This window comes from Argopecten irradians, chromosome 9, assembly GCF_041381155.1.
Source record: "Argopecten irradians isolate NY chromosome 9, Ai_NY, whole genome shotgun sequence".
Lineage (NCBI taxonomy): Eukaryota > Metazoa > Mollusca > Bivalvia > Pectinida > Pectinidae > Argopecten > Argopecten irradians.
The window spans coordinates 43,635,373-43,707,461 of NC_091142.1; the positions used below are offsets into that span (position 1 = coordinate 43,635,373).

Below are 72,089 nucleotides of genomic sequence, written 5' to 3' on the forward strand. Positions count from 1 at the left end.
GTGTAATAAAGCAGTTTCATTTGAGGATAATAAAAAACAGGGTTGCTTTTATAGCTATGGGGACAATGTCTGGCATTTTACAATGATAAGCAAAAATATATGTCCCACTTTGTGTATAGTAGCTATATCTGGTGTACATTTAGCGATAAACACCTTTCTGCATGGAAAACAATATACATAATACTACACCAGTGAGTGCTAAAGTACACAAATATGCTTACACATTGGATGCTATTGTGGATTCCTCTCAACTCAACATTTAAAGCATACAGAACAGCTGAATAATGAATAGAACAGCTGAATAATAAATAGAGAATGTTGTTTTCTGATACGTCATCCTGCTTTTAGAAATAATACCAAAAGGCCTATATCTACAGGTACAAATGTAAATAATGAATGTCTCAATACCAACGTAGGCAACAAGGAACTGGACCGAGTGAATAAGTACCTCTGTGTTAAGGCAGGGAGAAGGTAATGCTTTTAGAAACAAATGAATACTGTCATTTTTACAAAATATGTTTATTAAAAAAATAATGATAAATAAATATTTGTTTCTGATATAGATCAACAATAACATATAAAACTTGTCTATAAAATGTAGTCAAACACACAATCACTGGGAACAGTCAGCCATTTCTGTCAGCACAGTTGGGTAGATTCTGTTGTTAAAGCACAATAAAATCCCATAGTGTCATTATACCCATAAGAAATCAGACTTTAAGTTCATTTAGTAATAACTCATCCTCCAATCTCAACCATTCTATAATACAGATACAAAATAATGGCAATGTAACATGTACATAGAAGTAGCTGTTTGGAGATGCCAAGCTCAGCCAAGTCTCTTGAGATCCAGAACTTATATAATCAAAGATATATTTTATGAAAATGTTAAACATTTACAGGTAAACATTATTACATTCATTATTCTGGATAGAATAACTGTGTGTATGACTTAATATTTCAATAAATAGGACTATTATACAACAGAAAGCACTGGTGACAGGGTCTATAATAAAGTGGAATAACTACTGGAGTATAATCACACACATTGTATAATAAGGAAATAAAACCCAAACATCAGCTTTATTTTGACAGAACAGACAGTAGTGAAGGATATATGGACGATTCATACTGACCATGTGTATTTGATACTGCTAATTGTTTAAGCAATGTACAGTATTGAAGTGAGTAATATCTAAGGGGCGACAACTGCCAGGTATAGTGAATAATTTATTTGACTTGGACTGATAGATTAAATTAAAAAAGAGAAAGAAAAATGCATGCATAAAACATTTTGACTAAATGTTGAATATACATCTATAATGTCTGGAAGGTTGGATGGATCACCTCTGCAAACCAACGTGTTGTATGTTCTACGAAGGTTCATTTGTTCATTAAAAAAATTGTTTGCAATAAAAAATGTGTATTTAAAAAGAATGCTTTGACTAAAGTAGTTTCTTAATACTGTTTTCAAAAAGAAAAAAACTTTGGAAGAGAGAAGGATATTTAAAAAAGAAAAAAAAAATCCTTGCATCCTCAATCCTGAGTTATCTATTATAATACAAATTACATTGTAGAGAAAAATGTAAACCTATTTTCGCTAAATTACAACATTTTGCGATTTCCATTTCCAAACATGTTCATGTGCTTTAACATTCACAGATTTAAATATAAAATGGAAATTCCTTTCAATGTGAATAATGTACCGAAGTAAATATTAATTCACAGAGATAAACTTTCTTTAAATCATTTGGGTTACATATTTTGTAAATTAAATGTGAAGGTAATTTGGTTTACAGTAACAAATATTGGAGCTAGTATCTACTATTACATTATATGTAGGAGGATATATATAACACATAGCAGGACAGTAACAACTAATCAACAAGGGCAGGTAACTCTGTTAGGAGACAGCCAGGAGATGTAATGGTGTAGATTATATGTAGGAGGATATGACCAATGGTGGTACAGTAACAACTAATCAACAAGGGCAGGTAACTCTGTTAGGAGACAGCCAGGAGATGTAATGGTGTAGATTATATGTAGGAGGATATGACCAATGGTGGTACAGTAACAACTAATCAACAAGGGCAGGTAACTCTGTTAGGAGACAGCCAGGAGATGTAATGGTGTCATTATATGTAGGAGGATATGACCATTGGTGGTACAAGAATAAACTAATCAACAAGGGCAGGTAACTCTGTTAGGAGACAGCCAGGAGATGTAATGGTGTAGATTATATGTAGGAGGATATGACCAATGGTGGTACAGTAATAACTAATCAACAAGGGCAGGTAACTCTGTTAGGAGACAGCCAGGAGATGTAATGGTGTAGATTATATGTAGGAGGATATGACCAATGGTGGTACAGTAATAACTAATCAACAAGGGCAGGTAACTCTGTTAGGTGACAGCCAGGAGATGTAATGGTGTAGATTATATGTAGGAGGATATGACCAATGGTGGTACAGTAAAAACTAATCAACAAGGGCAGGTAACTCTGTTAGGTGACAGCCAGGAGATGTAATGGTGTAGATTAGAATATGTAGGAGGATATGACCAATGGTGGTACAGTAATAACTAATCAACAAGGGCAGGTAACTCTGTTAGGAGACAGCCAGGAGATGTAATGGTGTAGATTATATGTAGGAGGATATGACCAATGGTGGTACAGTAATAACTAATCAACAAGGGCAGGTAACTCTGTTAGGAGACAGCCAGGAGATGTAATGGTGTAGATTATATGTAGGAGGATATCACCAATGGTGGTACAGTAAAAACTAATCAACAAGGGCAGGTAACTCTGTTAGGTGACAGCCAGGAGATGTAATGGTGTAGATTATATGTAGGAGGATATGACCAATGGTGGTACAGTAATAACTAATCAACAAGGGCAGGTAACTCTGTTAGGTGACAGCCAGGAGATGTAATGGTGTAGATTATGTGTAGGAGGATATAAGCAATGGTGGTACTTTAACAACTAATCAACAAGGGCAGGTAACTCTGTTAGGAGACAGCCAGGAGATGTAATGGTGTAGATTATATGTAGAAGGATATGACCAATGGTGGTACAGTAATAACTAATCAACAAGGGCAGGTAACTCTGTTAGGAGACAGCCAGGAGATGTAATGGTGTAGATTATATGTAGGAGGAGGATATGACCAATGGTGGTACAGTATTAACTAATCAACAAGGGCAGGTAACTCTGTTAGGAGACAGCCAGGGGATGTAATGGTGTCATTATATGTAGGAGGATATGACCAATGGTGGTACAGTAATAAAACTAATCAACAAGGGCAGGTAACTCTGTTAGGTGACAGCCAGGAGATGTAATGGTGTAGATTATATGTAGGAGGATATGACCAATGGTGGTACAGTAATAACTAATCAACAAGGGCAGGTAACTCTGTTAGGAGACAGCCAGGAGATGTAATGGTGTAGATTATATGTAGGAGGATATGACCAATGGTGGTACAGTAACAACTAATCAACAAGGGCAGGTAACTCTGTTAGGAGACAGCCAGGAGATGTAATGGTGTAGATTATATGTAGGAGGATATGACCAATGGTGGTACAGTAATAACTAATCAACAAGGGCAGGTAACTCTGTTAGGAGACAGCCAGGAGATGTAATGGTGTAGATTATATGTAGGAGGATATGACCAATGGTGGTACAGTAATAACTAATCAACAAGGGCAGGTAACTCTGTTAGGAGACAGCCAGGAGATGTAATGGTGTAGATTATATGTAGGAGGATATGACCAATGGTGGTACAGTAATAACTAATCAACAAGGGCAGGTAACTCTGTTAGGAGACAGCCAGGAGATGTAATGGTGTAGATTATATGTAGGAGGATATGACCAATGGTGGTACAGTAATAACTAATCAACAAGGGCAGGTAACTCTGTTAGGAGACAGCCAGGAGATGTAATGGTGTAGATTATATGTAGGAGGATATGACCAATGGTGGTACAGTAATAACTAATCAACAAGGGCAGGTAACTCTGTTAGGAGACAGCCAGGAGATGTAATGGTGTAGATTATATGTAGGAGGATATGACCAATGGTGGTACAGTAATAACTAATCAACAAGGGCAGGTAACTCTGTTAGGAGATCAGCCAGGAGATGTAATGGTGTAGATTATATATGTAGGAGGATATGACCAATGGTGGTACAGTAACAAACTAATCAACAAGGGCAGGTAACTCTGTTAGGAGACAGCCAGGAGATGTAATGGTGGTGTAGATTATATGTAGGAGGATATGACCAATGGTGGTACAGTAATAACTAATCAACAAGGGCAGGTAACTCTGTTAGGAGACAGCCAGGAGATGTAATGGTGTAGATTATATGTAGAAAAGGATATGACCAATGGTGGTACAGTAACAACTAATCAACAAGGGCAGGTAACTCATGGTTAGGAGACAGCCAGGAGATGTAATGGTGTAGATTATATGTAGGAGGATATGACCAATGGTGGTACAGTAATAAACTAATCAACAAGGGCAGGTAACTCTGTTAGGAGACAGCCAGGAGATGTAATGGTGTAGATTATATGTAGGTACAGGATATAAAACAATGGTACTCCTGTATTACCAGGATGATGTAAATGTACGATTATATTTAGGAGGAAATGACCAATGGTGGTACAGTAACAACTCAATCAACAAGGGCACGGTAACTCTGTTAGGGAGACAGCCAATGGTGTCATTATACTATGTAGGAGGATATGACCAAAGGGTGGTCAACAGTAACAACTAATCAACAAGGGCAGGTAACTCTGTTAGGAGACAGCCAGGGGATGTAATGGTGTAGATTTATATGTAGGAGGATATGACCAATGGTGGTACAGTAATAACTAATCAACAAGGGCAGGTAACTCTGTTAGGAGACAGCCAGGAGATTGTAATGGTGTAGATTATATGTAGTTAAAGGATATGACCAATGGTGGTACAGTAAACAACTAATCAACAAGGGCAGGTAACCTCTGTTAGGAGACAGCCAGGAGATGTAATGGTGTAGATTATGTTAGGAGGGATATGACCAATGGTGGTAACAGTAACAAACTAATCAACAAGGGCAGGTAACTCTGTTAGGAGACAGCCAGGAGATGTAATGGTGTAGATTATATGTAGGAGGATATGACCAATGGTGGTACAGTAATTAACTAATCAACAAGGGCAGGTAACTCTGTTAGGAGACAGCCATGGAGATGTAATGGTGTAGATTATATGTAGGAGGATATGACCAATGGTGGTACAGTAACAAAAACTAATCAACAAGGGCAGGTAACTCTGTTAGGAGACAGCCAGGAGATGTAATGGTGTAGATTATATGTAGGAGGATATGACCAATGGTGGTACAGTAAAACTAATCAACAAGGGCAGGTAACTCTGTTAGGAGACAGCCAGGAGATGTAATGGTGTAGATTATATGTAGGAGGATATGACCAATGGTGGTACAGTAATAACTAATCAACAAGGGCAGGTAACTCTGTTAGGAGACAGCCAGGAGATGTAATGGTGTAGATTATATGTAGGAGGATATGACCAATGGTGGTACAGTAACAACTAATCAACAAGGGCAGGTAACTCTGTTAGGAGACAGCCAGGGGATGTAATGGTGTCATTATATGTAGGAGGATATGACCAATGGTGGTACAGTAAAAACTAATCAACAAGGGCAGGTAACTCTGTTAGGTGACAGCCAGGAGATGTAATGGTGTAGATTATATGTAGGAGGATATGACCAATGGTGGTACAGTAAAAACTAATCAACAAGGGCAGGTAACTCTGTTAGGAGACAGCCAGGAGATGTAATGGTGTAGATTATATGTAGGAGGATATGCAACCAATGGTGGTACAGTAAAAACTAATCAACAAGGGCAGGTAAACTCTGTTAGGTGACAGCCAGGAGATGTAATGGTGTAGATTATATGTAGGAGGATATAACCAATGGTGGTACAGTAATTAACTAATCAACAAGGGCAGGTAACTCTGTTAGGAGACAGCCAGGAGATGTAATGGTGTAGATTATATGTAGGAGGATATGACCAATGGTGGTACAGTAACAACTAATCAACAAGGGCAGGTAACTCTGTTAGGAGACAGCCAGGAGATGTAATGGTGTAGATTATATGTAGGAGGATATGACCAATGGTGGTACAGTAAAAACTAATCAACAAGGGCAGGTAACTCTGTTAGGAGACAGCCAGGAGATGTAATGGTGTAGATTATATGTAGGAGGATATGACCAATGGTGGTACAGTAAAAACTATCAACAAGGGCAGGTAACTCTGTTAGGAGACAGCCAGGAGATGTAATGGTGTAGATTATATGTAGGAGGATATGACCAATGGTGGTACAGTAACAAACTAATCAACAAGGGCAGGTAACTCTGTTAGGAGACAGCCAGGAGATGTAATGGTGTAGATTATATGTAGGAGGATATGACCAATGGTGGTACAGTAATAACTAATCAACAAGGGCAGGTAACTCTGTTAGGAGACAGCCAGGAGATGTAATGGTGTAGATTATATGTAGGAAGGATATGACCAATGGTGGTACAGTAAAATTAACTAATCAACAAGGGCAGGTAACTCTGTTAGGAGACAGCCAGGGAGATGTAATGGTGTAGACATTATATGTAGGAGGATATGACCAATGGTGGTACAGTAATAACTAATCAACAAGGGCAGGTAACTCTGTTAGGAGACAGCCAGGAGATGTAATGGTGTAGATTATATGTAGGAGGATATGACCAATGGTGGTAACAGTAAAAAACTAATCAACAAGGGCAGGTAACTCTGTTAGGAGACAGCCAGGAGATGTAATGGTGTAGATTATATGTAGGAGGATATGACCAAATGGTGGTACAGTAAATGTAATGGTATGTAACTAATCAACAAGGGCAGGTAACTCTGTTAGGAGACAGCCAGGAGATGTAATGGTGTAGATTATATGTAGGAGGATATGACCAATGGTGGTACAGTAAAACTAATCAACAAGGGCAGGTAACTCTGTTAGGAGTGACAGCCAGGTAGATGTAATGGTGTAGATTATATGGTAGGAGGATATGACCAATGGTGGTACAGTAAAAACTAATCAACAAGGGCAGGTAACTCTGTTAGGAGACAGCCAGGAGATGTAATGGTGTAGATTATATGTAGGAGGATATGACCAATGGTGGTACAGTAATAACTAATCAACAAGGGCAGGTAACTCTGTTAGGAGACAGCCAGGGGATGTAATGGTGTCATTATATGTAGGAGGATATGACCAATGGTGGTACAGTAAAAACTAATCAACAAGGGCAGGTAACTCTGTTAGGAGACAGCCAGGAGATGTAATGGTGTAGATTATATGTAGGAGGATATGACCAATGGTGGTACAGTAACAAACTAATCAACAAGGGCAGGTAACTCTGTTAGGAGACAGCCAGGAGATGTAATGGTGTAGATTATATGTAGGAGGATATGACCAATGGTGGTACAGTAAAAACTAATCAACAAGGGCAGGTAACTCTGTTAGGAGACAGCCAGGAGATGTAATGGTGTAGATTATATGTAGGAGGATATGACCAATGGTGGTACAGTAATAACTAATCAACAAGGGCAGGTAACTCTGTTAGGTGACAGCCAGGAGATGTAATGGTGTAGATTATATGTAGGAGGATATGACCAATGGTGGTACAGTAACAACTAATCAACAAGGGCAGGTAACTCTGTTAGGAGACAGCCAGGAGATGTAATGGTGTAGATTATAGTGTAGGAAGGATATGACCAATGGTGGTACAGTAATAACTAATCAACAAGGGCAGGTAACTCTGTTAGGAGACAGCCAGGAGATGTAATGGTGTAGATTATGTTGTAGGAGGATATGACCAATGGTGGTACAGTAATAACTAATCAACAAGGGCAGGTAACTCTGTTAGGAGACAGCCAGGAGATGTAATGGTGTAGATATATGTAGGAGGATATGACCAATGGTGGTACAGTAATAAACTAATCAACAAGGGCAGGTAACTCTGTTAGGTGACAGCCAGGAGATGTAATGGTGTAGATTATATGTAGGAGGATATGACCAATGGTGGTACAGTAATAAAACTAATCAACAAGGGCAGGTAACTCTGTTAGGTGACAGCCAGGAGATGTAATGGTGTAGATTATATGTAGGAGGATATGACCAATGGTGGTACAGTAATAAACTAATCAACAAGGGCAGGTAACTCTGTTAGGTGACAGCCAGGAGATGTAATGGTGTAGATTATATGTAGGAGGATATAGACCAATGGTAAGGTACAGTAATAAACTAATCAACAAGGGCAGGTAACTCTGTTAGGAGACAGCCAGGAGATGTAATGGTGTAGATTATATGTAGGAGGATATGACCAATGGTGTGGTACAGTAATAACTAATCAACAAGGGCAGGTAACTCTGTTAGGAGACAGCCAGGAGAGATGTAATGGTGTAGATTATGTGTAGGAGGATATGACCAATGGTGGTACAGTAAAATAACTAATCAACAAGGGCAGGTAACTCTGTTAGGAGACAGCCAGGAGATGTAATGGTGTAGATTATATGTAGGAGGATATGACCAATGGTGGTACAGTAACAACTAATCAACAAGGGCAGGTAACTCTGTTAGGAGGACAGCCAGGAGATGTAATGGTGTAGATTATATGTAGGAGGATATGACCAATGGTGGTACAGTAAAAACTAAATCAACAAGGGCAGGTAACTCTGTTAGGAGACAGCCAGGAGATGTAATGGTGTAGATTATATGTAGGAGGATATGACCAATGGTGGTACAGTAAAAACTAATCAACAAGGGCAGGTAACTCTGTTAGGAGACAGCCAGGAGATGTAATGGTGTAGATTATATGTAGGAGGATATGACCAATGGTGGTACAGTAATAACTAATCAACAAGGGCAGGTAACTCTGTTAGGAGACAGCCAGGGGATGTAATGGTGTCATTATATGTAGGAGGATATGACCAATGGTGGTACAGTATTAACTAATCAACAAGGGCAGGTAACTCTGTTAGGAGACAGCCAGGAGATGTAATGGTGTAGATTATATGTAGGAGGATATGACCAATGGTGGTACAGTAAAAACTAATCAACAAGGGCAGGTAACTCTGTTAGGTGACAGCCAGGAGATGTAATGGTGTAGATTATATGTAGGAGGATATGACCAATGGTGGTACAGTAACAACTAATCAACAAGGGCAGGTAACTCTGTTAGGAGACAGCCAGGAGATGTAATGGTGTAGATTATATGTAGGAGGATATGACCAATGGTGGTACAGTAAAAACTAATCAACAAGGGCAGGTAACTCTGTTAGGTGACAGCCAGGAGATGTAATGGTGTAGATTATATGTAGGAGGATATGACCAATGGTGGTACAGTAACAACTAATCAACAAGGGCAGGTAACTCTGTTAGGAGACAGCCAGGAGATGTAATGGTGTAGATTATATGTAGGAGGATATGACCAATGGTGGTACAGTAAAAACTAATCAACAAGGGCAGGTAACTCTGTTAGGTGACAGCCAGGAGATGTAATGGTGTAGATTATATGTAGGAGGATATGACCAATGGTGGTACAGTAAAAACTAATCAACAAGGGCAGGTAACTCTGTTAGGAGACAGCCAGGAGATGTAATGGTGTAGATTATATGTAGGAGGATATGACCAATGGTGGTACAGTAAAAACTAATCAACAAGGGCAGGTAACTCTGTTAGGTGACAGCCAGGAGATGTAATGGTGTAGATTATATGTAGGAGGATATGACCAATGGTGGTACAGTAAAAACTAATCAACAAGGGCAGGTAACTCTGTTAGGAGACAGCCAGGAGATGTAATGGTGTAGATTATATGTAGGAGGATATGACCAATGGTGGTACAGTAAAAACTAATCAACAAGGGCAGTAACTCTGTTAGGAGACAGCCAGGGGATGTAATGGTGTAGATTATATGTAGGAGGATATGACCAATGGTGGTTACAGTAAAAACTAATCAACAAGGGCAGGTAACTCTGTTAGGAGACAGCCAGGAGATGTAATGGTGTAGATTATATGTAGGAGGATATGACCAATGGTGGTACAGTAAAAACTAATCAACAAGGGCAGGTAACTCTGTTAGGAGACAGCCAGGAGATGTAATGGTGTAGATTATATGTAGGGAGGATATGACCAATGGTGGTACAGTACAAAACTAATCAACAAGGGCAGGTTACTCTGTTAGGAGACAGCCAGGAGATGTAATGGTGTAGATTATAAACTGTGTTGCTGTCCTTCCTCAAGGTCTTCTACATTGGATGGATCCTGAAACTAAATACCGTCATATCAATATAAAATCTCTTTTAAGGTATAAATAGTTTTATTTTTAAAGCAAAAACAATGGGCCTAAACGGTCATCTGACTATTGGCACAATACAACACCTCAAAAAATATAGAAGTTACAAACAATTAAACAATTAATACAAACAACTCTTTTAATAAAAGAAGTTGAGGTTCTGATATATTTGATGTATTAGACCATGAACAAAGGTCTTTGATCCCCATCATGCTACAAGTCCAATATCACATCTCTAGGCCTCCAAGTTATTCACAAGAAGTTGTTTAAATATTTTAGCCTATTTGAACTCTGTGACCTTGAGTAAAGATCAAGGTCAATCATTTGAACAAATTTGGTAGCCCTTCATCCCAGCATGTCACAGGCCCAATATCAGGTGTCTATATAGGCCTCTTAGTTATTCACTAGAAAGTGCTTAAAGATTTTGGCTTATTTGACCCCTGTGACCTTGAATAAAGGTCAAAGTCATTAATTTGAACAAATCGAACAATGTACATTGTACCTGTTCTGATGTACATGTAGGTTATATATGTACTTGTCCTGATGTAGATGTAGGTTTGTAGGTTATATATGTACCTGTTCTGATGTAGATGTAGGTTATATATGTACCTGTTCTGATGTAGATGTAGGTTATATATGTACCTGTTCTGATGTAGGTATGTAGGTTATATATGTACCTGTTCTGATGTAGATGTAGGTTTGTAGGTTATATATGTACCTGTTCTGATGTAGATGTAGGTTATATATGTACCTGTTCTGATGTAGATGTAGGTTTGTAGGTTATATATGTACCTGTTCTGATGTAGGATGTAGGTTATATATGTACCTGTTCTGATGTAGATGTAGGTTATATATGTACCTGTTCTGATGTAGGTTTGTAGGTTATATATGTACCTGTTCTGATGTAGATGTAGGTTATATATGTACCTCTTCTGATGCAGATGTAGATGTAGGTTATATATGTACCTGTTCTGATGAAGATGTAGGTTTGTAGGTTATATATGTACCTGTTCTGATGTAAGTTTGTAGGTTATATATGTACCTGTTCTGATGTAGGTTTGTAGGTATATATATGTACCTGTTCTGATGTAGGTTTGTAGGTTATATATGTACCTGTTCTGATGTAGATGTAGGTTATATATGTACCTGTTCTGATGTAGGTTTGTAGGTTATATATGTACCTGTTCTGATGTAGGTTTGTAGGTTATATATGTACCTGTTCTGATGTAGATGTAGGTTATATATGTACCTGTTCTGATGTAGATGTAGGTTATATATGTACCTGTTCTGATGCAGATGTAGATGTAGGTTATATATGTACCTGTTCTGATGTAGATGTAGGTTTGTAGGTTATATATGTACCTGTTCTGATGTAGGTTTGTAGGTTATATATGTACCTGTTCTGATGTAGGTTTGTAGGTTATATATGTACCTGTTCTGATGTAGGTTTGTAGGTTATATATGTACCTGTTCTGATGTAGGTATGTAGGTTATATATGTACCTGTTCTGATGTAGATGTAGGTTATATATGTACCTGTTCTGATGTAGATGTAGGTTTGTAGGTTATATATGTACCTCTTCTGTGTAGGTATGTAGGTTATATATGTACCTGTTCTGATGTAGATGTAGGTTATATATGTACCTGTTCTGATGTAGATGTAGGTTTGTAGGTTATATATGTACCTGTTCTGATGTAGATGTAGGTTATATATGTACCTGGTTCTGATGTAGATGTAGGTTGTAGGTTATATATGTACCTACCTGATGTAGGTATAGTAGGTTATAATATGTACCTGTCTTCTGATGTAGGTATGTAGGTTATATATATGTACCTGTTCTGATGTAGATGTATGTAGGTTATATATGTACCTGTTCTGATGTAGATGTAGGTTATATATGTACCTGTTCTGATGTAGATGTAGGTTATATATGTACCTGTTCTGATGTAGATGTAGGTTATATATGTACCTGTTCTGATGCAGATGTAGATGTAGGTTATATATGTACCTGTTCTGATGTAGATGTAGGTTATATATGTACCTGTTCTGATGTAGATGTAGGTTATATATGTACCTGTTCTGATGTAGATGTAGGTTATATATGTACCTGTTCTGATGTAGGTTTGTAGGTTATATATGTACCTGTTCTGATGTAGATGTAGTTTGTAGGTTATATATGTACCTGTTCTGATGTAGATGTAGGTTACTATATGTACCTGTTCTGATGTAGATGTAGGTTATATATGTACCTGTTGTACCTGTTCTGATCTAGATGTAGGTTTATATATGTACCTGTTCTGATGTAGATGTAGATGTAGGTTATATATGTACCTGTTCTGATGTAGGTATGTAGGTTATATATGTACCTGTTCTGATGTAGATGTAGGTTATATATGTACCTGTTCTGATGTAGGTTTGTAGGTTATATATGTACCTGTTCTGATGTAGATGTAGGTTATATATGTACCTGTTCTGATGTAGATGTAGATGTAGGTTATATATGTACCTGTTCTGATGTAGATGTAGGTTTGTAGGTTATATATGTACCTGTTCTGATGTAGGTTTGTAGGTTATATATGTACCTGTTCTGATCTAGATGTAGGTTATATATGTACCTGTTCTGATGTAGATGTAGATGTAGGTTATATATGTACCTGTTCTGATGTAGATGTAGGTTATATATGTACCTGTTCTGATGTAGATGTAGGTTTGTAGGTTATATATGTACCTGTTCTGATGTAGGTTTGTAGGTTATATATGTACCTGTTCTGATGTAGATGTAGGTTTATATATGTACCCTGTTCTGATGTAGGTTTGTAGGTTAGTTATGTACCTGTACTTATGTTGTGATGTAGATGTAGGTTTGTAGGTTATATATGTACCTGTTCTATGATGTAGATTGTAGGTTATTATATGTACCTGTTCTGATGTAGGTTTGTAGGTTATATATGTACCTGTTCTGATGTAGGTTTGTAGGTTATATATGTACCTGTTCTGATGATAGATGTAGGTTTTGTAGGTTATATATGTACCTGTTCTGATGTAGATGTAGGTTTGTAGGTTATATATGTACCTGTTCTGATGTAGATGTAGGTTATATATGTACCTGTTCTGATGTAGGTTTGTAGGTTATATATGTACCTGTTCTGATGTAGGTTTGTAGGTTATATATGTACCTGTTCTGATGTAGATGTAGGTTTGTAGGTTATATATGTACCTGTTCTGATGTAGATGTAGGTTATATATGTACCTGTTCTGATGTAGGTTTGTAGGTTATATATGTACCTGTTCTGATGTAGATGTAGGTTTATATATGTACCTGTTCTGATGTAGTTTGTAGGTTATATATGTACCTGTTCTGAGGGTAGTAGTAAGTAGGTTTGTAGGTTATATTTATGTACACTGTTCTGATGTTGGTGTAGGTTTGTTGGTTATATATGTACCTGTTCTGATGTAGATGTAGGTTATATATGTACCTGTTCTGATGTAGGATGTAGGTTATATATGTACCTGTTCTGATGTAGGTTTGTAGGTTATATATGTACCTGTTCTGATGTAGATGTAGGTTATATATGTACCTGTTCTGATGTAGGTATGTAGGTTATATATGTACCTGTTCTGATGTAGATGTAGGTTATATATGTACCTGTTCTGATGTAGATGTAGGTTATATATGTACCTGTTCTGATGTAGATGTAGGTTATATATGTACCTGTTCTGATGTAGATGTAGGTTATATATGTACCTGTTCTGATGTAGATGTAGGTTATATATGTACCTGTTCTGATGTAGATATAGGTTATACATATAGCTATATGTTATATATGTACCTGCTTTGATGAAGATGAATGGTTTGTGGATTTTTCTAGGTTTTCTATCATTTTCTTTGATTCAAGTAAAAGTCGTTGAAGCTTACTTCCTGGTGAAGCATCTGACTGAAACAAAACATCAAAATTATTTATGTATCATAACTCGAGCGTAGATTCAAGAGGAGAGCTTGCCCTGAAAATAGTACCAGGATCAAACAGTGCTTCATATACAGGTGACAATTGCAAGAGGTCAAGGGTTTTTACATCTGAATTAATAGAACTGATGAGCTGTTGTATATAAGATGTATACTTACATCAGAATTGATAGAGATGGACAGCTCTGGTACATAAGATGTATACTTACATCAGAATTAATAGAACTGATGAGCTGTTGTACATAAGATGTATACTTACATCAGAATTAATAGAACTTGATGATGGACAGCTGTGGTACATAAGATGTATACTTACATCAGAATTAATAGAACTGATGAGCTGTGGTACATAAGATGTATACTTACATCAGAATTAATAGAACTGATGAGCTGTGGTACATAAGATGTATACTTACATCAGAATTAATAGAACTGATGAGCTGTGGTACATAAGATGTATACTTACATCAGAATTAATAGAGATGGACAGCTGTGGTACATAAGATGTATACTTACATCAGAATTAATAGAACTGATGAGCTGTTGTACATAAGATGTATACTTACATCAGAATTAATAGAGATGGACAGCTGTGGTACATAAGATGTATACTTACATCAGAATTAATAGAACTGATGAGCTGTGGTACATAAGATGTATACTTACATCAGAATTAATAGAACTGATGAGCTGTGGTACATAAGATGTATACTTACATCAGAATTAATAGAACTGATGAGCTGTTGTACATAAGATGTATACTTACATCAGAATTAATAGAACTGATGAGCTGTGGTACATAAGATGTATACTTACATCAGAATTAATTAGAGAGACTGTGGATGAGACTGTGGTACTAATAAGATTGTATAACTTACATCAGAATTAATAGAACTGATGAGCTGTGGTACATAAGATGTATACTTACATCAGAATTAATAGAACTGATGAGCTGTGGTACATAAGATGTATACTTACATCAGAACTAATAGAGATGGACAGCTGTGGTACATAAGATGTATACTTACATCAGAACTAATAGAACTGATCAGCTGTTGGTACATAAGATGTATACTTACATAAGACTTTTAGAAGATGAGCTGTGGTACATAAGATGTATACTTACATCAGAACTAATAGAGATGGACAGCTCTGGTACATAAGATTTATACTTACATCAGAACTAATAGAGATGCGACAGCTGTGGTACATAAGATGTATACTTACATCAGAATTAATAGAGATGGACAAGCTGTGGTAGAACATGGGGAACTAAGATGTATACTTACATCAGAACAAAATCAATAGACATGATGAGCTGTTGTGCATAATATTGTATACTTACATCAGAATTAATAGAGATGGACAGCTGTTGTACATAAGATGTATACTTACATCAGCATTAATAGAGTATACTTGGACAGCTGTGGTACATAAGATGTATACTTACATCAGAATTAATAGAGATGGACAGCTGTGGTACATAGATGTATACTTACATCAGAACTGAATAGAAACTGATACTGTTGTACATAAGATGTATACTTACATCAGAACTAATAGAGATGGACAGCTGTGGTACATAAGAATGTATACTTACATACTAATAAGATGGACAGCTTAACATCAGGTACATAAGATGTATATAACTTACATCAGAACTAAATAGAGATGGACATGCTGTGGTACATAAGATGTATACTTTCATCAGAATTAATAGAAGATGGATCAGCCTCTGTGGTACATAAGATGTATACTTTACATCAGAATTAATATAAACTGGATGAGCTGTGGTACATAAGATGTATACTTACATCAGAACTTTAATATGAGATGGACAGCTCTGTGGTACATAAGATGTATACTTACGTACAGAATTAATAGAACGATGATGAGCTGTGGTACATAAGTATTGCTATACTGTAACATCAGAATAATTAATAGAGTTGGACAGCTGTGTAGTAAGGTAATATAAGACATAAGAACTGATATACCGTACGTCATCAAATTAAATAGAAACTATGGACAGCTTGTGGAACATAAGAATGTTATACTTACATCAGTAACTAATAGAGACTGACAGCTCCTGGTACATAAGAATGTATACCTTACATCAGAACTAATAGAGATGGACAGCTGTAGTGGGTACATAAGATGTATACTTACATCAGAACTAATAAAAGAGATGGACAGCTAAGCTGTACATAATGATGGTATATACTTACATCAGAACTAATAGAGTTACATGGACAGCTGTTGTATCATAAGATGTATACTTACGTCAGAACTTAATAGAGACTGGAATGGTACATAAGAGCTCTCCTGAACTTATGGTACATAAGATGTATACTTACATCAGAAGCTAATAGAGATGGACAGCTCGTGGTACATAAGATGTATACTTACATCAGAATTTAATAGAGATGAGATGGACAGCTGAGCTGAGGTACATAAGATGTATACTTACATCAGAACTAATAGAGATGGACAGCTCTGGGTACATAAGATGTATAACTTACATCAGAACTAATAGAGATGGACAGCTGTGGTACATAAGATGTATACTTACATCAGAACTAATAGAGATGGACAGCTGCTGGTACATAAGATGTATACTTACATCATGTGAGAACTAATAGAGATGAACAGCTGTGGTACATAAGATGTATACTTTACATCAGGAATTAATAGAGATGGACAGCTCTGGTACATAAGATGTATACTTACATCAGAACTAATAGAGATGGACAGCTCTGGTTTACATAAGATGTATACTTACATCAGAATTAATAGAGACTGGACAGCTGTGGTACATAAGATGTATACTTAACATCAGAACTAATAGAGATGGACAGCTGTGGGTACATAAGATGTATTACTTACATCAGAAAAACTTAATAGAGATGGACAGCTGTGGTACATAAGATGTATACTTTACATCAGAATTTAATAGAGATGGACAGCTCTGGGAACATAAGATGTATACTTACATCAGAATTAATAGAACTGATGACTGCTCTGGTACATAAGATGTATACTTAACATCAGAATTAATAGAGATGGACAGCTCTGGGTACATAAGATGTATACTTACATCAGAACTAATAGAGATCCGGACAGCTGTGGTACATAAGATGTATACTTACATCAGAACTAATAGAGATGGACTGCAGCGGTGGTGTACATTACATAAGATGTATACTTACACATCAGATAACTAATAGAGATGGACAGCTGTGGTACATAAGATGTATACTTACATCAGAATTAATAGAGATGGACAGCTGTGGTACATAAGATGTATACTTACATCAGAACTAATAGAACTGATGAGCTGTGGTACATAAGATGTATACTTACATCAGAACTAATAGAGATGGACAGCTGTGGTACATAAGATGTATACTTACATCAGAATTAATAGAACTGATGAGCTGTGGTACATAAGATGTATACTTACATCAGAACTAATAGAGATGGACAGCTCTGGTACATAAGATGTCTTACTTACATCAGAACCTAATAGAGATGAACAGCTGTGTGGTACATAAAGATGTATACTTACATCAGAACTAATAGAGATCGGGACAGCTCTAGGGTACATAAGATGTATACTTACATCAGAACTAATAGAGGATGGACAGCTGTGGTACATAAGATGTATACTTACATCAGAATTAATAGAGATGGACAGCTCTGGTACATAAGATGTATACTTACATCAGAATTAATAGAACTGATGAGCTGTGGTACATAAGATGTATACTTACATCAGAACTAATAGAGATGGACAGCTGTGGTACATAAGACTGTATACTTACATCAGAATTAATAAACAGATGGACAGCTTGGTACCTAAGATGTATACTTACATCAGAACTAATAGAGATGGACAGCTCTCGGTACATTAAGATGTATACTTACCATCAGAATTAATGGAGAATTGATGAGCCTGTGGTACATAAGATGTTATACTTACATCAGAACTAATAGAGAATGGAACAACAGCACTGGTACATAAGATGTATTACTTACATCAGAACTAATAGAGATGGACAGCTGTGGTACATAAGATTTGTATACTTACATCAGAACTAATAGAGCATGGACAGCTCTGGTACATAAGATGTATATTACAATCAGAATTAATAGAACTGGATGAAGCTGTGGTACATAAGATGACCTATACTTACATCAGAACTAATAGAGGATGGGACAGCTGTGTACATAAGATGTATACTTACATCTGAAACTTAATAGAGATGGACAGCTCTGGTACATAAGATGTATACTTACATCAGAATAATAGATAGAAGATGGACAGCTGTGGTACAATAAGATGTATACTTACATCAAGAATTTAATAGAATGATGAGCATGTTGTACATAAGATGTATACTTACATCAGAACTAATAGAGATGGACAGCTGTGGTACATAAGATGTATACTTACATCAGAACTCAGAACTAATATGACAGCTCTGGACAGCTCTGGTACATAAGATGTATATTTACAACATCAGAAATTAATAGAGCTGGATTAGCTGTACGGTACATAAGATGTATACTTACATCAGAAACCTAATAGAGATGGACAGCTGTCGGTACATAAGATGTATACTTACATCAGAACTAATAGAGATGGACAGCTCTGGTACCTAAGATAATATACTTACATCAGAACTAATAGAAATAGGACTGATGAGCTGTTGTACATAAGATGTATACTTACATCAGAACTAATAGAGATGGACAGCTCTGGTACATAAGATGTATACTTACATCAGAACTAATAGAACTGATGAGCTGTGGTACATAAGATGTATACTTACGTCAGAACTAATAGAGATGGACAGCTGTGGTACATAAGATGTATACTTACATCAGAACGTAAATAGAGATGGACAGCTCTAGGTACATAAGATGTATACTTACATCAGAACTAATAGAGATGGACTAGCATTGTGGTACATAAGATGTATACTTACATCAGATACTAATAGAGATGGAACAGCTGTGGTACATAAGATGTATACTTACATCAGAATTAATAGAGATGGACAGCTGTGGTACATAAGATGTATACTTACATCAGAATTAATAGAGATGGACAGCTGTGGTACATAAGATGTATACTTACATCAGAATTAATAGAACTGGACAGCTGTGGTACATAAGATGTATACTTACATCAGAACTAATAGAGATGGGGACAGCTCTGGTACATAAGATGTATACTTACATCAGAATTAATAGAGATGGACAGCTGTGGTACATAAGATGTATACTTACATCAGAACTAATAGAGATGGACAGCTGTGGTACATAATGATGTATACTTACATCAGAAACTAATAGAGATGGACAGCACTGTGGTACATAAGATGTATACTTACATCAGAATTAATAGAGATGGACAGCTGTGGGTACATAAGAATGTATACTTTACATCAGAATTAATAGAGATGGACAGCTGTGGTACATAAGATGTATACTTACATCAGAACTAATAGAGATGTGACATCTGTGGTACATAAGATGTATACTTACATCAGAATTAATAGAACTGATGAGCTGTTGTACATAAGATGTATACTTACATCAGAACTAATAGAGATGGACAGCTGTGGTACATAAAGATGTATACTTACATCAGAACTAATAGAGATGGAGCTGTGGTACATAAGATGGTATACTTACATCAGAACTAATAGAGATGGACAGCTGTGGTACATAAGATGTATACTTACATCAGAACTAATAGAGATGGACAGCTGTGGTACATAAGATGTATACTTACATCAGAACTAATAGAGATGGACAGCTCTGGTACATAAGATGTATACTTACATCAGAACTAATAGAGATGGACAGCTCTGGTACATAAGATGTATACTTACATCAGAACTAATAGAGATGGACAGCTGTGGTACATAAGATGTATACTTACATCAGAACTAATAGAGATGGACAGCTGTGGTACATAAGATGTATACTTACATCAGAACTAATAGAGATGGACAGCTCTGGTACATAAGATGTATACTTACATCAGAACTAATAGAGATGGACAGCTGTGGTACATAAGATGTATACTTACATCAGAACTAATAGAAGAAGAGATGGACAGCTGTGGTACATAAGATGTATACTTACATCAGAATTTAATAGAGATGGGACAGCTGTGGTACATAAGAAGTATACTTACATCAGAAATTAATAGAGATGGACAGCTGTTGGTACATAAGATGTATACTTACATCAGAACTAATAGAGATGGATGAGCTGTGGTACATAATAGAATGTATACTTACATCAGAACTAATAGAGATGGACAGCTGTGGTACATAAGATGTATACTTACATCAGAACTAATAGAGATGGACAGCTGTGGTACATAAGATGTATACTTACATCAGAACTAATAGAGATGGACAGCTGTGGTACATAAGATGTATACTTACATCAGAACTAATAGAGATGGACAGCTGTGGTACATAAGATGTATACTTACATCAGAACTAATAGAGATGGACAGCTGTGGTACATAAGATGTATACTTACATCAGAAACTAATAGAACTGATGAGCTGTGGTACATAAGATGTATACTTACATCAGAACTAATAGAGATGGACAGCTGTGGTACATAAGATGTATACTTACATCAGAACTAATAGAGATGGACAGCTGTGGTACATAAGATGTATACTTACATCAGAACTAATAGAGATGGACAGCTGTGGTACATAAGATGTATACTTACATCAGAACTAATAGAACTGATGAGCTGTGGTACATAAGATGTATACTTACATCAGAACTAATAGAGATGGACAGCTGTGGTACATAAGATGTATACTTACATCAGAACTAATAGAGATGGACAGCTGTGGTACATAAGATGTATACTTACATCAGAACTAATAGAGATGGACAGCTCTGGTACATAAGATGTATACTTACATCAGAACTAATAGAGATGGACTTGAGCTATAAGGTATACTTACATAAAGAATGTATACTGGTACATCAGATGTACTATATAGAACTAATGATGGACAGCTGTGGTACATAAGATGTATACTTACATCAGAACTAATAGAGATGGACAGCTGTGGTACATAAGATGTATACTTACGTCAGAACTAATAGAGATGGACAGCTGTGGTACATAAGATGTATACTTACATCAGAATTAATAGAACTGATGAGCTGTGGTACATAAGATGTATACTTACATCAGAACTAATAGAGATGGACAGCTGTGGTACATAAGATGTATACTTACGTCAGAACTAATAGAGAGAGATGGACAGCTGTGGTACATAAGATGTATACTTACATCAGAACTAATAGAGATGGACAGCTGTGGTACATAAGATGTATACTTACATCAGAACTAATAGAGATGGACAGCTGTGGTACATAAGATGTATACTTACATCAGAACTAATAGAGATGGACAGCTGTGGTACATAAGATGTATACTTACATCAGAATTAATAGAGATGGACAGCTGTGGTACATAAGATGTATACTTACATCAGAACTAATAGAGATGGACAGCTGTGGTACATAAGATGTATACTTACATCAGAACTAATAGAACTGATGAGCTGTGGTACATAAGATGTATACTTACATCAGAACTAATAGAGATGGACAGCTGTGGTACATAAGATGTATACTTACGTCAGAACTAATAGAGATGGACAGCTGTGGTACATAAGATGTATACTTACATCAGAACTAATAGAGATGGACAGCTGTGGTACATAAGATGTATACTTACATCAGAACTAATAGAGATGGACAGCTGTGGTACATAAGATGTATACTTACATCAGAACTAATTTAATAGAGATGGACAGCTGTGGTACATAAGATGTATACTTACATCAGAAACTAATAGAGACTGGACAGCTGTGGTACATAAGATGTATACTTACATCAGAATTAATAGAGATGGACAGCTGTGGTACATAAGATGTATACTTACATCAGAACTAATCGAGAGATGGACAGCTGTGGTACATAAGATGTATACTTACATCAGAACTAATAGAGATGGACAGCTGTGGTACATAAGATGTATACTTACGTCAGAACTAATAGAGATGGACAGCTGTGGTACATAAGATGTATACTTACATCAGAACTAATAGAGATGGACAGCTGTGGTACATAAGATGTATACTTACATCAGAATTAATAGAGATGGACAGCTGTGGTACATAAGATGTATACTTACATCAGAATTAATAGAGATGGACAGCTGTGGTACATAAGATGTATACTTACATCAGAACTAATAGAGATGGACAGCTGTGGTACATAAGATGTATACTTACATCAGAACTAATAGAACTGATGAGCTGTGGTACATAAGATGTATACTTACATCAGAACTAATAGAGATGGACAGCTGTGGTACATAAGATGTATACTTACATCAGAACTAATAGAGATGGACAGCTGTGGTACATAAGATGTATACTTACATCAGAACTAATAGAGATGGACAGCTGTGGTACATAAGATGTATACTTACATCAGAATTAATAGAACTGATGAGCTGTGGTACATAAGATGTATACTTACATCAGAATTAATAGAGATGGACAGCTGTGGTACATAAGATGTATACTTACATCAGAATTAATAGAGATGGACAGCTGTGGTACATAAGATGTATACTTACATCAGAACTAATAGAGATGGACAGCTGTGGTACATAAGATGTATACTTACATCAGAACTAATAGAGATGGACAGCTGTGGTACATAAGATGTATACTTACATCAGAACTAATAGAGATGGACAGCTGTGGTACATAAGATGTATACTTACATCAGAACTAATAGAGATGGACAGCTGTGGTACATAAGATGTATACTTACATCAGAATTAATAGAACTGATGAGCTGTGGTACATAAGATGTATACTTACATCAGAATTAATAGAACTGATGAGCTGTGGTACATAAGATGTATACTTACATCAGAACTAATAGAGATGGACAGCTGTGGTACATAAGATGTATCTTACATCAGAACTAATAGATGATGAGCTGTGGTACATAAGATGTATACTTACATCAGAACTAATAGAGATGGACAGCTGTGGTACATAAGATGTATACTTACATCAGAACTAATAGAGATGGACAGCTGTGGTACATAAGATGTATACTTACATCAGAACTAATAGAGATGGACAGCTGTGGTACATAAGATGTATACTTACATCAGAACTAATAGAGATGGACAGCTGTGGTACATAAGATGTATACTTACATCAGAACTAATAGAGATGACAGCTGTGGTACATAAGATGTATACTTACATCAGAACTAATAGAGATGGTCAGGTACATAAGATGTATACTTACATCAGAACTAATAGAGATGGTCAGGTACATAAGATGTATACTTACATCAGAACTAATAGAGATGGTCAGGTACATAAGATGTATACTTACGTCAGCGTTTTCGAGATGTCTTCTATCAGATGACATGGCTTCAGATTCATGATCATCATCTAAAAATGACGAAAGTCGATCCTCAAAAGATACCGATCTCATCTCACCAGGAGAATTGGACCGAATCACTTCCCCTGTATCAGGCCAATTTCTGCCAGAATATCTGGCTGAGTCCATTTGATCCCCCTCTGAACTTCTCCCTGTGTCATCCTCCTCGCCAGTGCTGCGATGTCTGACAGACTTTGGAGAGCTATTCTGTACCACGTCCTGTAGTCCTGGCCATCGGAGAGATTTAGGAGTGGAAGGACTACTACAGTCCTTTTGTAAAGGTCTCTGTTCTTCCCGGGCACGATCATATTTACACAATGGCGGCGTTCTGTACTGACTATCACTGTCCTGCTCTACAGTCTGTTCATGCTCCGTTACAACAGCCGCTGGTGGAGTTCGAGCTTTATTTTGAACTCTTTTATCAGACTCATTTTGTACCAAAGATAAATGTTTATGGAAAATTTGTCTCTTGCTTTGGGGTGATATCCTTTTACCGTACTTTTCTGACTCTAACAACTCAGCTGGTAAACTCTGGTGAAAGTTTCTGGCTTCAAGTGGGCTAGCAGGGACCAAATCAGGCGAATGTTGTCGATGGTGGCGCTCGCGTCTGTCTGACATATGAGATGAGTTCCTAGTGTGACGAGGTCGTAACGATGACTGTGGTGAGGTAACCTTCTGTAGATGAGAACTGTCCTGTTTAGTGTCCTGGTTAGATGACCTGGGTGTTTCTGTATACAATGATGAATTGTTGGGAGGAGGTGACAGACTACTGTGAGACTTACTACCATAGCTACCACTCCCTCGGGAAGAACTGTAAAGTCAGAAATATATCGTTCATAATTGACAAGTCTTGGTTATGAGAAAGACACCATTAGATCTAGAGGACAATATATATCATGGATGTACCAGCATTTTTCTGGTAAAAAGATGTTTGATTGGATGTTTGCAACAATGAATACTACTATAGACCTACCAATTACCATTAAAGCTTGGATAATAAACAGATGTCTTCATTTAGACACCACATAACTTAGTATTTTATGGAACGATAAATTGATTGTAATGTTACTATCCCACTAAGTTATAATCCTTACTTATACTCCTCCAAACTGTAATATTACTATCCCACTTAGTTATAATCCTTACTTATACTCCTCATAACTGTAATATTACTATCCCACTAAGTTATAATCCTTACTTATACTCCCCCAAACTGTAATGTTACTATCCCACTTAGTTATAATCCTTACTTATACTCCTCCAAACTGTAATGTTACTATCCCACTAAGTTATAATCCTTACTTATACTCCCCCAAACTGTAATGTTACTATCCCACTAAGTTATAATCCTTACTTATACTCCCCCAAACTGTAATGTTACTATCCCACTAAAATATAATCCTTACTTATACTCCCCAAACTGTAATGTTACTATCCCACTTAAGTTATAATCCTTACTTATACTCCCCCAAACTGTAATGTTACTATCCCACTTAAGTTATAATCCTTACTTATACTCCCCCAAACTGTAATGTTACTATCCCACATTAAGTTATAATCCTTACTTATACTCCCCCAAACTGTAATGTTACTATCCCACTAATCCTCTTTACTATCCCCCATAACTTAATGTTACTATCCCAACTAAGTTATAATCCTTACTTATACTCCCCCAAACTGTAATGTTACTATCCCACTAAGTTATAATCCTTACTTATACTCCCCCAAACTGTAATGTTACTATCCCACTAAGTTATAATCCTTACTTATACTCCTCCAAACTGTAATGTTACTATCCCACTTAGTTATAATCCTTACTTATACTCCCCCAAACTGTAATGTTACTATCCCACTAAGTTATAATCCTTACTTATACTCCCCCAAACTGTAATGTTACTATCCCACTAAGTTATAATCCTTACTTATACTCCTCCAAACTGTAATGTTACTATCCCACTTAATTATAATCCTTACTTATACTCCCCCAAACTGTAATGTTACTATCCCACTAAGTTATAATCCTTACTTATACTCCCCCAAACTGTAATGTTACTATCCCACTAAGTTATAATCCTTACTTATACTCCCCCAAACTGTAATGTTACTATCCCACTAAGTTATAATCCTTACTTATACTCCCCCAAACTGTAATGTTACTATCCCACTAAGTTATAATCCTTACTTATACTCCCCCAAACTGTAATGTTACTATCCCACTAAGTTATAATCCTTACTTATACTCCCCCAAACTGTAATGTTACTATCCCACTAAGTTATAATCCTTACTTATACTCCCCCAAACTGTAATGTTACTATCCCACTAAGTTATAATCCTTACTTATACTCCTCCAAACTGTAATGTTACTATCCCACTTAGTTATAATCCTTACTTATACTCCCCCAAACTGTAATGTTACTATCCCACTTAGTTATAATCCTTACTTATACTCCCCCAAACTGTAATGTTACTATCCCACTAAGTTATAATCCTTACTTATACTCCCCCAAACTGTAATGTTACTATCCCACTTAGTTATAATCCTTACTTATACTCCCCCAAACTGTAATGTTACTATCCCACTAAGTTATAATCCTTACTTATACTCCTCCAAACTGTAATGTTACTATCCCACTAAGTTATAATCCTTACTTATACTCCCCCAAACTATAATGTTACTATCCCACTTAGTTATAATCCTTACTTATACTCCCCCAAACTGTAATGTTACTATCCCACTAAGTTATAATCCTTACTTATACTCCCCCAAACTGTAATGTTACTATCCCACTAAGTTATAATCCTTACTTATACTCCCCCAAACTGTAATGTTACTATCCCACTAAGTTATAATCCTTACTTATACTCCCCCAAACTGTAATGTTACTATCCCACTTAGTTATAATCCTTACTTATACTCCCCCAAACTGTAATGTTACTATCCCACTAAGTTATAATCCTTACTTATACTCCCCCAAACTGTAATGTTACTATCCCACTAAGTTATAATCCTTACTTATACTCCCCCAAACTGTAATGTTACTATCCCACTAAGTTATAATCCTTACTTATACTCCTCCAAACTGTAATGTTACTATCCCACTTAGTTATAATCCTTACTTATACTCCCCCAAACTGTAATGTTACTATCCCACTAAGTTATAATCCTTACTTATACTCCCCCAAACTGTAATGTTACTATCCCACTTAGTTATAATCCTTACTTATACTCCCCCAAACTGTAATGTTACTATCCCACTAAGTTATAATCCTTACTTATACTCCTCCAAACTGTAATGTTACTATCCCACTAAGTTATAATCCTTACTTATACTCCCCCCAAACTGTAATGTTACTATCCCACTAAGTTATAATCCTTACTTATACTCCCCCAAACTGTAATGTTACTATCCCACTTAGTTATAATCCTTACTTATACTCCCCCAAACTGTAATGTTACTATCCCACTAAGTTATAATCCTTACTTATACTCCCCCAAACTGTAATGTTACTATCCCACTATTTAATCTTACTATTCCAAGTTATAATCCTTACTTATACTACCCCCAAACTGTAATGTTACTATCCCACTAAGTTATAATCCTTACTTATACTCCCCCAAACTGTAATGTTACTATCCCACTAAGTTATAATCCTTACTTATACTCCTCCAAACTGTAATGTTACTATCCCACTTAAGTTATAATCCTTACTTATACTCCCCCAAACTGTAATGTTACTATCCCACTTAGTTATAATCCTTACTTATACTCCCCCAAACTGTAATGTTACTATCCCACTTAAGTTATAATCCTTACTTATACTCCCCCAAACTGTAATGTTACTATCCCACTTAGTTATAATCCTTACTTATACTCCCCCAAACTGTAATGTTACTATCCCACTAAGTTATAATCCTTACTTATACTCCTCCAAACTGTAATGTTACTATCCCACTAAGTTATAATCCTTACTTATACTCCCCCAAACTGTAATGTTACTATCCCACTTAGTTATAATCCTTACTTATACTCCCCCAAACTGTAATGTTACTATCCCACTTAGTTATAATCCTTACTTATACTCCCCCAAACTATAATGTTACTATCCCACTAAGTTATAATCCTTACTTATACTCCCCAAACTGTAATGTTACTATCCCACTAAGTTATAATCCTTACTTATACTCCCCCAAACTATAATGTTACTATCCCACTAAGTTATAATCCTTACTTATACTCCCCCAAACTGTAATGTTACTATCCCACTAAGTTATAATCCTTACTTATACTCCTCCAAACTATAATGTTACTATCCCACTAAGTTATAATCCTTACTTATACTCCCCCAAACTGTAATGTTACTATCCCACTAAGTTATAATCCTTACTTATACTCCCCCAAACTGTAATGTTACTATCCCACTAAGTTATAATCCTTATTTATACTCCTCCAAACTGTAATGTTACTATCCCACTAAGTTATAATCCTTACTTATACTCCTCCAAACTGTAATGTTACTATCCCACTAAGTTATAATCCTTACTTATACTCCTCCAAACTATAATGTTACTATCCCACTAAGTTATAATCCTTACTTATACTCCCCCAAACTGTAATGTTACTAATGTTAATCCTTACTTATATCCCCCCACTTAAGTTACTATCCCACTTAGTTATAATCCTTACTTATACTCCCCCAAACTATAATGTTTACTATCCCACTTAGTTATAATCCTTACTTATACTCCTCCAAGCTGTAATGTTACTATCCCACTTAGTTATAATCCTTAATTATACTCCTCCAAACTATAATGTTACTATCCCACTTAGTTATAATCCTTACTTATACTCCTCCAAACTGCCTTGTTGTTTTGTGATGATCTCCTTTGTTGTATCCAAATTCAATTGCATCAATTTAACTTGCAGTTCATACAACTGTTATAACTATCCATCTATACCTGACGTTCATACAACTGTAATATACTAAATGTAACATCTAATCATAAAATGGTACACTCGAAATTTATACATCTGTTACCCATCCATAATATATATACTAAACCTATACATCTGTTACCCACCCATAATATATATACTAAACCTATACATCTGTTACCCACCCATAATATATATACTAAACGTATACATCTAATTACCCACCCATAATATATATACTAAACCTATACATCTGTTACCCACCCATAATATATATACTAAACCTATACATCTAATACCCACCCATAATATATATACTAAACCGTATACATCTGTTTACCCACCCATAATATATATACTAAACCTATACATCTAATACCCACCCATAATATATATACTAAACTATACATCTAATACCCACCCATAATATATATACTAAACGTATACATCTGTTACCCACCCATAATATATATACTAAACTATACATCTGTTACCCACCCATAATATATATACCATATACATCTGTTACCCACCCATAATATATATACTAAACGTATACATCTGTTACCCACCCATAATATATATACTAAACCTATACATCTGTTACCCACCCATAATATATATACTAAACCTATACATCTAATACCCACCCATAATATATATACTAAACGTATACATCTGTTACCCACCCATAATATATATACTAAACGTATACATCTGTTACCCACCCATAATATATATACTAAACCTATACATCTAATACCCACCCATAATATATATACTAAACGTATACATCTGTTACCCACCCATAATATATATACTAAACCTATACATCTAATACCCACCCATAATATATATACTAAAACTATACATCTAATACCCACCCATAATATATATACTAAACCTATACATCTAATACCCACCCATAATATATATACTAAACGTATACATCTGTTACCCACCCATAATATATATACTAAACGTATACATCTGTTACCCACCCATAATATATATACTAAACCTATACATCTAATACCCACCCATAATATATATACTAAACGTATACATCTGTTACCCACCCATAATATATATACTAAACCTATACATCTAATACCCACCCATAATATATATACTAAACGTATACATCTGTTACCCACCCATAATATATATACTAAACCTATACATCTGTAATACCCACCCATAATATATATATACTAAACGTACATACATCTGTTACCCACCCATAATATATATACTAAACGTATACATCTGTTACCCACCCATAATATATATACTAAACGTATACATCTGTTACCCACCCATAATATATATACTAAATGTATACATCTGTTACCCACCCATAATATATATATACTAAACGTATACATCTGTTACCCACCCATAAATATATATACTAAACGTATACATCTGTTACCACCCATAATATATATACTAAATGTATACATCTGTTACCCACCCATAATATATACTACTAAATGTATACATCTGTTACCCACCCATAATATACTCGAAACGTATACATCTGTTACCTACCCATGAAATACTCGAAATGTATACATCTGTTACACACCCATGAAATACTCGAAATGTATACATCTGTTTACCCACCCATATAAATACTAAAGTATACATCTGTTACCTACCCATGAAATATACGAAATGTATACATCTGTATACCCACCCATGAAATACTCGAAATGTATACATCTGTTACCCTACCCATGAAATACTCGAAATGTATACATCTGTTACCACCCATAAAATACTACGAAATGTATACATCTGTTACCTACCCATGAAATACTCTAAATGTATACATCTGTTACTGTTACCTACCCATGAAATACTCGAAATGTATACATCTGTTATTTACCTACCCATGAAATACTCGAATGTATACATCTGTTACCCACCCATGTTACCTACCCATAAATACTCGAAATGTATACATCTGTTACCCTACCCATAAAATACTCGAAATGTATACATCTGTTACGTTACCTACCCATAAAATACTCGAAATGTATACATCTGTTACCCACCCATAAAATACTCGAAATGTATACATCTGTTACCTACCCATAAATACTCGAAAGTATAACTATACATCTGTTACCTACCCATATAATATACTCGAAATGTATACATCCGTTCTGTTACCCACCCATGAAATACTCGAAATGTATACATCCGTATACATCTGTTACCTACCCATAAAATACTCGAAATGTATACATCTGTTACCTACCCATATAAATACTCGAAATGTATACATCTGTTACTGTTACCCTACCCATTAAATACTCGAAATGTATACATCTGTTACCTACCCATGAAATACTCGAAATGTATACATCTGTTACTACACACCCATGAAATACTCGAAATGTATACATCTGTTACCTACCCATGAAATACTCGAAATGTATACATCCGTTACTGTTACCTACCCATGAAATACTCGAAATGTATACATCTGTTACCTACCCATGAAATACTCGAAATGTATACATCTGTTACCTACCCATGAAATACTCGAATGTATACATCTGTTACCTACCCATGAAATACTCAAAATGTATACATCTGTTACCTACCCATGAAATACTCGAAATGTATACATCTGTTACCTACCCATGAAATACTCGAAATGTATACATCTGTTACCTACCCATGAAATACTCGAAATGTATACATCTACTGTTACCTACCCATGAAATACTCGAAATGTATACATCTGTTACCTACCCATGAAATACTCGAAATGTATACATCTGTTTACACACCCATGAAATACTCGAAATGTATACATCTGTTACCTACCCATGAAATACTCGAAATGTATACATCTGTTACCTACCCATGAAATACTCGAAATGTATACATCTGTTACCTACCCATGAAATACTCGAAATGTATACATCCGTTACTGTTACCTACCCATGAAATACTTGAGATGAAATCAACATCAATATGATATAATAAATCAAGACATACAGCGTTTGTCACCCTTGATATATTGTGATAAAATCTTGTTATATTTTTAATTCTATTTTGTTTTTGGTTAATATCTGGTATAATATATTTAATCTCATACAATATATCAAACAAACACTGATGGTATGATCCTAATGCCAGAATCTGACACCATCCTCCACAATGATGTTATGTTTCCTACCTCTCTGATATGACGTAACTGGTGGTCGGTTCGGGCTTGTTTGGCTCTCAGAGACTCAATCACTTGGTCCTTACATTTCTCACGTTCACCTGAAATGGTGTTTAACACTCAGTTTTCAACTCACATAAAATTTAATCACATGACATTTTTTTTTTTATCTTTGACCTTTGAAAGGTAAAACATTTTCAGATAGCAGGCCATATATATCATAAGATGCATTAGGCAATGCATATTTTTATACATTACATTAAGGTATCTGGTCATAATACCTGGACACTACTTAAAGCATTCAACTATATAGATAGCCTATAGAATTTATGGTCTAATATAGATGCCAGAGCTTTGCAGACAACCATCTCATAATGCGTGCTAGCACATTTATGAGATGGTTGTCTGCAAAGCTCTGGCATCTATATATAGAACCATTGATTCCATAGGATGACAGTTTAATACTTATATTTACTTAATCAACTAATTTTGGGGATCTATGCATTAAAAATGTTTAAGACCAGGAAAACCGTTCGTCTAAAACAATTTAATCCACAAGATGGCACAGCCATTTTGATCAGTTGAAATTATCATGTCAACATAAGTGACATCATAAACGTCACGTTTTGTGTGTTTATTATACCCTTATAGACTTTGGCTTACATTATATAGCAGAAGTGGCAAGTGAATGTAAATTGTATAAATACTTACTAAAGTCCTCCTGCATAACAATCTCTAGTTGCTTCATCTGATCTAGTTTTCCTGTCAACTCCAGTAGCTCAGAGTCTCTCTTAGTCACAATCTCTGTCATCGAAACACAACATATGTCACCAAAACATTACATGGGCAAGTCACTCTACATATATATATCAGGACCATACAAACATAGCCCGGAGTCTCTCTTAGTCACGATCTCTGTCAATGACACATGTCACTAAAATATTACAAGGACAACAGTCACTCTACATACCAGAACTATACAAACATAGCCCGGAGTCTCTCTTAGTCACGATCTCTGTCAATGACACATGTCACTTAAATATTACAAGGACAACAGTCACTCTACATACCAGAACTATACAAACATAGCCCGGAGTCTCTCTTAGTCACGATCTCTGTCAATGACACATGTCACTTAAATATTACAAGGACAACAGTCACTCTACATGCCAGAACTATACAAACATAGCCCGGAGTCTCTCTTAGTCACGATCTCTGTCAATGACACATGTCACTTAAATATTACAAGGACAACAGTCACTCTACATGCCAGAACTATACAAACATAGCCCAGAGTCTCTCTTTGTCACAATCTCTGTCAATGACACATGTCACTAAAATATTACAAGGACAACAGTCACTCTACATACCAGAACTATACAAACATAGCCCGGAGTCTCTCTTATAGTCACGATCTCTGTCAATGACACATGTCACTAAAACATTAGATGGGCAACAGTCACTCTACATACCAGAACTATACAAACATATCGTGAGTGAAAGCCTCTGGCCTCGATTTCTCGAAACAAAAGTGCAGACTTAAGTCAAAACTTAAGTTTTTTCTCCTTATGTAACTTATATGAAAACTTATGACTTAAGTCAGTTTTGGAAGTTTGTTTCGAGAAATCGGGGCCTGGTCACAGTGGTAGTAAGGAACTCAGCAGAATTTACCTATCAAGGCTTTACTACATACATGAATGTTCTACTTCCTTATTTCAAAATAAATTATTTATTGGTTATTTCAGTAAAGGATTTCATTTCATGATTTTGATTTTTATGTTCTTACAAAGAGATTTAAACTGAAAAGGAGTAGATATGATAGGACCAGTATTTGGCGTTAATTTTTCAGGCCGAAAAATATTAACTCTGATCCACACCAATTTCACATCAATAAATACTCTCATACTTTTGTTTGTTTGTTTGATTTATTAACGTCCTATTAACAGCTATGGTCATGTAAGGACGGCCTCCCATGTATGCGTAGTGTTGCGTGTATGTTGTGTGAGGTGCGTGTTTTGGGAGACTGCGGTATATTCGTGTTGTGTCTTCTTGTATAGTGGAACTATTGCCCTTTTTATAGTGCTATATCACTGAAGCGTGCCGCCGAAGACACCAAGCAACACACCCCACCCGGTCACATTATACTGACTACTCTCATACTTGCCATTCATCAAAACATAACTTTTTATAACCATGTACACGATGTGCTCTACTTATGACGTCATCAAATTGACGATTTTCCTCTTCTCGCCAAATTTCGCTAGAAATTCATCATCTTTAGGTTAGAAAAGGCTTGAAATGGATTTGGCCGCCACCTTGGAGCAACTTTATATTTTGCATGGATATGCGTAAATACACGATACACTACATGTGAAAATCTCTTTCTGCTCCACAAAGGCGGCCACATTCATTTTTGGAGAAAACCACTCAAAAAGTATGATTTTTCAAGGATTTTTGTGAAAAACAGCTGGAAACTGCATGTTGATAACGTCATAGTGAACATAATTGGTACATGCGGGATATTTTTGGGATGTTATGTGTTAGCAAATGTATTCAACTGTTATATGGCAAAATATGTTGTTCTTTACTGGAGAATTAATTTTGCGGCCATATTTGAGTTTTAACGTACCTTCTCCTTTGTGAAATTTTGACAGAAATAACTATATGTTTGAAAGAGAATTAAACAAAACGATAGCTTTTCTTCCTCACCAATGGAGAGTTCTAATTCCTGTTTAAGGTCACCATGTTTTTGCTTCCACTGATTTGCCTGTTTGATAGCCTCAACTTCTCGATTCTGACATTCCTTTGTGCGAATGTCCAGCTGTTTCAACCGATCAGTCAGTTCCTGTATATGTGTGGTTGCTGTTGTCAAGTCTTGTTCCTAAAAATATATATAAAAAAAAAGAATTTTCAGACTTGGTCTTGCAAAAAAGTATCCTACATTTGGCCTAAAGCTTTCTCCAACCAAAACTAACAATGACCTATTCTAAGTTTGGCCTACACATTACATTATCATGAGTTTGAACTGAGGTGACCTTCCCTAAGTTTGACCTCAGGTGACCTTCGCTAAGTTTGACCTATACATGACATTGTTGTGAGTTTGACCTAAGGTGACCTTCCCTTAGTTTGACCTATACATGACATTGTTGTGAGTTTGACTTAAGGTGACCTTCCATAAGTTTGACCTATACATGACATTGTTGTGAGTTTGACCTAAGGTGACCTTCCCTTAGTTTGACCTATACATGACATTGTTGTGAGTTTGACCTAAGGTGACCTTCCCTTAGTTTGGCCTAAGGCAACATTCCCTAAATTTGACCTAAGGTGACTTTCCTAAGTTTGACCTAAGGTAAACTACCCTAAGTTTGACCTAAGGTGACCTTCCCAAAGTTTGACCTAAGGTGACCTTCCCTTAGTTTGACTTACGGCAATATTCCCTAAGTTTGACCTAAGGAGACCTTCCCTAAGTTTGACCTAAGGAGACCTTCCCTAAGTTTTGTCCTTAGGTGACCTTCGCTAAGTTTGACCAAAGGTGACCTTCCCTAAGTTTGACCTAAGGTGACCTTCCCTAAGTTTGACCTAAGGTTACCTTCCCTAAGTTTGACCTAAGGTGACCTTCCCTAAGTTTGACCTAAGGTGACCTTCCTCAAGTTTGACCTAAGGTGATCTTCCCTAAGTTTGACCTTAGGTGACCTTCCCTAAGTTTGACCTAAGGTGACCTTCCCTAAGTCTGACCATAGGTTACCTTCCCTAAGTTTGACCTAAGGTGACCTTCCTCAAATTTGACCAATACATGACATGATGTGTGTTTGACCTCAGGTGACTTACCCTAGATATTTGGTATGGAGTTGACCATATAGTTTGACCAACTGCATGAGATTGATCTAAAGGAGATCTAATCTAAATTTTATGACCTCCATAAGTTTGACCAGAAGGCGAACTATTCAAGTTTTGACCTAAAGTAAATCTAAACTCCCCAACATTTGATTAAAGTCAACCTATCTAGGTTTTGACCACAAAGACACCTTTCTAAATTCTGACCACAGAGTCAACCTATCTAGGTTTTGCCACAAATACAACTATCTAGGTTTTGACCACAAAGACACCCAAGTTTTGGCAAAAAGACACTTATCTAAATTCTGACCACAAAGACACCTATCTAAATTCTGACCACAAAGTCAACCTATCTAGGTTTTGACCACAAAGACACCCAAGTTTTGCCACAAAGACACTTATCTAAATTCTGACCACAAAGTCAACCTATCTAGGTTTTGACCACAAAGACACCTATCTAAATTCTGACCACAAAGTCAACCTATCTAGGTTTTGACCACAAAGACTCCTATCTAAATTCTGACCACAAAGTCAACCTATCTAGGTTTTGAATACAAAGACACCTACCTTAAGTTTGACTAAAGTGACCATCTCATGTTCCCTGGCTTGGAGTTGACCGATGGTATTTGACAACTCTCGCTTGGACAAGCTTAGAGATTGGTTCTTTTCCTGCAATCCAAAGTATAGAACTAGAATTGGTTAGACAGAATAGACGCTATACACTGTACCACACACTGGCATTGTTAATGAATAAAAGGGATTTATCTACATGTTTAGATTGGTCTAACTGGGGTTAACAGTAAGTAATAGGATTGATCTAATTATCCATACTACCAATCCATGTAATAATTGAAGGTCCACAAACATGTGAGTTTTTTACCTCAAGTTCCTGTATGACAGTGGTGTGATGGCTGTTCTCGGAGCTCAGTTTGGCGAGTTGCTCGACTGTTGACTCGAGTGTTGAGTTATGGCTGTGACTCTCATTCTTCAGTGACTTGAGTCGTGACATCGCACTCTTCAACTGTTTACTCCTCTCGTTTAACTCTCCTGTGTAAATGTTCATCATCCAAAATATTAATGTTCCTTAAACATTTTACTTAATCAAAGTAATCCATCTCCAAAAAGTATCAAAATTAATCTTCCTTTAAATATAAAATTAATAAAAAAAAAAAAGGTTGAATACAGACTTTATTTATTAAGGTAGACTGTTCCTTCTTGTTTCCTTTGAAGGATTTTGTTCATTTTTTTATATTTTGAATTTAGGTACACCCTGATCACAAAAAGCACATAAAGATCATATGTTACCACATTATTTTTCCTTCCAGGGTTGAATGACTTAATATTCCAGATTTTAAGGATTTTCAAATAAATAATATTTCCTCCCTGTAACATCCCTTATCATATATAAAGAATATGCCCATACCATGTTCCTACACTCAGAAGGTGATATATATATAGAATCCATAACTTTATCAAATAAGCTGAATCTTCCACAATAAAATGAAATAAAGAAAAATTGCATCAAATTAGTCATGTTTTCTTTTTTCAAAATATGACCAATTTGCCTTCTAACATCCCTTATATTTTGGCCTGAAAACGTTTTAATAAGCGAATCTGTAGCCCCTTTCAACGTTTAATGCTATTCATTTACCCTTGTTAGTATACTGATTACCACACCTTTAAATTGATACACTTCAAGTAAACACTCGAAGAGCTTCCAGACAAAATATTTCCTCAAATATTACTGCAGATTTCAGAAGCCAGTTATAATAGATGGGTACCAAGAAATAAAATACGCTTGCCGGGATCCAGATAGCGACCTTACAACATATGAGGTCGCAGAAGGGACTGTTTAATTTACATTAAAAAAGAAAGAAATTTTTCACATATCTATTTTACATAAAAAGACGGTCTAGAGGGTCTGTACATGTCTAAGATATTAACTTTTCTAGTACTTCATCTTTATCTTTAAAATTTTAGGGGTTTTGAAGAAACTTTAAACTTGATTCCCAGTGTTTTAAACATCAATTCTCTGGGTTTTGAAGAAACTTTAAACTTGATTCCCAGTGTTTTAAACATCAATTCTCTGGGTTTTGAAGAAACTTTAAACTTGATTCCCAGTGTTTTAAACATCAATTCTCTGGGTTTTGAAGAAACTTTAAACTTGATTCCCAGTGTTTTAAACATCAATTCTCTGGGTTTTGAAGAAACTTTAAACTTGATTCCCAGTGTTTTTAAACATCAATTCTCTGGGTTTTGAAGAAACTTTAAACTTGATTCCCAGTGTTTTAAACATCAATTCTCTGGGTTTTGAAGAAACTTTAAACTTGATTCCCAGTGTTTTAAACATCAATTCTCTGGGTTTTGAAGAAACTTTAAACTTGATTCCCAGTGTTTTAAACATCAATTCTCTGGGTTTTGAAGAAACTTTAAACTTGATTCCCAGTGTTTTAAACATCAATTCTCTGGGTTTTGAAGAAACTTTAAACTTGATTCCCAGTGTTTTAAACATCAATTCTCTGGGTTTTGAAGAAGAAACTTTAAACTTGATTCCCAGTGTTTTAAACATCAATTCTCTGGGTTTTGAAGAAACTTTAAACTTGATTCCCAGTGTTTTAAACATCAATTCTCTGGGTTTTGAAGAAACTTTAAACTTGATTCCCAGTGTTTTAAACATCAATTCTAAAAGTCATTAACTTATTCACAGCAGAAAATACACTTATGTTGATAAAAATATAAAAATAGATCAATTTTTCAGGAAACATTATGTTTAGTTAATCTACAAACCATCATATCTGGCACACTTCTGTTCCAGAAGCAGAATGCGCTGTCTGTCCTGTTCCCATGACAACAGCTGCTGTTGATGGGCGGCCATCATGTCGTTGAGTTCTCGGTCACGATCCTGTAACTCGGCCCACCAATAACTGGATCTCCTGTCTCTGTCTCTTCATTGTGGTACTGTCCAGATCGGAGGCATTCTAAAGACAACAATAATCAGATTGGTTACCAGGGGTATACAGTTCAAACAATGAATTTTGATAGTGAAAGTGTTTTAAACTCTGTACATTATAAATGTATAAAAACATGAGTTTGTATCAGAAGTTAGATATTAAACAATGGTTCTGTTGCATAAATTCTTACAAAAATGTGACACACGATCACGATCAACTGATGACTTTGTCATTCAAACCGAAACCGACAATTCCCATTCTTTGGTGACCTAATAAACCTGTACAGAAGATATACATGTAGATCCATTTTCTGTACAAGGTAAACAAAAATAAACCTGTACAGAAGATATACATGTAGATCTATTTTCTGTACAAGGTAAACAAAAATAAACCTGTACAGAAGATATACATGTAGATCCATTTTCTGTACAAGGTAAACAAAAATAAACCTGTACAGAAGATATACATGTAGATCTATTTTCTGTACAAGGTAAACAAAAATAAACCAGTACAGAAGATAGACATGTAGATCCATTTTCTGTACAAGGTAAACAAAATCATATGTAGATTAAGTGTGAATTTACCTGAGACCTCAGTGAGTACTTTTCCTGACCTCTCGCTGGACTGGTCACTGCTATTGGTGCTGATCTGACCATACTAGAGTGACCACCAGTGTATTGTCCAGACTGACCCAGACTAGGGGACTGGTAGTACCCAGTTCTCTGTTCGACTGTTGACAAAACTTTGCTACCAGCAGACGGAATCTCCACATTCTGTAGATACTTTTGACTGTATGTGCCCTCAGTTGGAGGGTTTTGCGGGACATCAAAGGGAGGTAACTGTTGTTGTGGCATCTCCTTTGGGGGTGGCGTGTGGGTTATGGGTGCCACCCGGCTAGTGTTACTTCCCCTGTCATGAGGACGACTTTTGGGGAGATGCCTGTGTTGTGATGTGTTCCCGCTCTGAGGACGGACACTAATCGTTTTCTTTGTGTGTGCCTTCTTCTTGGTAGAAAACGGTGGAATTGTTGACTACAAACATATACATATTTGTTAATTCAACTTGTCCTTATAAATAAGCACAACTTGGTGGTTTAATAATCCTTTTACAAAATATAGTGATTTACATGAATTAGCGCTTCAAAGACTGAACAAAAAATGCTAAAATAAACCTACTGGTAAAATAAGTACATTGACAGTTACATGTATGTATGCAGATTTCATTTGTGTGGTTGAGAAGTACATAAGTACATGTATATGTTATATAAACAGAGGTTCCCCAACACGTGACTGTTGTTTATAATGTTTATCAAACTCGAGTTGGTTAATTTTCAAATTTTTTGAAGACACAAGCTTTAGCGAGTGTCTTTTAAAAATTTGAAAATTAACTAACAAGAGTTTAGGTAAACATGATAAACAACAGTCCTGCGATGGGGAACTTATTTATCCCATAACTTTAGCTCTATATTTATACCGTGGTGACCATTTTCTCGTCTTCATTCAGGGAAACTTACCACCATACAATGTGTAATCATATCTCTCCGCCATAAAATATAGTGCCTTAATAGTGAACTAATATTCTATTGTTTAATACTTTGAATAAGCATCTACCTCTTATGCAGTAAATACAATGCTATTTTAATGTGCTATGAAAAGTAGCGTGAAGTCAAAAGCCAATCGGAATCAAGAGATCTTAGCATTAACCAATCAGAGGTGCCATAGGTGTTTACACACTGGCCATGGAGTGTGTAAACATAAACGATAACCAACTGCTATGGAATTTATCACATAGTTTTTCCATTGTGAAACATGCAAATGAAGTTATGGGATAATTTGATTTTCACAGCTTAATTTTCATCACATTTTACAATGACATTGATTGTTGAGGGTTTAAAAAGGATTGATTATTACATATATATTAATTGATAATACCTTTACTACAATTACTGTACCTGGTACTCCAACATCTAGTTAATACATTGGTACTCCAGGTGTACAGTATCTATATAGTACATCTAGTTAATACATTGGTACTCCAGGTGTACAGTATTTATATAGTACATCTAGTTAATACATTGGTACTCCAGGTGTACAGTATTTATATAGTACATCTAGTTAATACATTGGTACTCCAGGTGTACAGTATTTATATAGTGTACATCTAGTTAATACATTTGTACTCCAGGTGAACAGTATTTATATAGTACATCTAGTTAATACATTGGTACTCCAGGTGTACAGTATTTATATAGTACATCTAGTTAATACATTTGTACTCCAGGTGAACAGTATTTATATAGTACATCTAGTTAATACATTTGTACTCCAGGTGAACAGTATTTATATAGTACATCTAGTTAATACATTGGTACTCCAGGTGTACAGTATTTATATAGTACATCTAGTTAATACATTTGTACTCCAGGTGAACAGTATTTATATAGTACATCTAGTTAATACATTGGTACTCCAGGTTACAGTATTTATATAGTACATCTAGTTAATACATTTGTACTCCAGTGTGAACAGTATTTATATAGTACATCTAGTTAATACATTGGTACTCCAGGTGTACAGTATTTATATAGTACATCTAGTTAATACATTTGGTACTCCAGGTGTACAGTATTTATATATTAATCAGTTAATACATTTGTACTCCAGGTGAACAGTATTTATATAGTACATCTAGTTAATACATTGGTACTCCAGGTGAACAGTATTTATATAGTACATCTAGTTAATACATTGGTACTCCAGGTGTACAGTATTTATATAGTACATCTAGTTAATACATTGGTACTCCAGGTGAACAGTATTTATATAGTACATCTAGTTAATACATTGGTACTCCAGGTGTACAGTATTTATATAGTGTACATCTAGTTAATACATTGGTACTCCAGGTGAACAGTATATTTATATAGTACATCTAGTTAATACATTGGTACTCCAGGTGTACTAGTATTTATATAGTACATCTAGTTAATACATTGGTACTCCAGGTGTACAGTATTTATATAGTGTACATCTAGTTAATACATTGGTACTCCAGGTGTACAGTATTTATATAGTACATCTAGTTAATACATTGGTACTCCAGGTGTACAGTATTTATATAGTACATCTAGTTAATACATTGGTACTCCAGGTGTACAGTATTTATATAGTACATCTAGTTAATACATTTGTACTCCAGGTGAACAGTATTTATATAGTACATCTAGTTAATACATTGGTACTCCAGGTGTACAGTATTTATATAGTGTACATCTAGTTAATACATTGGTACTCCAGGTGTACAGTATTTATATAGTACATCTAGTTAATACATTGGTACTCCAGGTGTACAGTATTTATATAGTACATCTAGTTAATACATTGGTACTCCAGGTGTACAGTATTTATATAGTACATCTAGTTAATACATTGGTACTCCAGGTGAACAGTATTTATATAGTACATCTAGTTAATACATTGGTACTCCAGGTGTACAGTATTTATATAGTGTACATCTAGTTAATACATTGGTACTCCAGGTGTACAGTATTTATATAGTGTACATCTAGTTAATACATTGGTACTCCAGGTGAACAGTATTTATATAGTACATCTAGTTAATACATTGGTACTCCAGGTGTACAGTATTTATATAGTGTACATCTAGTTAATACATTGGTACTCCAGGTGTACAGTATTTATATAGTACATCTAGTTAATACATTGGTACTCCAGGTGTACAGTATTTATATAGTACATCTAGTTAATACATTGGTACTCCAGGTGTACAGTATTTATATAGTGTACATCTAGTTAATACATTGGTACTCCAGGTGTACAGTATTTATATAGTGTACATCTAGTTAATACATTGGTACTCCAGGTGTACAGTATTTATATAGTGTACATCTAGTTAATACATTGGTACTCCAGGTGTACAGTATTTATATAGTGTACATCTAGTTAATACATTGGTACTCCAGGTGTACAGTATTTATATAGTGTACATCTAGTTAATACATTGGTACTCCAGGTGTACAGTATTTATATATTGTACATCTAGTTAATACATTGGTACTCCAGGTGTACAGTATTTATATAGTACATCTAGTTAATACATTGGTACTCCAGGTGTACAGTATTTATATAGTACATCTAGTTAATACATTGGTACTCCAGGTGTACAGTATTTATATAGTGTACATCTAGTTAATACATTGGTACTCCAGGTGTACAGTATTTATATAGTACATCTAGTTAATACATTGGTACTCCAGGTGTACAGTATTTATATAGTACATCTAGTTAATACATTGGTACTCCAGGTGTACAGTATTTATATATAGTACATCTAGTTAATACATTGGTACTCCAGGTGTACAGTATTTATATAGTACATCTAGTTAATACATTGGTACTCCAGGTGTACAGTATTTATATAGTACATCTAGTTAATACATTGGTACTCCAGGTGTACAGTATTTATATAGTACATCTAGTTAATACATTGGTACTCCAGGTGTACAGTATTTATATAGTGTACATCTAGTTAATACATTGGTACTCCAGGTGTACAGTATTTATATAGTGTACATCTAGTTAATACATTGGTACTCCAGGTGTACAGTATTTTATATAGTACATCAAGTTAATACACTGGTACTCCAGGTGTACACAGTATTTATATAGTGTACATCTAGTTAATACATTGGTACTCCAGGTGTACAGTATTTATATAGTACATCTAGTTAATACATTGGTACTCCAGGTGTACAGTATTTATATAGTACATCTAGTTAATACATTGGTACTCCAGGTGTACAGTATTTATATAGTACATCTAGTTAATACATTGGTACTCCAGGTGTACAGTATTTATATAGTACATCTAGTTAATACATTGGTACTCCAGGTGTACAGTATTTATATAGTACATCTAGTTAATACATTGGTACTCCAGGTGTACAGTATTTATATAGTACATCTAGTTAATACATTGGTACTCCAGGTGTACAGTATTTATATAGTACATCTAGTTAATACATTGGTACTCCAGGTGTACAGTATTTATATAGTACATCTAGTTAATACATTGGTACTCCAGGTGTACAGTATTTATATAGTACATCTAGTTAATACATTGGTACTCCAGGTGTACAGTATTTATATATGTACATCTAGTTAATACATTGGTACTCCAGGTGTACAGTATTTATATAGTACATCTAGTTAATACATTGGTACTCCAGGTGTACAGTATTTATATAGTACATCTAGTTAATACACTGGTACTCCAGGTGTACAGTATTTATATAGTACATCTAGTTAATACATTGGTACTCCAGGTGTACAGTATTTATATAGTACATCTAGTTAATACATTGGTACTCCAGGTGTACAGTATTTATATAGTACATCTAGTTAATACATTGGTACTCCAGGTGTACAGTATTTATATAGTACATCTAGTTAATACATTGGTACTCCAGGTGTACAGTATTTATATAGTACATCTAGTTAATACATTGGTACTCCAGGTGTACAGTATTTATATAGTACATCTAGTTAATACATTGGTACTCCAGGTGTACAGTATTTATATAGTACATCTAGTTAATACAATGGTACTCCAGGTGTACAGTATTTATATAGTGTACATCTAGTTAATACATTGGTACTCCAGGTGTACAGTATTTATATAGTACATCTAGTTAATACATTGGTACTCCAGGTGTACAGTATTTATATAGTACATCTAGTTAATACATTGGTACTCCAGGTGTACAGTATTTATATAGTACATCTAGTTAATACATTGGTACTCCAGGTGTACAGTATTTTATATAGTACATCTAGTTAATACATTGGTACTCCAGGTGTACAGTATTTATATAGTACATCTAGTTAATACATTGGTACTCCAGGTGTACAGTATTTATATAGTACATCTAGTTAATACATTGGTACTCCAGGTGTACAGTATTTATATAGTACATCTAGTTAATACATTGGTACTCCAGGTGTACAGTATTTATATAGTACATCTAGTTAATACATTGGTACTCCAGGTGTACAGTATTTATATAGTACATCTAGTTAATACATTGGTACTCCAGGTGTACAGTATTTATATAGTACATCTAGTTAATACAATGGTACTCCAGGTGTACAGTATTTATATAGTACATCTAGTTAATACATTGGTACTCCAGGTGTACAGTATTTATATAGTACATCTAGTTAATACATTGGTACTCCAGGTGTACAGTATTTATATAGTGTACATCTAGTTAATACATTGGTACTCCAGGTGTACAGTATTTATATAGTACATCTAGTTAATACATTGGTACTCCAGGTGTACAGTATTTATATAGTACATCTAGTTAATACATTGGTACTCCAGGTGTACAGTATTTATATAGTGTACATCTAGTTAATACATTGGTACTCCAGGTGTACAGTATTTATATAGTACATCTAGTTAATACATTGGTACTCCAGGTGTACAGTATTTATATAGTACATCTAGTTAATACATTGGTACTCCAGGTGTACAGTATTTATATAGTACATCTAGTTAATACATTGGTACTCCAGGTGTACAGTATTTATATAGTACATCTAGTTAATACATTGGTACTCCAGGTGTACAGTATTTATATAGTGTACATCTAGTTAATACATTGGTACTCCAGGTGTACAGTATTTATATAGTGTACATCTAGTTAATACATTGGTACTCCAGGTGTACAGTATTTATATAGTACATCTAGTTAATACATTGGTACTCCAGGTGTACAGTATTTATATAGTACATCTAGTTAATACATTGGTACTCCAGGTGTACAGTATTTATATAGTACATCTAGTTAATACATTGGTACTCCAGGTGTACAGTATTTATATAGTACATCTAGTTAATACATTGGTACTCCAGGTGTACAGTATTTATATAGTGTACATCTAGTTAATACATTGGTACTCCAGGTGTACAGTATTTATATAGTGTACATCTAGTTAATACATTGGTACTCCAGGTGTACAGTATTTATATAGTACATCTAGTTAATACATTGGTACTCCAGGTGTACAGTATTTATATAGTACATCTAGTTAATACATTGGTACTCCAGGTGTACAGTATTTATATAGTACATCTAGTTAATACATTGGTACTCCAGGTGTACAGTATTTATATAGTACATCTAGTTAATACATTGGTACTCCAGGTGTACAGTATTTATATAGTACATCTAGTTAATACATTGGTACTCCAGGTGTACAGTATTTATATAGTACATCTAGTTAATACATTGGTACTCCAGGTGTACAGTATTTATATAGTACATCTAGTTAATACATTGGTACTCCAGGTGTACAGTATTTATATAGTACATCTAGTTAATACATTGGTACTCCAGGTGTACAGTATTTATATAGTACATCTAGTTAATACATTGGTACTCCAGGTGTACAGTATTTATATAGTGTACATCTAGTTAATACATTGGTACTCCAGGTGTACAGTATTTATATAGTACATCTAGTTAATACATTGGTACTCCAGGTGTACAGTATTTATATAGTACATCTAGTTAATACATTGGTACTCCAGGTGTACAGTATTTATATAGTACATCTAGTTAATACATTGGTACTCCAGGTGTACAGTATTTATATAGTACATCTAGTTAATACATTGGTACTCCAGGTGTACAGTATTTATATAGTACATCTAGTTAATACATTGGTACTCCAGGTGTACAGTATTTATATAGTACATCTAGTTAATACATTGGTACTCCAGGTGTACAGTATTTATATAGTACATCTAGTTAATACATTGGTACTCCAGGTGTACAGTATTTATATAGTACATCTAGTTAATACATTGGTACTCCAGGTGTACAGTATTTATATAGTACATCTAGTTAATACATTGGTACTCCAGGTGTACAGTATTTATATAGTACATCTAGTTAATACATTGGTACTCCAGGTGTACAGTATTTATATAGTACATCTAGTTAATACATTGGTACTCCAGGTGTACAGTATTTATATAGTACATCTAGTTAATACATTGGTACTCCAGGTGTACAGTATTTATATAGTACATCTAGTTAATACATTGGTACTCCAGGTGTACAGTATTTATATAGTACATCTAGTTAATACATTGGTACTCCAGGTGTACAGTATTTATATAGTACATCTAGTTAATACATTGGTACTCCAGGTGTACAGTATTTATATAGTGTACATCTAGTTAATACATTGGTACTCCAGGTGTACAGTATTTATATAGTGTACATCTAGTTAATACATTGGTACTCCAGGTGTACAGTATTTTATATAGTACATCTAGTTAATACATTGGTACTCCAGGTGTACAGTATTTATATAGTACATCTAGTTAATACATTGGTACTCCAGGTGTACAGTATTTATATAGTGTACATCTAGTTAATACATTGGTACTCCAGGTGTACAGTATTTATATAGTACATCTAGTTAATACATTGGTACTCCAGGTGTACAGTATTTATATATGTACATCTAGTTAATACATTGGTACTCCAGGTGTACAGTATTATATAGTACATCTTTAATACATTGGTACTCAGGTGTACAGTATTATATATACATCTAGTTAATACATTGGTACTCCAGGTGTACAGTATTTATATAGTGTACATCTAGTTAATACATTGGTACTCCAGGTGTACAGTATTTATATATAGTACATCTAGTTAATACATTGGTACTCCAGGTGTACAGTATTTATATAGTACATCTAGTTAATACATTGGTACTCCAGGTGTACAGTATTTATATAGTGTACATCTAGTTAATACATTGGTACTCCAGGTGTACAGTATTTATATAGTGTACATCTAGTTAATACATTGGTACTCCAGGTGTACAGTATTTATATAGTACATCTAGTTAATACATTGGTACTCCAGGTGTACAGTATTTATATAGTACATCTAGTTAATACATTGGTACTCCAGGTGTACAGTATTTATATAGTACATCTAGTTAATACATTGGTACTCCAGGTGTACAGTATTTATATAGTACATCTAGTTAATACATTGGTACTCCAGGTGTACAGTATTTATATAGTGTACATCTAGTTAATACATTGGTACTCCAGGTGTACAGTATTTATATAGTACATCTAGTTAATACATTGGTACTCCAGGTGTACAGTATTTATATAGTACATCTAGTTAATACATTGGTACTCCAGGTGTACAGTATTTATATAGTGTACATCTAGTTAATACATTGGTACTCCAGGTGTACAGTATTTATATAGTGTACATCTAGTTAATACATTGGTACTCCAGGTGTACAGTATTTATATAGTGTACATCTAGTTAATACATTGGTACTCCAGGTGTACAGTATTTATATAGTATACATCTAGTTAATACACTGGTACTCCAGGTGTACAGTATTTATATAGTACATCTAGTTAATACATTGGTACTCCAGGTGTACAGTATTTATATAGTACATCTAGTTAATACATTGGTACTCCAGGTGTACAGTATTTATATAGTACATCTAGTTAATACATTGGTACTCCAGGTGTACAGTATTTATATAGTACATCTAGTTAATACATTGGTACTCCAGGTGTACAGTATTTATATAGTACATCTAGTTAATACATTGGTACTCCAGGTGTACAGTATTTATATAGTACATCTAGTTAATACATTGGTACTCCAGGTGTACAGTATTTTATATAGTACATCTAGTTAATACATTGGTACTCCAGGTGTACAGTATTTATATAGTACATCTAGTTAATACATTGGTACTCCAGGTGTACAGTATTTATATAGTACATCTAGTTAATACATTGGTACTCCAGGTGTACAGTATTTATATAGTACATCTAGTTAATACATTGGTACTCCAGGTGTACAGTATTTATATAGTGTACATCTAGTTAATACATTGGTACTCCAGGTGTACAGTATTTTATATAGTACATCTAGTTAATACATTGGTACTCCAGGTGTACAGTATTTTATATAGTACATCTAGTTAATACATTGGTACTCCAGGTGTACAGTATTTATATAGTACATCTAGTTAATACATTGGTACTCCAGGTGTACAGTATTTATATAGTACATCTAGTTAATACATTGGTACTCCAGGTGTACAGTATTTATATAGTACATCTAGTTAATACATTGGTACTCCAGGTGTACAGTATTTTATATAGTACATCTAGTTAATACATTGGTACTCCAGGTGTACAGTATTTATATAGTACATCTAGTTAATACATTGGTACTCCAGGTGTACAGTATTTATATAGTACATCTAGTTAATACATTGGTACTCCAGGTGTACAGTATTTATATAGTACATCTAGTTAATACATTGGTACTCCAGGTGTACAGTATTTATATAGTACATCTAGTTAATACATTGGTACTCCAGGTGTACAGTATTTATATAGTACATCTAGTTAATACATTGGTACTCCAGGTGTACAGTATTTATATAGTACATCTAGTTAATACAATGGTACTCCAGGTGTACAGTATTTATATAGTACATCTAGTTAATACATTGGTACTCCAGGTGTACAGTATTTATATAGTACATCTAGTTAATACATTGGTACTCCAGGTGTACAGTATTTATATAGTACATCTAGTTAATACATTGGTACTCCAGGTGTACAGTATTTATATAGTACATCTAGTTAATACATTGGTACTCCAGGTGTACAGTATTTATATAGTACATCTAGTTAATACATTGGTACTCCAGGTGTACAGTATTTATATAGTACATCTAGTTAATACATTGGTACTCCAGGTGTACAGTATTTATATAGTACATCTAGTTAATACATTGGTACTCCAGGTGTACAGTATTTATATAGTACATCTAGTTAATACATTGGTACTCCAGGTGTACAGTATTTATATAGTACATCTAGTTAATACATTGGTACTCCAGGTGTACAGTATTTATATAGTACATCTAGTTAATACATTGGTACTCCAGGTGTACAGTATTTATATAGTACATCTAGTTAATACATTGGTACTCCAGGTGTACAGTATTTATATAGTACATCTAGTTAATACATTGGTACTCCAGGTGTACAGTATTTATATAGTACATCTAGTTAATACATTGGTACTCCAGGTGTACAGTATTTATATAGTACATCTAGTTAATACATTGGTACTCCAGGTGTACAGTATTTATATAGTACATCTAGTTAATACATTGGTACTCCAGGTGTACAGTATTTATATAGTGTACATCTAGTTAATACATTGGTACTCCAGGTGTACAGTATTTATATATACATCTAGTTAATACATTGGTACTCCAGGTGTACAGTATTTATATAGTACATCTAGTTAATACATTGGTACTCCAGGTGTACAGTATTTATATAGTACATCTAGTTAATACATTGGTACTCCAGGTGTACAGTATTTATATAGTACATCTAGTTAATACATTGGTACTCCAGGTGTACAGTATTTATATAGTACATCTAGTTAATACATTGGTACTCCAGGTGTACAGTATTTATATAGTACAGTGTACATTGGTACTCCAGGTGTACAGTATTTATATAGTACATCTAGTTAATACATTGGTACTCCAGGTGTACATTGGTACTCCAGGTGTACAGTATTTATATAAAGTGTACATCTAGTTAATACATTGTATAGTGTACAACATCTAGTTAATACATTTGGTACTCCAGGGTGTACAGTATTTATATAGTACACATCTAGGTTAATACATTGGTACTACCCAGGTGTACAGTATTATATAGTACATCTAGTTAATACAATTGGTAATACTGCCAGCGTGTACAGTAATTTATATATAGTACATCTAGTTTTAATACATTGGTACTCCAGGTGTACAGTGAAATATATAGTGTACATTAGTTATACATTAGTATTTATAATACATTGGTACACGGGTTCTCCAGTGAGTAATCTAGTTAATACAATTGGTACTAGGTGTACAGTATTTATATAGTACATCTAGTTAATACATTGGTACTCCAGGTGTACTATTTATTTATATAGTAACATCTAGTTTATAAATTGTACTCCAGGTGCACAGGATATTTAGTACATCGTAGTTAATACATTGGTATTACCCAAGGTGTATACAGTATTTATTTAGTATCATACTTGTTAACATTAGTTATGCATACATCACATCTATAAACAATATAAGGCATAACTCATGTCCGTGTAATACATTGAAGTACGAATGGCTAGTGCTGATGCAGAATTTAGAACCTGTCAACTATCTATTGACTAGACACTACAGTATACTCTGTCATATCCTGAACATTCCGATAATTTAGACAACTCGATCAAACCTGTTTTACACTACAATATTTGACCTAGCAGATCTAGAATGACAGTGAAAGAAAAAGATATCACAGCGAGGATCATGTAGTAGAATGGGACTAATTCTGGTACCATGTACGGTGATACCGATGACGTTTTGTGCGGACTAGCTCCGTCAGTGGTGATGTGGAACGTAACTCTTTGTAATCTTTGAATTCTGCTGAAATGGCATATCCCATGATAACATCATTTGACGTAATTCCATCACCAATAAGAAACAATAGTCCAGCACTAACATTATCGGGTATCACATGGTATGGTGAATGAAGTCCCATTTGGGCTGAAAGGTCGATCATCGGTGACCATGCATGCTGTGCCACTACTATGCGCCGGCTGATCCGCATGACCATTGGCCCCTGGCTAGTGTCCGAGGGTCTCGGAATTGAGCCATTGAATTAGCAGGTAACTCAGTCGGTACAGCATTTGGCATCGCTAGCTGTACATACTCAATGGTTCCAGGTTTGAATACCCCACCGCCGGTCTGACCACTACAGTACTTCAGTACCCATTTCTTCATCTCCTGCATCTGTTACACTAGTAGGATGTATAACTATTATAACGTGTATATTTATAACGAATGTATTTGCTGAATACTTTAAATATTCCTTTCAACAACAAAACATTTTAGGCGAAAACATAACTTGTTTTATTTTTTATACACATATATACAATAACAGGAGAACTCGCACAATATATCGAAGTCGGACCATTACAGACTTGGACTTTAGAAATATTTTGGTCTATATTGCGTATGCATGGTTTTACATAAGCTCCCGGAATCACAATATTATAACGATTTAAAAGGTTAGCAACAGTTCTCACAATCGAAACATGCACAGACCCATATATCGAACAGCACTATGAAATGGATTTATTTCGGTTAAATCGTTTAGCACTGAAACTGATATACTCCTAAACAAACCATCAATGGAAATTTGTATGCTTGACTCACTTACCAATCAACAGTAAGGTAAATAAGACGAAAACGATATATAGACTGCAAGGACACGGTTTTTGAATTTTTGTTTACAAAAGTTCATTATCCGGTTCCTGTCTGCGAAGGCATGCGCAAAAGGCAGCCGGTTACACCATTTCCGGGAGTTTACATCCATGTGAGTAGGTCTATCTGTGTATGAATGTTATATATGTTTGCATGAATTTTAAGTAAATAATACAGTTATTATGTTCATTTTAACGATAAAATGAGAATGGTACATTTAAAGAGTAATGTATGTATTCTTTCTTTCAAACAAAACCTCCGAAATCTGACAGCCAGTATCACCACAGGACAAGAGTTTGACGTTCTGTCAATACATACCAGAAAAATATATGTATATATGTTTCTGATAGTACAAACAGAAACATATATATGTTTCTGGTATAAATATATAAAAAATACCCCTATATCTTATATAGTATATAGGGGTATTTTTTATATATTTTTAATATGACTGTAGTGAAGGCAAGGCCTTAGAGGGCGCAACCAGATGTTTTAATGTAAAAGGAGCGGGTCGGTGTGATTTGTAAATAGTGTTAAATACGGTCTCTGTCACTCAGCTGATGGAGCATGCTTCTTTGGCTCAGTCGGTAGAGCCGTAGATTTCCACGCCGGAGACCCGGGTTCGATTCCTGGTCGGTCGGGGCACTCGACAGGAATGTGTATTTTCCCTGTTCTTCTACATTGGCGCCCAACTAAATAACCCATGGTAGGTGGTTAAAGAGTCTCGGGTTGAGATTTAGGAAATCTCAAGAAAAACAGGGGGGAGCAGTGTAAAAGGAGCAGGTCGGTGATTTGTAAATAGTGTTAAATACGGTCTCTGTCACTCAGCTGACGGAGCATGCTTCTTTGGCTCAGTCGGTAGAGCCGTAGATTTCCACACCGGAGACCCGGGTTCGATTCCTGGTCGGGGCACTCAACAGGAATGTGTATTTTCCCTGTTCTTCTACATTAATATGAATCATGCGAAGCTCTACTTGTTTTATTTTATTTTCTATTTCATGTAGAAGACATAGTTAAGAAAGAAAAGGACGCTCATTAAACTATAGAAGTATGTGATGTAATAATTGTCTAGCATATTAAACTAAATGAACTCAAGATTCAGATTTCTTTGTGTCCATTCAAGGCCTGGAGTGCCGCGTATGCGAATCCTATGATTTTGCGCCATTTGTTGACGTTATGTGAGATCATGATTCCTTGTGCTCATCTTTGCATTGGTTGATATTTTGACTGCATTCTATAGCTTTTAATTTTTAAAGTGTAATTATTATTATTTAAAAAATAATAAAAAAATGTTTATTTACTCCTGTTATGCATTTGCATTAGTTAAATATATATTTACTGGGGAGAGCACTACCATAGCAACGCACAACATCCCCATATGTATGAAAAAATGGCCGCCGCAAAGTGAAGCTGTCAGTGTGTAGGATTGAATTTTGAAGATTGTGTTTTTTCTTATATTTTCGTGTATTTGTTACCTTAGAAGTGCTTTGCACTTCGTGGCTTCATTAAATATCCAAGCAATAGATATGATTAAATAATTACACCACCATCTCAGGTATAACAACAGTGTACATATACCTATAACCTTCACATCTGTATACATGCCCCAGGACATGGCATGCGACAATTATGGATACAGGTATATGTGTATTTCACGGTCGGTTGATCAGACCTCAATGCAATCTATCGGTGTCGCTCAGGTAAGGCCGGTTTTCAGAAGTATATTTCAGTTACATTTGACTATTCTGATCTCAAAATCGGTCCGGTATTCGGAATTGTGAGGGATCGGTTTCGGGAAGTTTACATTAATAAATGGGAATTAATTCCGTACATGACATCCATGTTCAGTTTCTAGAGGTGATCGGTTTTGATAAGGTTTGGTTTCGGGGAGTTACACTTTATATGTAACGTTTACAAGTTCTTTTTGGGATGAAATGTAGTGCGATAAACGACTTGACAACATGGATAAAGTTCCAAACTTTATTAATCCACAGTGAATCCAAAGTACATACAGTTGACAAATTAACACAGTATAAATCCACATCGTACTTTCACACTAATTCTGGCCAGTCTCTTTCACACAATGTTCACACAAGTCTTTTGATAAATTCTTCCTCACAAAGTAACGTCACTTCCACCTTCTTCTAAAACTACAGGAAAACTCTTTATGTAAAGCGCGCACCTCTGTTTATACGGCTTCAATAATAATTAATATTCATTAACCCCCAAATTGTTCTATTGACCAGTCCTAACCTTTTACCTTATGCACGTGCTCAACATGTGCCTAATATGGACTAATGCGAGACCGTAATGCGACACTGCCCAAAATTGTGTACACATCTCTACCTAGACGACCACTACGTGTAAACAACTGACTTTCAGTGTCTCCGTAAACTATAGTGTTTGAATGGCAAGGTGCTATCTACGAACCAAAGGGAGATGCGTAAACCTATACCAGATTACTATTACAGCCTTTACAGTACTCAAAGGTCTCCGTACTGGAGTAGAACAGATTGACTTGACTATAACTATGTTCCCTTTTACACTAGATAAAACATCTATCTTTCCTAAACATAACAAGATTCTAATAAAAAACAATCTATTCTAAATAACAAACACTACACATATATGGTACAAATATATAAAAAATACCCCTATATACTAAATAAATTTATATAGTATATACCAATATTTTTTTTTAATATATTTATGCTATATATTATTGATAGAACTTCAAACTCCTGTGATATCACAGACTGGGCACAGGGGTTTGTACTCCAACAATGTTAGAGGTATAGTACGACGAGACGGTTTTGATCATTACGTCTTGTCTAACATCAAGTTTCTCAATAATTAAAATTATTGGATTAAGGGGTTTGTAATGTGGACCGAGTTGTATTGGTGTATTTCAAGGATTTATAACTTAAATAAGTGAGAAGGAGTTGTCACCGTCTCTTTATGAACGGGGAATAAAAACATTTTTCTCAACAAATTCTTGTCTTATCGAGTCAAAAGAAACACCAATGTAAAGCTTATTAAATCTCACGATTTCTACTTCTTGTTATACATAGGGTGGAAGATCTAGAAGAAATATCTGAAATTTTCATTAGAAATGTACAACATCTCATGAAATGTACTAAATCTGTTCTATTCTAGTGAAACATGGCCACAGCTGAACCAGAAGGGTCGGTAGTTGTACCGGCCCCTGCTGCTGAAGGGCGTCAGTACCTGGTGTATGAAGGGCCGAGGTCAGACATCTCGTATCCATTGAAAGTGCTTTACTGTGGAGGTATAATATTCTTATCATGATCATATATTATATATTTATACTCATCCTCAATATATATTATTATCTACATGTTTATAGTTAGTTATGGACTCCAATTAAGCCATAGAATTTCTGTAAGATTTATAGGAGGGAGGCCGTAACCTGAGTTTCCTATACATCTTACTGACCCTCTATGGCTTTATAGGGTGTTCGTAACTGACTCTATAACCAATTTATCACATTGAGGACCATTACTTTGTCTCGTTCAGTCTTTGATTTCTACTTTATTTTTGTCAAAAATTGGAAATAAAATCAAATTTGAATCATGCTTGCAAACTTTACAAATAAATCACCACTTTTAATGGCCCACTACCTTTACGGAGCAAAATTTAAAGGTTTCTTAAAATCATTGATAACATAAGAAAATACATATTGAAGGTCTAAGATCAGGTAACAACGCCAAACAGATACAAGATTTTCTCTGTAATATATGATAACTGTGGAAATTTTATTGATACCGTTGAAATTCCAAATGGTATAGCAATGCGATTAAGAAGGTAAAATATGCTGTACCAATATTAGAGCCAATATCATGTACGTTAAACAAATGAAATACATAACCACTGAGGAATTGATGAAATTATATTTAGGCAAGACAATTAACCTAATTAGGTAAATACACAACTTTGAGAGCGATTTGAGTAGTTCTAGACAAATGTTGCATTACTCCAAGAGTAAAGGTCAGGGTTCAGCATACAAGACGTCAGACCACAATGTGTAAAATGGTGGACAGCCAGCAAGTTTGAACATTTCACCATCAACACCAATTAATGCTTGCATTATTAATTACATACATGGATGAGTGGGAGTTGGAGCCAATCTAGCAGGTAGTCATGACTGGAAGTTAGAGCCAATTTGACTGGTAGTCATGACTGGGAGTTAAAGTCAATGACTGGGAGTTAGAGCCAATCTAACTGGTAGTCATGACTGGGAGTTAGAGCCAATCTGACTGGAAGTCATGACTGGGAGTTAGAGCCAATATGACTTGTAGTCATGACTGGGAGTTAGAGCCAATCTAACTGGTAGTCATACTGGGAGTTAGAGCCAATCTGACTGGAAGTCATGACTGGGAGTTGGAGCCAATCTGACTGATAGTCATGACTGGGAGTTATAGCCAATCTGACTGATAATCATGTCTGGGAGTTAGAGCCAATCTAACTGGTAGTCATGACTGGGAGTTAGAGCCAATCTAACTGGTAGTCATGACTGGGAGTTAGAGCCAATCTGACTGGTAGTCATGACTGGGAGTTAGAGCCAATCTGGCAGGTATTCATGACTGGGAGTTAGAGCCAATCTGGCAGGTATTCATGACTGGAAGTTAGAGCCAATCTGACTGATAGTCATGACTTGGAGTTAAAGTCAATGACTGGGAGTTGGAGCCAGTCTGACTGGTATTCATGACTGGGAGTTAGAGCCAATCTGGCAGGTAGTCATGACTGGAAGTTAGAGCCAATCTGACTGATAGTCATGACTGGGAGTTAAAGTCAATGACTGGGAGTTAGAGCCAATGACTGGGAGTTAGAGCCAATATGCATGGCTGGTAGTCATGACTTGGAGTTAGAGCCAATGACTGGGAGTTAGAGCCAATCTGACTGGTAGTCAATGACTGGGAGTTAGAGCCAATCTAACTGGTAGTCATGACTGGGAGTTAGAGCCAATCTAACTGGTAGTCATGACTGGGAGTTAGAGCCAATCTAACTGGTAGTCATGACAGGGAGTTAGAGCCAATCTGACGGGTAGTCATGACTGGGAGTTAGAGCCAATCTGACTGGAAGTCATGACTGGGAGTTAAAGTCAATGACTGGGAGTGAGAGCCAATGACTGGGAGTTAGAGCCAATCTGACGGGTAGTCATGACTGGGAGTTAGAGCCAATCTGACTGGTAGTCATGACTGGGAGTTAAAGTCAATGACTGGGAGTTAGAGCCAATGACTGGGAGTTAGAGCCAATCTAACTGGTAGTCATGACTGGGAGTTAGAGCCAATCTGACTGGTAGTCATGACTGGGAGTTAGAGCCAATCTAACTGGTAGTCATGACTGGGAGTTAGAGCCAATCTGACTGGTAGTCATGACTGGGAGTTAGAGCCAATCTGACTGGTAGTCATGACTGGGAGTTAGAGCCAATCTAACTGGTAGTCATGACTGGGAGTTAGAGCCAATCTGACTGGTAGTCATGACTGGGAGTTAGAGCCAATCTGGCTGGTAGTCATGACTGGGAGTTAGAGCCAATCTGACTGGTAGTCATGACTGGGAGTTAGAGCCAATCTGACTGGTAGTCATGACTGGGAGTTAGAGCCAATCTAACTGGTAGTCATGACTGGGAGTTAGAGCCAATCTAACTGGTAGTCATGACTGGGAGTTAGAGCCAATCTAACTGGTAGTCATGACTGGGAGTTAGAGCCAATCTAACTGGTAGTCATGACTGGGAGTTAGAGCCAATCTAACTGGTAGTCATGACTGGGAGTTAGAGCCAATCTAACTGGTAGTCATGACTGGGAGTTAGAGCCAATCTAACTGGTAGTCATGACTGGGAGTTAGAGCCAATCTAACTGGTAGTCATGACTGGGAGTTAGAGCCAATCTGACTGGTAGTCATGACTGGGAGTTAGAGCCAATCTGACTGGTAGTCATGACTGGGAGTTAGAGCCAATCTGACTGATAGTCATGACTTGGAGTTAAAGTCAATGACTGGGAGTTGGAGCCAATCTGACTGGTATTCATGACTGGGAGTTAGAGCCAATCTGGCAGGTAGTCATGACTGGAAGTTAGAGCAAGCCTGACTGATAGTCATGATGATCTGGACTGGTTAAAGTCAATGACTGGGAGTTAGAGTCAATGACTGGGAGTTAGAGCCAATATGCATGGCTGGTAGTCATGACTTGGAGTTAGAGCCAATGACTGGGAGTAGAGCCAATCTGACTGGTAGTCAATGACTGGGAGTTAGAGTCATGACTTGGAGTTATAGCCAATGACTGGGAGTTAGAGCCAATCTGACTGGTAGTCAATGACTGGGAGTTAGAGCCAATCTAACTGGTAGTCATGACTGGGAGTTAGAGCCAATCTAACTGGTAGTCATGACAGGGAGTTAGAGCCAATCTGACGGGTAGTCATGACTGGGAGTTAGAGCCAATCTGACTGGAAGTCATGACTGGGAGTTAAAGTCAATGACTGGGAGTTAGAGCCAATGACTGGGAGTTAGAGCCAATCTGACGGGTAGTCATGACTGGGAGTTAGAGCCAATCTGACTGGTAGTCATGACTGGGAGTTAAAGTCAATGACTGGGTAGTCATGACTGGGAGTTAGAGCCAATGACTGGGACTGGTAGTCAATGACTGGGAGTTAGAGCCAATCTAACTGGTAGTCATGACTGGGAGTTAGAGCCAATCTGACTGGTAGTCATGACTGGGAGTTAGAGCCAATCTAACTGGTAGTCATGACTGGGAGTTAGAGCCAATCTGACTGGTAGTCATGACTGGGAGTTAGAGCCAATCTAACTGGTAGTCATGACTGGGAGTTAGAGCCAATCTAACTGGTAGTCATGACTGGGAGTTAGAGCCAATCTGACTGGTAGTCATGACTGGGAGTTAGAGCCAATCTGACTGGTAGTCATGACTGGGAGTTAGAGCCAATCTGACAGGTAGTCATGACTGGGAGTTAGAGCCAATCTAACTGGTAGTCATGACTGGGAGTTAGAGCCAATCTAACTGGTAGTCATGACTGGGAGTTAGAACCAATCTGACTGGTAGTCATGACTGGGAGTTAGAGCCAATGACTGGTAGTCATGACTGGGAGTTAGAGCCAATAACTGGTAGTCATGACTGGGAGTTAGAGCCAATCTAACTGGTAGTCATGACTGGGAGTTAGAGCCAATCTAACTGGTAGTCATGACTGGGAGTAGAGCCAATCTAACTGGTAGTCATGACTGGGAGTTAGAGCCAATCTAACTGGTAGTCATGACTGGGAGTTAGAGCCAATCTAACTGGTAGAGTACTGGTAGTCATGACTGGGAGTTAGAGCCAATCTAACTGGTAGTCATACTGGGAGTTAGAGCCAATCTAACTGGTAGTCATGACTGGGAGTTAGAGCCAATCTGACTGGTAGTCATGACTGGGAGTTAGAGCCAATCTGACTGGTAGTCATGACTGGGAGTTAGAGCCAATCTGACTGGGACTGGTAGTCATGACTGAGTTAGAGCCAATGAATTTAGAGCCTGACTGGGAGTTAGAGCCAATCTGACTGGTAGTCATGACTGGGAGTTAGAGCCAATGACTGGGAGTTAGAGCCAATCTGACTGGTAGTCATGACTGGGAGTTATAGCCAATTTGTATTGTAATCATGACTGAGAGATAGAGCCAATTTGGCTGGTATCCTAACTGGTAGTCATGACTGGGAGTTAGAGCCAACTCTAGTCAACTGGGGTAGTAATGACTGGGAGTTAGAGCCAATCTGACTGGTAGTCATGACTGGGGACTGGGAGTTAGAGCCAATCTATCAGGTAGTCATGACTGGGAGTTTAGAGCCAATCTAATGGTGAGTCACTGGTTAGAGTCCAAATGACTGGGACTGGGAGGTAGAGCCAATCTGACTGGTAGTCATGACTGGGAGTTAGAGCCAATCTGACTGGTAGTCATGACTGGGAGTTAGAGCCAATCTGGTGTAATGACTGGTAGTCATGAACTGGAGGGGATGGAGAGCCAATCTGACTGGTAGTCATGACTGGGAGTCTAGAAGCCACAATGACTGGGAGTTGGAGCCAATCTGACTGGTAGTCATGACTGGGAGTTATAAGCCAATCTGACGAGGCTAAGAGCCATGACTGGGAGTTCTGAGAAACTCCATACCAAATTCAATATGTAGTGTCCAGGCCCACTGGACGGTAAGTGTTAAAGTCAATTGAGTCCATAGGATTTTTTCAAGTTTGGGAGTTAGCAGCCAATTTGATGGCTATTAGTCATGAAATGGGAGTTAGAGCTACACGTTTCTCAATTGTAATAGGGTTTAAATTCAAATACAAAAATAATGACTTCTAAGTACTAAACAGTATAATTGTAATTTCACTTCACCAGATCACTAGAAGGTATTCATACGACTGGATAAGTTAGAGCACAATCTGAAACTGATTAGTCATGATTTTTGGAGTGTTTTAAAGTCAATGCTCAAGAACGATAAGTTTCTAACTGACCTTTGGAGTTACAGAGTGGGAATATTCTGACTGGAAAGTCATGACTGGATGTTAGAGCCAAAGACTGGCAGGTAGTCACATGACTGGGAGTTTAGAGCCAATCTGACGGTTAGAGATTGCAAGGGTTTACTGGGATTCAGATTGGGGGGAACAGTTAGAGCCACATGGACTGTTTAAGTAAGAGTTAGAGCCAATGTCATACTGACTGGTATTATCATGTTCTACTGGGAGTTTAACACAAAAGGGTATAATTAGTTAGAATTAGAGTTCGATTGTTTTTAATCTACCTGCATTGAAATAGTCACTTTCGATGACAGTGGGAGTTAGAGCCAAATCTGCACAACTGGTAGTCATGGACTGGGAGTTAGAGCCAATCTAAAAAACTGGTCGTAAACACATGACTTGGGAGTTAGAGCCAAGGTCTAACTGGTAGTCATGACTGGGAGTTTTTTTATGATATGGCCCAACTGATGAACTGGTACAAGTCGAAAATGACCTGGGAGTTAGAGCCAATAGCACTAATATGTATTAGCAGACCAGAAATGACGAGTACAAGTTAGATTCTCTAGTTCATATCAAGTTGAATTATCAGTAGTCTAGGAGTACTGTGATTACTGGGCTCTCAACCTATGGTACGATATCTATACAGGTGTTAGGGCTAGGAGTACTGTGATTACTGGGCTCTCAACCTATGGTACAATATCTATACAGGTGTTAGGGCTAGGAGTACTGTGATTACTTACTGGGCTCTCAACCTATGGTACGATATCTTATACAGGTGTTAGGGCTAGGAGTACTGTGATTACTGGGCTCTCAACCTATGGTACGATATCTATACAGGTGTTAGGGCTAGGAGTACTGTGATTACTGGGCTCTCAACCTATGGTACAATATCTATACAGGTGTTAGGGCTAGGAGTACTGTGATTACTGGGCTCTCAACCTACAGTACAATATCTATACAGGTGTTAGGGCTAGGAGTACTGTGATTACTGGGCTCTCAACCTACAGTACAATATCTATACAGGTGTTAGGGCTAGGAGTATTGTGATTACTGGGCTCTCAACCTACAGTACAATATCTATACAGGTGTTAGGGCTAGGAGTACTGTGATTACTGGGCTCTCAACCTACAGTACGATATCTATACAGGTGTTAGGGCTAGGAGTACTGTGATTACTGGGCTCTCAACCTAGTACAATATCTATACAGGTGTTAGGGCTAGGAGTATGTGATTACTGGCTCTCAACCTACAGTACAATATCTATACAGGTGTTAGGGCTAGGAGTACTGTGATTACTGGGCTCTCAACCTATGGTACGATATCTATACAGGTGTTAGGGCTAGGAGTACTGTGATTACTGGGCTCTCAACCTACGGTACGATATCTATACAGGTGTTAGGGCTAGGAGTACTGTGATTACTGGGCTCTCAACCTATGGTACGATATCTATACAGGTGTTAGGGCTAGGAGTACTGTGATTACTGGGGTCTCAACCTACAGTACAATATCTATACAGGTGTTAGGGCTAGGAGTACTGTGATTACTGGGCTCTCAACCTACAGTACAATATCTATACAGGTGTTAGGGCTAGGAGTACTGTGATTACTGGGCTCTCAACCTACAGTACAATATCTATACAGGTGTTAGGGCTAGGAGTACTGTGATTACTGGGCTCTCTAACCTACTGTGATTATGGCTTCAACGATATCTATACAGGTGTTAGGGCTAGGAGTACTGTGATTACTGGGCTCTCAACCTACAGTACAATATCTATACAGGTGTTAGGGCTAGGAGTACTGTGATTACTGGGCTCTCAACCTACAGTACAATATCTATACAGGTGTTAGGGCTAGGAGTACTGTGATTACTGGGCTCTCAACCTACAGTACAATATCTATACAGGTGTTAGGGCTAGGAGTACTGTGATTACTGGGCTCTCAAACCTATGGTATGATATCTATACAGTGTGTTAGGGCTAGGAGTACTGTGATTACTGGGCTCTCAACCTACGGTACAATATCTATACAGGTGTTAGGGCTAGGAGTACTGTGATTACTGGGCTCTCAACCTACAGTACAATATCTATACAGGTGTTAGGGCTAGGAGTACTGTGATTACTGGGCTCTCAACCTACAGTACAATATCTATACAGGTGTTAGGGCTAGGAGTACTGTGATTACTGGGCTCTCAACCTATGGTACGATATCTATACAGTTGTTAGGCCTAGGAGTACTGTGATTACTGAACTCTCAACCTACAGTACAATATCTATACAGGTGTTAGGGCTAGGAGTACTGTGATTACTGAACTCTCAACCTACAGTACGATATCTATACAGGTGTTAGGGCTAGGAGTACTGTGATAACTGGGCTCTCAACCTACAGTACGATATCTGGGCTCTCAACCTACAGTACGATTATCTATACAGGTGTTTGGGCTAGGAGTACTGTGATTACTGGGCTCTCAACCTACAGTACAATATCTATACAGGTGTTTGGGCTAGGAGTACTGTGATAACTGGGCTCTCAACCTACAGTACGATATCTATACAGGTGTTAGGGCTAGGAGTACTGTGATTACTGGGCTCTCAACCTACGGTACAATATCTATACAGGTGTTTGGGCTAGGAGTACTGTGATTACTGAACTCTCAACCTACAGTACAATATCTATACAGGTGTTAGGGCTAGGAGTACTGTGATTACTGGGCTCTCAACCTACAGTACAATATCTATACAGGTGTTAGGGCTAGGAGTACTGTGATAACTGGGCTCTCAACCTACGGTACAATATCTATACAGGTGTTAGGGCTAGGAGTACTGTGATTACTGGGCTCTCAACCTACGGTACAATATCTATACAGGTGTTAGGCCTAGGAGTACTGTGATTACTGAACTCTCAACCTACAGTTCAATATCTATACAGGTGTTAGGGCTAGGAGTACTGTGATTACTGGAACTCTCAACCTACAGTACAATATCTATACAGGTGTTAGGGCTAGGAGTACTGTGATTACTGGGCTCTCAACCTACAGTACAATATCTATACAGGTGTTAGGGCTAGGAGTACTGTGATTACTGGGCTCTCAACCTATGGTACGATATCTATACAGGTGTTAGGGCTAGGAGTACTGTGATTACTGGGCTCTCAACCTACAGTACAATATCTATACAGGTGTTAGGGCTAGGAGTACTGTGATTACTGGGCTCTCAACCTATGGTACAATATCTATACAGGTGTTAGGGCTAGGAGTACTGTGATTACTGGGCTCTCAACCTACAGTACAATATCTATACAGGTGTTAGGGCTAGGAGTACTGTGATTACTGGGCTCTCAACCTACAGTACAATATCTATACAGGTGTTAGGGCTAGGAGTACTGTGATTACTGGGCTCTCAACCTACAGTTCAATATCTATACAGGTTTTAGGGCTAGGAGTACTGTCATTACTGGGCTCTCAACCTATGGTACGATATCTATACAGGTGTTAGGGCTAGGAGTACTGTGATTACTGGGCTCTCAACCTACGGTACAATATCTATACAGGTGTTAGGGCTAGGAGTACTGTGATTACTGGGCTCTCAACCTATGGTACGATATCTATACAGGTGTTAGGGCTAGGAGTACTGTGATTACTGGGCTCTCAACCTACAGTACAATATCTATACAGGTGTTAGGGCTAGGAGTACTGTGATTACTGGGCTCTCAACCTACAGTACAATATCTATACAGGTGTTAGGGCTAGGAGTACTGTGATTACTGGGCTCTCAACCTACAGTACAATATCTATACAGGTGTTAGGGCTAGGAGTACTGTGATTACTGGGCTCTCAACCTACAGTACAATATCTATACAGGTGTTAGGGCTAGGAGTACTGTGATTACTGGGCTCTCAACCTACAGTACAATATCTATACAGGTGTTAGGGCTAGGAGTACTGTGATTACTGGGCTCTCAACCTACAGTACAATATCTATACAGGTGTTAGGGCTAGGAGTACTGTGATTACTGAACTCTCAACCTACAGTTCAATATCTATACAGTTGTTAGGCCTAGGAGTACTGTGATTACTGAACTCTCAACCTACAGTTCAATATCTATACAGGTTTTAGGGCTAGGAGTACTGTCATTACTGGGCTCTCAACCTATGGTACGATATCTATACAGGTGTTAGGGCTAGGAGTACTGTGATTACTGGGCTCTCAACCTACAGTACGATATCTATACAGGTGTTAGGGCTAGGAGTACTGTGATTACTGGGCTCTCAACCTACGGTACAATATCTATACAGGTGTTAGGGCTAGGAGTACTGTGATTACTGGGCTCTCAACCTACGGTACAATATCTATACAGGTGTTAGGGCTAGGAGTACTGTGATTACTGGGCTCTCAACCTACAGTACAATATCTATACAGGTGTTAGGGCTAGGAGTACTGTGATTACTGGGCTCTCAACCTACAGTACAATATCTATACAGGTGTTAGGGCTAGGAGTACTGTGATTACTGGGCTCTCAACCTACAGTACGATATCTATACAGGTGTTAGGGCTAGGAGTACTGTGATTACTGGGCTCTCAACCTACAGTACAATATCTATACAGGTGTTAGGGCTAGGAGTACTGTGATTACTGGGCTCTCAACCTACAGTACAATATCTATACAGGTGTTAGGGCTAGGAGTACTGTGATTACTGGGCTCTCAACCTACAGTACAATATCTATACAGGTGTTAGGGCTAGGAGTACTGTGATTACTGGGCTCTCAACCTACGGTACAATATCTATACAGGTGTTAGGGCTAGGAGTACTGTGATTACTGGGCTCTCAACCTACAGTACAATATCTATACAGGTGTTAGGGCTAGGAGTACTGTGATTACTGGGCTCTCAACCTACGGTACAATATCTATACAGGTGTTAGGGCTAGGAGTACTGTGATTACTGGGCTCTCAACCTACGGTACAATATCTATACAGGTGTTAGGGCTAGGAGTACTGTGATTACTGGGCTCTCAACCTACGGTACAATATCTATACAGGTGTTAGGGCTAGGAGTACTGTGATTACTGGGCTCTCAACCTACGGTACAATATCTATACAGGTGTTAGGGCTAGGAGTACTGTGATTACTGGGCTCTCAACCTACAGTACAATATCTATACAGGTGTTAGGGCTAGGAGTACTGTGATTACTGGGCTCTCAACCTACAGTACAATATCTATACAGGTGTTAGGGCTAGGAGTACTGTGATTACTGGGCTCTCAACCTACGGTACAATATCTATACAGGTGTTAGGGCTAGGAGTACTGTGATTACTGGGCTCTCAACCTACGGTACAATATCTATACAGGTGTTAGGGCTAGGAGTACTGTGATTACTGGGCTCTCAACCTACAGTACAATATCTATACAGGTGTTAGGGCTAGGAGTACTGTGATTACTGGGCTCTCAACCTACAGTACAATATCTATACAGGTGTTAGGGCTAGGAGTACTGTGATTACTGGGCTCTCAACCTACAGTACAATATCTATACAGGTGTTAGGGCTAGGAGTACTGTGATTACTGGGCTCTCAACCTACAGTACAATATCTATACAGGTGTTAGGGCTAGGAGTACTGTGATTACTGGGCTCTCAACCTACAGTACAATATCTATACAGGTGTTAGGGCTAGGAGTACTGTGATTACTGGGCTCTCAACCTACAGTACAATATCTATACAGGTGTTAGGGCTAGGAGTACTGTGATTACTGGGCTCTCAACCTACGGTACAATATCTATACAGGTGTTAGGGCTAGGAGTACTGTGATTACTGGGCTCTCAACCTACAGTACAATATCTATACAGGTGTTAGGGCTAGGAGTACTGTGATTACTGGGCTCTCAACCTACGTACAATATCTATACAGGTGTTAGGGCTAGGAGTACTGTGATTACTGGGCTCTCAACCTACAGTACAATATCTATACAGGTGTTAGGGCTAGGAGTACTGTGATTACTGGGCTCTCAACCTACAGTACAATATCTATACAGGTGTTAGGCTAGGAGTACTGTGATTACTGGGCTCTCAACCTACGTACAATATCTATACAGGTGTAGGGCTAGGAGTACTGTGATTACTGGGCTCTCAACCTACAGTACAATATCTATACAGGTGTTAGGGCTAGGAGTACTGTGATTACTGGGCTCTCAACCTACGGTACAATATCTATACTATACAGGTACATGTTAGGGCTAGGAGTATTGTGATTACTGGGCTCTCAACCTACGGTACAATATCTATACAGGTGTTAGGGCTAGGAGTACTGTGATTACTGGGCTCTCAACCTACAGTACAATATCTATACAGGTGTTAGGGCTAGGAGTACTGTGATTACTGGGCTCTCAACCTACGGTACAATATCTATACAGGTGTTAGGGCTAGGAGTACTGTGATTACTGGGCTCTCAACCTACGGTACAATATCTATACAGGTGTTAGGGCTAGGAGTACTGTGATTACTGGGCTCTCAACCTACAGTACAATATCTATACAGGTGTTAGGGCTAGGAGTACTGTGATTACTGGGCTCTCAACCTACGGTACAATATCTATACAGGTGTTAGGGCTAGGAGTACTGTGATTACTGGGCTCTCAACCTACGGTACAATATCTATACAGGTGTTAGGGCTAGGAGTACTGTGATTACTGGGCTCTCAACCTACAGTACAATTATCTATACAGGTGTTAGGGCTAGGAGTACTGTGATTACTGGGCTCTCAACCTACGGTACAATATCTATACAGGTGTTAGGGCTAGGAGTACTGTGATTACTGGGCTCTCAACCTACAGTACAATATCTATACAGGTGTTAGGGCTAGGAGTACTGTGATTACTGGGCTCTCAACCTACAGTACAATATCTATACAGGTGTTAGGGCTAGGAGTACTGTGATTACTGGGCTCTCAACCTACAGTACAATATCTATACAGGTGTTAGGGCTAGGAGTACTGTGATTACTGGGCTCTCAACCTATGGTACGATATCTATACAGGTGTTAGGGCTAGGAGTACTGTGATTACTGGGCTCTCAACCTACAGTACAATATCTATACAGGTGTTAGGGCTAGGAGTACTGTGATTACTGGGCTCTCAACCTACAGTACAATATCTATACAGGTGTTAGGGCTAGGAGTACTGTGATTACTGGGCTCTCAACCTACGGTACAATATCTATACAGGTGTTAGGGCTAGGAGTACTGTGATTACTGGGCTCTCAACCTACAGTACAATATCTATACAGGTGTTAGGGCTAGGAGTACTGTGATTACTGGGCTCTCAACCTAGGTACGATATCTATACAGGTGTTAGGGCTAGGAGTACTGTGATTACTGGGCTCTCAACCTACAGTACAATATCTATACAGGTGTTAGGGCTAGGAGTACTGTGATTACTGGGCTCTCAACCTACAGTACAATATCTATACAGGTGTTAGGGCTAGGAGTACTGTGATTACTGGGCTCTCAACCTACAGTACAATATCTATACAGGTGTTAGGGCTAGGAGTACTGTGATTACTGGGCTCTCAACCTACAGTACAATATCTATACAGGTGTTAGGGCTAGGAGTACTGTGATTACTGGGCTCTCAACCTACAGTACAATATCTATACAGGTGTTAGGGCTAGGAGTACTGTGATTACTGGGCTCTCAACCTACAGTACAATATCTATACAGGTGTTAGGGCTAGGAGTACTGTGATTACTGGGCTCTCAACCTACGTACAATATCTATACAGGTGTTAGGGCTAGGAGTACTGTGATTACTGGGCTCTCAACCTACAGTACAATATCTATACAGGTGTTAGGGCTAGGAGTACTGTGATAACTGGGCTCTCAACCTACAGTACAATATCTATACAGGTGTTAGGGCTAGGAGTACTGTGATTACTGGGCTCTCAACCTATGGTATGATATCTATACAGGTGTTAGGGCTAGGAGTACTGTGATTACTGGGCTCTCAACCTACGGTACAATATCTATACAGGTGTTAGGGCTAGGAGTACTGTGATTACTGGGCTCTCAACCTACAGTACAATATCTATACAGGTGTTAGGGCTAGGAGTACTGTGATTACTGGGCTCTCAACCTACAGTACAATATCTATACAGGTGTTAGGGCTAGGAGTACTGTGATTACTGGGCTCTCAACCTACGGTACAATATCTATACAGGTGTTAGGGCTAGGAGTACTGTGATAACTGGGCTCTCAACCTACAGTACAATATCTATACAGGTGTTAGGGCTAGGAGTACTGTGATTACTGGGCTCTCAACCTACGGTACAATATCTATACAGGTGTTAGGGCTAGGAGTACTGTGATTACTGGGCTCTCAACCTACTGTACAATATCTATACAGGTGTTAGGGCTAGGAGTATTGTGATTACTGGGGCTCTCAACCTACGGTACAATATCTATACAGGTGTTAGGGCTAGGAGTACTGTGATTACTGGGCTCTCAACCTACTGTACAATATCTATACAGGTGTTAGGGCTAGGAGTACTGTGTTACTGGCTCTCAACCTACGGTACAATATCTATACAGGTGTTAGGGCTAGGAGTACTGTGATTACTGGGCTCTCAACCTACAGTACAATATCTATACAGGTGTTAGGGCTAGGAGTACTGTGATTACTGGGCTCTCAACCTACGGTACGATATCTATACAGGTGTTAGGGCTAGGAGTACTGTGATTACTGGGCTCTCAACCTACAGTACAATATCTATACAGGTGTTAGGGCTAGGAGTGCTGTGATTACTGGGGTCTCAACCTACAGTACGATATCTATACAGGTGTTAGGGCTAGGAGTACTGTGATTACTAGGCTCTCAAACTACAGTACAATAGTTATTCATGTGTTAGGGCTAGGAGTACTGTGATTACTGGGCTCTCAACCTACAGTACAATATCTATACATGTGTTAGGGCTAGGAGTACTGTGATTACTGGGCTCTCAACCTACTGTACAATATCTATACATGTGTAAGGGCTAGGAGTACTGTTATTAATGGGCTCTCAACCTACAGTACAATATCTATATAGGTGTTAGGGCTAGGAGTACTGTGATTACTGGCCTCTCAACCTACAATACAATATCTATACAGGTGTTAGGGCTAGGAGTATTGTGATTACTGGACTCTCAACCTACGGTACGATATCTATACAGGTGTTAGGGTTAGGAGTACTGTGATTACTGGGCTCTCAACCTACAATACAATATCTATACAGGTGTTAGGGCTAGGAGTATTGTGATTACTGGGCTCTCAACCTACGGTACAATATTTATACAGGTGTTAGGGCTAGGAGTACTGTGATTACTGGGCTCTCAACCTACGGTACAATATCTATACAGGTGTTAGGGCTAGGAGTACTGTGATTACTGGGCTCTCAACCTACGGTACAATATCTATACAGGTGTTAGGGCTAGGAGTACTGTGATTACTGGGCTCTCAACCTACAGTACAATATCTATACAGGTGTTAGGGCTAGGAGTACTGTGATTACTGGGCTCTCAACCTACGGTACGATATCTATACAGGTGTTAGGGCTAGGAGTACTGTGATTACTGGGCTCTCAACCTACTGTACAATATCTATACAGGTGTTAGGGCTAGGAGTACTGTGATAACTGGGCTCTCAACCTACGGTACAATATCTATACAGGTGTTAGGGCTAGGAGTACTGTGATTACTGGGCTCTCAACCTACGGTACAATATCTATACAGGTGTTAGGGCTAGGAGTATTGTGATTACTGGGCTCTCAACCTACTGTACAATATCTATACAGGTGTACATGTTAGGGCTAGTAGTATTGTGATTACTGGGCTCTCAACCTACAGTACAATATCTATACAGGTGTTAGGGCTAGGAGTACTGTGATTACTGGGCTCTCAACCTACAGTACGATATCTATACAGGTGTTAGGGCTAGGAGTACTGTGATTACTGGGCTCTCAACCTATGGTACGATATCTATACAGGTGTTAGGGCTAGGAGTACTGTGATTACTGGGCTCTCAACCTACAGTACGATATCTATACAGGTGTTAGGGCTAGGAGTACTGTGATTACTGGGCTCTCAACCTACAGTATGATATCTATACAGGTGTTAGGGCTAGGAGTATTGTGATTACTGGGCTCTCAACCTACGGTACAATATCTATACAGGTGTAAGAGCTAGGAGTACTGTGATTACTGGGCTCTCAACCTACAGTTCAATATCTATACAGGTGTTAGGGCTAGGAGTACTGTGATTACTGGGCTCTCAACCTACAGTACGATATCTATACAGGTGTTAGGGCTAGGAGTACTGTGATTACTGGGCTCTCAACCTACAGTACAATATCTATACAGGTGTTAGGGCTAGGAGTACTGTGATTACTGGGCTCTCAACCTACGGTACAATATCTATACAGTTGTTAGGCCTAGGAGTACTGTGATAATTATATAAATGGGCTCTCAACCTACAGTAAAATATCTATACATCATGATAATCTAATTGTATAAGTAAATTTTTGGCTGCAACTGGCCACAATGGCCAAGTGTTTGATGTTCAAACATGCTACCTTTATTCCTCCATCTCTGGAGCATGGTGGCTTATATTTAGTTGTTAAAGTGTCTTATATTCAACCACTATTCTTCTATCTCTTTGTCCAGATGTAATTCCACATTTGGCAGGTATTGACCATACATACTGCATTTATTTTCTCTTAATTAAATCATTTACAGTGCTAATACATTACCACAAAAGTTTTATAAATGTACACAGTCTACTTTGACAAAAGAATTTAAACTTTAAAAGTTTAATGGAAAAATATTCTGTCCTGAAATTGCATGATATGCTTGACAGAGACATGGTTATTTTGAAAAAAAATCATTAAAAGAATAAGGTGATAATCTCAAAGAGAAACAATACAATTTAAACTTGAATGTCAGTAGAATCTGCTGTAAGGTATTAAAATAGAGCTCAATTAGTTTGTATAATATTTATAGACTATTTAATATTTATTTTTTTTATTTGTGGGAAGTATATTAAAACAATAAAAATGTACACTTATGTCTTATTTGTTACAGAAATTGATCTGAAGGAAGCTAGCCGTTTCTTTTCCCAGAAGTTTTCATGTGGCTCCTCTGTGATCTCTGAAGATGAAATCTCGATCCAAGGAGATAAAAGGGATGATCTGTTTGATATACTGTGTGAGAAGTGGCCTCAGGTAAATAGACTCATGATATAGGGTGTGAGAAGTGGTCTCAGGTAAATATACTCATTATATACTGTGTGAGAAGTGGCCTCAGGTAAATAGACTCATGGTATACTGTGTGAGAAGTGGCCTCAGGTAAATAGACTCATGAT

General features: G+C 37.0%; 3 protein-coding genes and 1 long non-coding RNA gene across 4 annotated transcripts in view; 3 read left to right on the forward strand and 1 right to left on the reverse strand.

Annotated features, from left to right (window-relative positions):
- LOC138332397 (lens fiber membrane intrinsic protein-like) overlaps nt 1-1,508 on the forward strand; it is a 7,882-nt gene extending 6,374 nt beyond the window's left edge. The window contains exon 3 of the mRNA XM_069280488.1: nt 1-1,508. This exon is cut by the window's left edge and continues 336 nt beyond it. The gene's annotated coding sequence lies outside the window, so the exon portion shown is untranslated.
- A 5,952-nt stretch (nt 1,509-7,460) lies between these two features.
- Nucleotides 7,461-8,643, forward strand: LOC138330995 (uncharacterized). Its single transcript, XR_011209641.1, has 3 exons — nt 7,461-7,520; nt 7,621-7,720; nt 8,537-8,643. It is a non-coding gene; the product is annotated as an uncharacterized lncRNA (long non-coding RNA).
- A 1,606-nt stretch (nt 8,644-10,249) lies between these two features.
- Nucleotides 10,250-40,732, reverse strand: LOC138330791 (coiled-coil domain-containing protein 62-like). Its single transcript, XM_069278311.1, is given in 13 exon segments — nt 10,250-10,338; nt 14,194-14,298; nt 23,812-24,670; nt 28,703-28,794; nt 31,994-32,082; nt 32,693-32,785; nt 34,691-34,862; nt 36,383-36,484; nt 36,696-36,862; nt 38,603-38,729; nt 38,731-38,793; nt 39,351-39,797; nt 40,718-40,732. Coding segments are annotated over 13 exon segments (2,388 nt in total). The 3' UTR covers nt 10,250-10,281.
- Nucleotides 40,733-52,247: 11,515 nt separating this feature from the next.
- LOC138330792 (density-regulated protein-like) overlaps nt 52,248-72,089 on the forward strand; it is a 20,493-nt gene continuing 651 nt past the window's right edge. Inside the window, exons 1-4 of the mRNA XM_069278312.1 lie at nt 52,248-52,317; nt 55,362-55,494; nt 70,656-70,700; nt 71,810-71,949. Of these exons, the coding sequence (XP_069134413.1) occupies nt 55,368-55,494; nt 70,656-70,700; nt 71,810-71,949 (312 nt within the window). The 5' untranslated portion in view covers nt 52,248-52,317; nt 55,362-55,367. The remainder of the gene's footprint in view (nt 52,318-55,361; nt 55,495-70,655; nt 70,701-71,809; nt 71,950-72,089) is intronic.